Below are 72,089 nucleotides of genomic sequence, written 5' to 3'. Positions count from 1 at the left end.
AAACCTTCAAGCATTCTCTGAAAATTCACCTCTTCAGACAAACTTATAATATTCCACAACCACCATCTTAATCTCCCTAGGTTACTCTATTACCACCCTTTACACAACTAACACAAGACAACAACCCTCTGACCAACATTGCCACACACACAGCCCACTCAATACTTTGTAAGCTGGACAAATATTCAATATGATGTAGCACTTACCCTTCTTTATTAAACCATTGTCCTATAGATTATAACCTTGCGAGCAGGACCCTCTTACCTCTCTGTCTGTATGTATTGCCCAGTATTGTTTTATTAATGCTTTGTTCCCAATTGTAAAGCCCTACAGAATTTGCTGGTGCTATATAAATAAATGATGATGAAGATGATGATGATGACTCAGTAATGTAAGATATTAATGGTGCCGGGACCGGACAACACTGCCAAGATAACTTCTTCCACCAGCCTGTAAATCCACATAGATTACATGGACTGTTACCCGAGGACCAATTCTTAAATTACACACGTGGGACAGTGAGAGAACTTATTGCGGACACATGGGGGAATAAGATATAAGGGACAGGAATTGAGGGACAACAGTAAGCATTGACACATAACAAAAGCTTAGAAGAGGTTAATTTCAGGAGGGATCACATTTAGTTATTTATATATTTCATATTTATAATGGTTTCATTGCCCAGTGATTTATGAGCAGATGGTATTTAGTTTATAGTTATATATATATATATTAAGGTTATGTGTACACTTTAGTGATACTTAAGGTTCAGGTTGCAGGAACTATGTCATGTAGTATCATTTTAATGCCCTATTCATCCGCAGTTGTCCTGTTCATTCTCCGAAGAGAACGCACATTGCATACTCTAGTTAGCGATGTTAGGGAATAAATGTTTAAAATGTTACTGACTGCGTATTGTGAATAGACTAGCTTAAACTGCTTTCTGGGCGGGAGAATCATCTGGAATGTTGACCCTCACCCTTGGAGGGGGTTGTTTGAACTAGCCTATGACCTGTTTACACTGGACCCTCCTGAAGCCTGGACGTATAGAAGCAAGCCACGTCATCTGCATTGTTTTCTCTGTAACACTGAGTGTATATAATGCAGCTTTGCTGGTACTAGCACAGTCATTCTTTGACCACAGTATTCTGGAGTGAAGTACTGTAGCTGGTACCAGCGGAGTGCAGCTGGCGCAGGCGGGCGCAGTGGTATGTATGTATCTTTGGTATCGGCTGTACTGTATTATAATTATGTATTGAACTGCTAAAACTTTTGCATCTGCTAAATAAATTGATTGTGCTTTGGAAACACAATAAATCGCTTAGACAATGCTTATTGGAAAAACCTGTTGTTCATTCTGTGTTGTGAAACCGAATGTCCGTTGTTGCATAATCTAAAGGAGCGCTAACTTGAATCTAGGGACAAGAAAGAAAACTGTTTCTTTTTAATGTCGTTTTGCGTTTTAAATGTATTGCATTGCATAGTGTATGTGTACTTCCTGCATTGAGTATGCGCACTTCCGGTGATATTGCCACATGTTTAAACAGCCGTTTTTATAGTTTGTTATATGTATAGTATAATGACTTGCTAAAGCCCCTGAAAAGATATTACTATTGCTTGGGAAATTTATTTTCTGTGCAGAAAACAAAAGGTTGTATGTGTATGTGAATGGTATGCATAAAGATAAGAGTTTATTTACTGTTTAGAAGAGACAGATAAGAGAAGAGTTTATGTACTGTTGAAAAGAGACAGAGATGTTGTTCAGGTGTGTTTGACGAGACACGGTAAAAAGGTGACCTGAAAACAAAGGTTCTGTTCTAAGGGTGAACAGGATATAAAGAAACCTTTGTGTGAGTGGCGTTCTATTCTAACAAAGAACAGGGGAATAAGAGACGCCACAGGGTATACATGGTAGGTATACTCGAAGAAAAATAACAGGTTTTCGCGGCATTCCCAATAGTAATCGCAAATCATACTGATAGTTAGTATCTGTAGGCGGTGCGATCGGACCACATGGTTGATTGTGCAGCCGTGATTGGGATCTGGGAGATGTGGGAGGAAATACGCTGCAACCTCTGATATTCGTGATGGGTATCCGGTGCTAACAGTTGTAGTACTCAAACTAGGAAAGGCAGGGTGTTGCAAAGTTAGTACTTGTCTGATCCCATTTGTTTTAGGTTGTTTCTCCATTGAGTACACGTTCTTGGAGAGGAAGGGTATCGAGGAGCTGATATCCCTGTGGTCCGCATTGTTATTTCAGTGTTACTCAGTGAAGTGGACTTGAGGGGGCCTCCCTGTGGAAATCGTCCACGGCCAAGAAGAGCTGGCCAATTGTGTGCTGCCTAAGGAATGGCCGGTTGTTGCGGCAAAATATGTTATGCATAATAAATATGGTGCGTACACAACTGCGTACTGCGACAAATGGGTCAAGATAACCAGGGAGTGTGTGAGACCTTTCCCAAACATAGGTAGTTTCGAGTCAGAGGTGTTAAATAATGTTAGAGATAAAGTGCGGTTGATTAAATCAACAAAAACGAGAATTGAACATGATGACTGTTTAAAATTGTGGCAACAAGAAGGGTACACGTGGCAAGGGAGCGCGTGCTCAGCGGAAGTAGGAGTGGCGCAAAGCGCGCACACAACGGAAGTTAGCGTTGCAAAGCATGGACAACTGAGCTCATTCGCGCCCTCGCCGCCAGATGCAGTTGGGGTGGTAAGTACAGCCGATACCAAAAATGTTAAAAATGTAATGAATAATTTGTATGATATCTTAAGTTATGATGAGAGTAATGTTTTAGAGGAATAAAATGTACCCACTGTCATTTTAGCCATTGCCCATGCCAGTAACATACACGGAGAAGGAGAGGGAACGGTTCCACCAGCAGGGGCAGCAGCTGAAATTGGTGAGAATAATATAGAAATTAATAGAGGGACATTCATTATACTGCAACAGCAATTCCAGCAACTAGTTCAGAAAATAGTGATTTGGTAGGTTTGCATCCTGTCCGCACAATAGCAGTTCCCAATGGGAAGGCGGACAGAGATGGTGTAGTTCCCATAAAACATGTAGCAATGCATTTTCCATGGACTAGGACTGAACTGTTTTCAATTAGGTCTGATTTCCCTGATTCTAGAAAAGATTTGGCCAGAAATTTATTAGACATTTAGGTAATGCACATGAGCCTACTAATAAAGATTGGTGAGTGGTGTTTAGGGCCTGTCTTCCTCTCGATACTGATATACAAAAGTTCATTAAGGATTGTATGTTGGAGGAGGATAACTCCTTAACCGAGGATGATAATCAGGAAAATATTAGACGTATAATTTCACAGTTGGCCATATATTTTCCAGTGATAGTGGACTGGGGAAAAATTTTCGCTTTCAAACAAAAAGGTAGTGAGATTACAACTGACTATTTCGCTAGGGCTCTAGCAGCCATGACTAAGTACACAGGGATACCAGATATAAAGGAAAATGTGCAACATAGGGAAGTAACTGTTGCAGTACTAATGGATGGTCTCAGGGAGGATCTAAAGACCAGGATACAATCCTCGTTGCCTTATTGGAGAGGTCTCATGGTAAATTAAATTAGAGAGCATGCCGTGGAACATCATAAAAACATATGTAAAAAGAAAAAAGCGCAGAGTGATAGGCTAATGTTGGTGAGAATCCAGGCTTTAGAAAGATTACCTTCACAACCTCAGATTTATAAAAACCACTATAAAGGACGAAAGAAACAGAAATCTTTGAAGTGTTTTAAATGCCTTAAGAAGGGACATTTGAGCAAAGATTGCAAAGAAAATATTAGAGCGAAAGCTAGAAAAACAGGACACCAAGCAAGGGATTGTACAATGACCAGAGCGGAAGCAAAGGGACTTGGGCCACCTAACGGCAAATCACAGACACCCACAGAGAAAGTGCACACAAGTCTCAGAGGTTTCGCAACAGTTGCCTGCACACCTCATAGCAGCAGATGTTTTGAGGGAGAACTATAGTCAACTCCAGAAGTCAGGTCATACCTGTAGTCCTATAACCAGTTGGGGTAAATACTAATCAATGGTAAGTATCAGTGTGCAGGGTTAGAAAGAGACTGATTTAAAAGTATATTTTGTTGTTAGTGCTTGTTTGTTTTATGTTGTCGTACGTTTGCTTTCCTGATCGCTGGTCGATGGTAAGGAATGAAAAATGTTTGTTTCCTTTGTTGTTTAAAAATAACTATCTTGTCTTTTCTTTTTCATAGATAAGGACAAACAAAAGAAATATAGACCTAGTGATTAAAGGGGGGGGTGGAGAAGTGATAAAATTACTCTTGAAAGACTAATTAACAATGGATCATTGCAACACTCTTTGTTTTAGACTGCAATGGCTCATGATAATGTGTTTGGCTCAGAGTCATTATTCAAAAATCAAGTATGTACATACTTTGCTCTAAATGTCGTTTTATGTATTTCAGATACAAACACCTGTGAGATATTAAGTATGAGTCACTAAGAGTTAATTTTTCACTTCTCTATTATAAGCTTGGAAGTCTGTCACAAAGGTATATAGTTATGGTGATACCGAGTTACATATGAGCTAATGACGGACGACATTGGATTGCACGGTTGATGTAAGACCCCCTAGATATGTATAGGGAGGGGTAATAGTTTAGCAAATAACCAAGGGGATTAGTGGAATAAAATAGAGCCATTTTCCCATAGTGTCCAATCCAGCTGTCATGTTTGCTGTAAAATCTCCCTTTCTGCCTTTCTGTTTGTATTCAAAAACTTGTATTCAAATCCTTGTAGTCTTATTATTCGTTGCTCTCCTATTCTTCATTCTTTACATCCCTGTTAGGATATCTCTCTTCTCTTGTATAGAGATACAAAAAGACATAGACATGGTCTCATTCAAGGGGCTAAGACATTTGTGACATCGGACAGAGTCAGGGATACACACACTAGATTGACATAAGTCACAGAAGCAGCTAGGGGTTTGTTTTTATGTGTATAGAAGCTGCTGATTTTAAGCATAAAGGTTTTTGTTGTGGGAATATGATTCATGTTTTATAGATTGCATATCTGCCTTTTTTTGTCTCCTGTGCAAAGTGTGCCTTTATATATATGCACAAAAGGGTGGAGAAGACAAGAGATTGCTGGAGGTTAGACATACAGATATGCATCTCTGTGTAGAACATTGGAGTTGGATAATGTGAAACCCTAGAAAATTTACAATTTTCTTCTTTTATATTTTTTCACTGTTAGACATGTACTGGATACTGTTATATTTGAAGAAAGTGTTATAGAGATAGACCCCTTTGCCCTTCTCACTTAGCCAAGTAGCTGAACGTGTGTGATTGAAAATGGCATGTTAGTTGGCAGAGGGAAAATCAATTGATATACATTGGTCTTCAGCATTTTTATAGTCTAGGGGGCGACGTTGAGGCGACTGAAAAAATACTTTTTATATAGCAATAGTAGTACATCAGTAGGACATTACATAGAGGACTTCATACAGTGACACAGTTACCAACTGAAGTAGCTGCTAGTAAAGTCCATACTTACACACACGACTGTACATGGCTGTCAAATAGACAGCAGGGTTTTATGTGACAGCTGACAAATCTATGTTTTGTTTTGTTTTTCGTTGTATTGTTTTAAACTGTGTACACACACACACATGCATGCATACACGCACATACACACACACACACACACACACACACACACACACACATATAAGTTAATGTATGATTATTTGTGTTACCTGAAGAATTTCTCCAGGTGAAGCAAATCCACGTCATCCAATTACCACCTTGCAAGATCCTCAAGTATGCACTGGTGTACCGATGAAATATATCTGGGTCTAAAATATTACTGTGTCATACTCAGGGCTTTTGTTATTCAATGTGATAGCCCTAGAGTTATAAAAGGTGATAGGAGTATTTATGTTATTGATAATAAATGTATTATGTATGAGCAGTAACAACAAATTACTAGTTAGAACGAAGTGAATAGAATAAGGGTTGAAACTTGATTGAAGTGGCTGGTAGCTATGGCCACTAGTCCTCCACACTATCAAGATCACTCCTAAGCTGCCTCTTAACCTGTTGTCTTTTAAAATGTTTTTGACTTTTCTTGTGATGAGTGTGTAACTGAGAGACTAGTCTAGTCCTTGAGAGGAAAGGTAAATAGTGAGACAGCAACCGAGAACGTTCAAAACACTGTCTCCTTAAAAGTTACACTAACTGTCAGGATGTTGGACCTGGAGAGTAAGTTGTGGAACAGTAATGTCCTATACTCAGGTTATTTGACAGACAAGTACCAAGTGTGGGCTAGCAGCATCACATCTTTAGGGGTGGCAGAGAGACACTGGTACCCATTCCATCCACTGCAGAGCAGCAAACACCAAGAGAAGGTTCCAACTACACTCATGAATCTGTTCTGGGAAGCCCCGAATGCAGTTAGCAACACCTGAGCCAAAGACTAAGACAGTTGTCCAGCATGAAGTGGTAGTTTTTCCTGTTCTGTGTTTCTCTCATCTCATTCTCTTTTCAGGACAGTCAATTCTTTCGATGGTAGACAGGTGACAGAGGTTGGTTGAGGTAGTGATATTGAGGAGTTGGGGATGAAGGAGAAGTTGGTAGCACAATCGGTCCAGCCAATTACTCTATTCAATTCAGTGGTAAAGGAAAATTGGTAAACCTTGGAGCTTGGAGAAAGTGTGAGGGGCTATTGTCTGAGGAGTATTTGGGTGTACGAAAGTATATTGGTTAATATTGTTTTTACTGTGCGATTGCCATCAGTATGCATGTAACACGTGGTACGGCGCGATCACTCGATAAAATACGGACGAATACACTCGCACTCTCACATTTAGTTATTTATATATTTCATATTTATAATGGTTTCATTCCCCAGTGATTTATGAGCAGATGGTATTTAGTTTATAGTTATATATATATATATTAAGGTTATGTGTACACTTTAGTGATACTTAAGGTTCAGGTTCCAGAAATTATGTCATATTTAGTGTCATTTTAATCCCCTATTCATCAGCAGTTGTCCTGTTCATTCTCCGAAGGGATCGCACATTGCATACTCTAGTTAGCGATGTTAGGGAATAAATGTTTAAAATGTTACTGACTGCGTATTGTGAATAGACTAGCTTAAACTGCTTTCTGGGCGGGAGAATCATCTGGAATGTTGACCCTCACCCTTGGAGGGGGTTGTTTGAACTAGCCTATGACCTGCATTACACTGGACCCTCCTGAAGCCTGGACCTATAGAAGCAAGCCACGTCATCTGCATTGTTTTCTCTGCAACACTGAATGTATATAATACAGCTTTGCTGGTACTAGCCCAGTCATTCTTTGACCACAGAATTCTGGAGTGAAGTACTGTAGCTGGTACCAGCGGAGCGCAGCTAGCACAGGCGGGCGCAGCGGTATGTATGTATCTTTGGTATCAGCTGTACTGTATTATAATTATGTATTGACCTGCTAAAACTTTTGCATCTGCTAAATAAATTGATTGTGCTTTGGAAACACAAGAAATCACTTAGACAATGCTTATTGGAAAATGATAGAATTACTTTAATATGATGTATGAGGGGTAGACGGCGTGTGTCAGTCTGGGTACAGTATATGATGTATGAGAGGTAGACAGCGTGTGTCAGTCAGTGTACAGTATATGATGTATGAGGGGTAGACAGTGTGTCAGAGTCAGTGTACAGTATATGATGTATGAGGGGTAGACAGTGTGTGAGTCAGTGTACAGTATATGATGTATGAGGGGTAGACAGTGTGTGTCAGTCAGTGTACAGTATATGTTGTATGAGGGGTAGACAGTGTGTGTCACTCAGTGTACAGTATATGATGTATGAGGGGTAGACAGTGTGTGTCACTCAGTGTACAGTATATGATGTATGAGAGGTAGACAGTGTGGGTCACTCAGTGTACAGTATATGATGTATGAGAGGTAGACAGTGTGTCAGGCAGTGTACAGTATATGATGTATGAGGGGTAGACAGTGTGTGTCACTCAGTGTACAGTATATGATGTATGAGAGGTAGACAGTGTGTGTCAGTCAGTGTACAGTATATGATGTATGAGGGGTAGACAGTGTGTGTCAGTCAGTGTACAGTATATGATGTATGAGGGGGTAGACAGTGTGTGTCAGGCAGTGTACAGTATATGATGTATGAGAGGTAGACAGTGTGTGTCAGGCAGTGTACAGTATATGATGTATGAGGGGTAGACAGTGTGTGTCAGTCAGTGTACAGTATATGATGTACGAGAGGTAGACAGTGTGTGTCAGTCAGTGTACAGTATATGATGTATGAGAGGTAGACAGTGTGTGTCAGGCAGTGTACAGTATATGATGTATGAGGGGTAGACAGTGTGTGTCAGTCAGTGTACAGTATATGATGTACGAGAGGTAGACAGTGTGTGTCAGTCAGTGTACAGTATATGATGTATGAGGGGTAGACAGTGTGTGTCAGTCAGTGTACAGTATATGATGTATGAGGGGTAGACAGTGTGTGTCAGTCAGTGTACAGTATATGATGTATGAGAGGTAAACAGTGTGTGTCAGTCAGTGTACAGTATATGATGTATGAGAGGTAAACAGTGTGTCAGTCAGTGTACAGTATATGATGTATGAGAGGTAGACAGTGTGTCAGTCAGTGTACAGTATATGATGTATGAGGGGTAGACAGTGTGTGTCAGTCAGTGTACAGTATATGATGTATGAGAGGTAGACAGTGTGTGTCAGTCAGTGTACAGTATATGATGTATGAGGGGTAGACAGTGTGTGTCAGTCAGTGTACAGTATATGCTGTATGAGGGGTAGACAGTTTGTGTCAGTCAGGGTACATTATATGATGTATGAGGGGTAGACAGTGTGTGTCAGTGAGTGTACAGTATATGATGTATGAGGGGTAGACAGTGTGTGTCAGTCAGTGTACAGTATATGATGTATGAGGGGTAGACAGTGTGTGTCAGTCAGTGTACAGTATATGATGTATGAGAGGTAGACAGTATGTGTCAGTCAGTGTACAGTATATGATGTATGAGGGGTAGACAGTGTGTGTCAGTCAGTGTACAGTATATGATGTATGAGAGGTAGACAGTGTGTGTCAGTCAGTGTACAGTATATGATGTATGAGGGGTAGACAGTGTGTGTCAGTCAGTGTACAGTATATGATGTATGAGGTGTAGACAGTGTGTGTCAGTCAGTGTACAGTATATGATGTATGAGGGGTAGACAGTGTGTGTCAGGCAGTGTACAGTATATGATGTATGAGAGGTAGACAGTGTGTGTCAGTCAGTGTACTGTATATGATGTATGAGAGGTAGACAGTGTGTGTCAGTCAGTGTACAGTATATGATGTATGAGAGGTAGACAGTGTGTGTCAGTCAGTGTACAGTATATGATGTATGAGAGGTAGACAGTGTGTGTCAGTCAGTGTACAGTATATGATGTATGAGGGGTAGACAGTGTGTGTCAGGCAGTGTACTGTATATGATGTATGAGGGGTAGACAGTGTGTGTCAGTCAGGGTACAGTATATGATGTATGAGGGGTAGACAGTGTGTGTCAGTGAGTGTACAGTATATGATGTATGAGGGGTAGACAGTGTGTGTCAGTCAGTGTACAGTATATGATGTATGAGGGGTAGACAGTGTGTGTCAGTCAGTGTACAGTATATGATGTATGAGAGGTAGACAGTATGTGTCAGTCAGTGTACAGTATATGATGTATGAGGGGTAGACAGTGTGTGTCAGTCAGTGTACAGTATATGATGTATGAGAGGTAGACAGTGTGTGTCAGTCAGTGTACAGTATATGATGTATGAGGGGTAGACAGTGTGTGTCAGTCAGTGTACAGTATATGATGTATGAGGTGTAGACAGTGTGTGTCAGTCAGTGTACAGTATATGATGTATGAGTGGTAGACAGTGTGTGTCAGGCAGTGTACAGTATATGATGTATGAGAGGTAGACAGTGTGTGTCAGTCAGGGTACAGTATATGATGTATGAGGGGTAGACAGTGTGTGTCAGTGAGTGTACAGTATATGATGTATGAGGGGTAGACAGTGTGTGTCAGTCAGTGTACAGTATATGATGTATGAGGGGTAGACAGTGTGTGTCAGTCAATGTACAGTATATGATGTATGAGAGGTAGACAGTGTGTGTCAGTCAGTGTACAGTATATGATGTATGAGGGGTAGACAGTGTGTGTCAGTCAGTGTACAGTATATGATGTATGAGAGGTAGACAGTGTGTGTCAGTCAGTGTACAGTATATGATGTATGAGGGGTAGACAGTGTGTGTCAGTCAGTGTACAGTATATGATGTATGAGGTGTAGACAGTGTGTGTCAGTCAGTGTACAGTATATGATGTATGAGGGGTAGACAGTGTGTGTCAGGCAGTGTACAGTATATGATGTATGAGAGGTAGACAGTGTGTGTCAGTCAGTGTACAGTATATGATGTATGAGAGGTAGACAGTGTGTGTCAGTCAGTGTACAGTATATGATGTATGAGAGGTAGACAGTGTGTGTCAGTCAGTGTACAGTATATGATGTATGAGGGGTAGACAGTGTGTGTCAGTCAGTGTACAGTATATGATGTATGAGAGGTAGACAGTGTGTGTCAGTCAGTGTACAGTATATGATGTATGAGGGGTAGACAGTATGTGTCAGGCAGTGTACTGTATATGATGTATGAGGGGTTGACAGTGTGTGTCAGGCAGTGTACTCTATATGATGTATGAGAGGTAGACAGTGTGTGTCAGTCAGTGTACAGTATATGATGTATGAGGGGTAGACAGTGTGTGTCAGTCAGTGTACAGTATATGATGTATGAGGGGTAGACAGTGTGTGTCAGTCAGTGTACAGTATATGATGTATGAGGGGTAGACAGTGTGTATCAGTCAGTGTACAGTATATGATGTATGAGAGGTAGACAGCGTGTGTCAGTCAGTGTACAGTATATGATGTACGAGAGGTAGACAGCGTGTGTCAGTCAGTGTACAGTATATGATGTACGAGAGGTAGACAGTGTGTGTCAGTCAGTGTACAGTATATGATGTACGAGAGGTAGACAGTGTGTGTCAGTCAGTGTACAGTATATGATGTATGAGGGGTAGACAGTGTGTGTCAGTCAGTGTACAGTATATGATGTATGAGAGGTAGACAGTGTGTGTCAGTCAGTGTACAGTATATGATGTATGAGGGGTAGACAGTGTGTGTCAGGCAGTGTACTGTATATGATGTATGAGGGGTAGACAGTGTGTGTCAGGCAGTGTACTGTATATGATGTATGAGAGGTAGACAGTGTGTGTCAGTCAGTGTACAGTATATGATGTATGAGGGGTAGACAGTGTGTGTCAGTCAGTGTACAGTATATGATGTATGAGGGGTAGACAGTGTGTGTCAGTCAGTGTACAGTATATGATGTATGAGGGGTAGACAGTGTGTATCAGTCAGTGTACAGTATATGATGTATGAGAGGTAGACAGTGTGTGTCAGTTAGTGTACAGTATATGATGTATGAGAGGTAGACAGTGTGTGTCAGTCAGTGTACAGTATATGATGTACGAGAGGTAGACAGTGTGTGTCAGTCAGTGTACAGTATATGATGTATGAGAGGTAGACAGTGTGTGTCAGTCAGTGTACAGTATATGATGTATGAGAGGTAGACAGTGTGTGTCAGTCAGTGTTCAGTATATGATGTATGAGGGGTAGACAGTGTGTGTCAGTCTGTGTACAGTATATGATGTATGAGGGGTAGACAGTGTGTGAGTCAGTGTATGAGGTAGACAGTGTGTGTCAGTCAGTGTACAGTGTATGATGTATGAGGGGTAGACAGTGTGTGTCAGTCAGTGTACAGTATATGATGTATGGGGGTAGACAGTGTGTCAGTCAGTGTACAGTATATGATGTATGAGGGGTAGACAGTGTGTCAGTCAGTGTACAGTATATGATGTATGAGGGGTAGACAGTGTGTGAGTCAGTGTATGAGGGGTAGACAGTGTGTGTCAGTCAGTGTACAGTATATGATGTATGAGAGGTAGTGTGTCAGTGAGTGAAAATCATACAAAAAAATGATTCAATCCTTGTTGTTATGTTGTTCCTTAAAGTTCGTAATTAGTCCCAAGTTCAAAGTAATCTTGCAGAATGTCTCCTGATGATATTAGTAAATAAAAAAGAAAGACACAGTATCAGATTTGACAATAAGATATGAATAGATGAAATATAACTTTATATCCATAGACAGTTTGTGTCTTATCTCCTTATCAGATTTGTAGACACACACCCATGTAAGGGAGAACATTTTTCATATTTTCTTAGGAAATGTGTAATTTATCTGTGTATGCTGAAATTGTTTTGAGGAACAAGTTATGTGTCATGTGTTTTGCAGGTTGTAACCTTAAGGTGGGTGAAATGTTAATATGTATAAGAGTCAATAATATTGAAACTGTTGCAATCCCGGCCTGAACTTGGGGACGCAGCAGGGGGAGAAGTACGCTGTTCCTGTTGCAGTGGAGCAGAATGGGGATGGATGAGGACCCCTGCAGGGGGCAAGCATGAAGATACTGGCTGGTGAAGGGAGGGGGCAGTGTGGGGGGCATCAGGAGATGGAGTTCCCTTCTCCGCCACTCAAGGGCTGTACAAGTGTTGAGGGAAGTCTGGTATAGAGACTGTGAGGAGCGGTAGGAAGGGACCCTCTCGGCTCCCCAGGACTTGGGTCGGGGCCTGATGGGGAGACTGCTATTGTGGTTAGTGAACCCAAAAGCCTCACTGGTCACATAGACGTAGTCAATGTACCATCATGTACATGCCAAGCAGCATCTCATTCAAGCTTTGGGCATCGCCAAGGTACCTGATTTTCAGTCATATCAAAAAATGGAAAAGGTGTTTCCAGCGCAATACAGAACAGTACAGAATAAGACAGCAGCCACCTATATAAGAACTCTGATCCACCAATGAGTTAACATCTACTTACTAAAAAAACATAAATATAGGCACGGCACTAAAATAAATATAAACATATACAATATTACATAAATATCTAATGATGTATATATAGTCTCTACCAAATTTCACTGAAATACAATTTCTTCAATCGCTTCAGACCATAGCAGAGACCGTCCAATAGACAGAAAGTGGACATAAACCAATGGTGACAAGTACCGGTCAGTCTACAACCATAATAGTTTTTTTATTTGCTTTGTTATTTACTTTTATGTACAAGTTGAAGGATTATACTGTGATACACATGGGAACATGACCAGTCGATGTGAATAAGTATTTTAGAAGAGCCACAAATAATAATGGCAGGTATAAGTTAAATTACAGCATGGATTTTAATATGAATTTGTCATATATCATACTAATTAAGATATGTAGCAACAAGGGGGAAATAGATATTATTGTGGACTTACTAAGAAGATCTAGATCACGGATTGACAGTTCAGAGTTGTATTATATGCTTTATAAATATTGCCTATTGTTTGAACTATTTAAGTAGTTGAAACATAATCAGTCATGGGCGTTCCTGGACAGGTGCCAAAAAACAAAAAAAACAAAACCAAAACCCGAAGGTAATCCAGATCCAAAACCAAAACTAAAACACGGGGGTCAGTGACCATCTCTAATCCAGACACTGAGGAAGGGATGCACCCAGATTCTAAACCCCTCTTCCCATCGAGGAGGGGTCTCTAATAAGAGACTCCCCAGATGTAACTTTGAGGAAGATGTTTAGAAAGAAGATCACTGGATTTACCATCCCCAGGCCACCCTTCCTCTTCGATTTATAGATCACAGTTCGCTTAATTAGGTTCATCTGGTTCCCCCACAAAAGCTGGAAGAACACGGTATAATCATTTGCCCATAAAGATTCCAGCAAGAAGCACACATAGCTAACGTATAAGAAAACTGGCAGAAGGAAGGTTTTGATCAGATCTACCCTTTCCCTCCATGTAGCCTCTGGATGAAGGGGTCAATGGCAAACACATACAGAAGGGGGCTCAGGGGGCAACCTTGCCTGACACCCGAATCGACAGCGAAGGACGGACCCACCCAACCATTCAAAAGAGGGAAGCTCTCGGCCTGCCTGTAGATCATTTGAAGCCAATTAACCACCCGCACTGGGAGCCCATACCATAGAAGGAGAGCCCACAGGAAATCGTGATTTACCCGGTCGAAAGCCTTCCACTGATCCAGCACTGGCAAGCATCTACCCCACTTCTCAGCACGGCAGTGCTCAATGGCCTCCCGGACCCTAAGGACAGCACTAAATGTGCTACGGCCCTTCACGGTACAGTGCTGAGATGGAGAAAGAATCTGGTCAGAAATTGACATCAGCTTATTGAACAGTACCTTTACCAGAATCTTTCTGTCTGTATTGAGAAGGGCGATGGGGCGCCCAATCTCAATATGCAACGGGTCATTCCCTTTTGATAACAAAATAAGGGCAGATAGCCTCATAGAGGGAAGAAGAATTCCTCTATCCGGGCTCTCATTAAACACCTCCACAAGGTGGGGGGTTAGAAGGTCAGAAGGTCCTTAAAGGTCTTAAAGAACTCAAAGGTCAAGCTATCCAGTCCTGGTGCTGTCTTTATAGATAGGCTATCTATGACCACTCTGAACTGGTCTGCCGATATCTTACCACCCAGGGCATCAAGTGATCCCCTAGAGTCTTCAAGTCCAGGTGTCTCCCTCAGAACCCGATCAATCCTCTCTCTACTAAGTGGCTTCTCAGACAAAAGAGCAGAGTCAAAAGACCGCATGACAACGACAATGCCCTTCTAATCCTTCCTAAGAGCACCCCCAGCATCGCGCAAGCCCCTCACCTCCTTAGCATCGACCGACTTCCTACAGCTCTGGTAAGGATCAGGTGAGTGGTACTACCCGTATTCCCTCTCCAGAATTAAGGAAGCAAACCGGTCGTACTGTATCTCCTTCATCTGCCCTTTTACCCAGGAGATTTCCACACCGCCTCCCTGCTCAGAGATCAAAAATCCAAGTTTCTCAAGGCCAGGTAGGCGTTCTCATTTAACAAGTTCTTTCTGGCTACAATGTTGTGGAAGAAGCTCCTAGTCCTCTTCTTACATACCTCCCACCACTGAGACCTACTCCATCCAGCCTCCAGAAGTGACTCTTGAGATTCACAAAAGTTACTAAAAGATTGTCTGATTGCCTCTTCTTCAAGGAGCCTTGGGTTCAAGCGTCAAAGGCCGCTACCTTTCTGAGGGGTTTCTGAGGCGTTCAAGGATACACACAGGCAAATGTGATCAGGGAAGTCCACAGGCCTCAGCACTGGAGCCAAAGTCGTCGAGCTCTCATTAACAAAAACCCTATCTATCCTAGACCTAGAACTACCTCTAAAAAAAGAGAAACCCATGAGGTCTGGGAAGTAACGAACCTGCAAATCCATCAGACCCGGCTGTCTATCCATATAAACTAAAAAACTGTAATCATAGCCCAGAACAGTCTTTGAGCCTCCCCGTCTGTGGGCCTAGTGACGGTGTTAAAATCACCTCCAAAGACTCATTTGGGCTGCAAAGAGATATGGCTTGATTTTCCTGAAGTGGCACTTCCTGTCCCACCTATTCTGGGGGCTATAAATATTAATTAACCTCAGGTTGTGCCCACTCAGGTTGACATCCAGACTCATACACCTACCTACTTTTAGTTCTATAACTTGCTGGTGATTTATCATGTTCCTTTGGGTCAGAAGGGACAGAGGCCGGGGGTTCAGGATCCACAATAGTAGGGGGGGCCGTATAGGGGGCCAAAGGGGTGGAGGCCAAAGGGGTGGAGGCCTGGACAAGCAATTCTGAGACGGGTTGTTCTGCCTCACTAGGGGACGCAGTTAAAGGTTCTGAAATCGAGGAGACAGGGAGGTTAGGAGCTAAATCCACTGCTGACAAGGTAGACTTTACAGGTTCCTCCTTAAGAAACTTTTCTGCCAGTACCTCCACCTCTTAGACTTATCCTTAGATTTCTGGTACACAAGGGAGCCTCATACAGGGACGACTTTCTAGCCTTTTTCCTCATTACTATTTTTGGTATTCAAACCAGCTCACCTTCTCCATTCCTCTCCACCTCAACCTCTTCTTCCTCATCACTTGAAAGAGCCAAAAAATTGTTTCACAAGATCAAGTCCTTCTCCTATGGTTCACGCCCCCTCCTCCTTCTTGTTAATTCTTTGGGTCACAAAGAGCTATTTTGTCACTGTAACGGGTATTTTGGTAACTGAGACATTTGTCTGAGACACGACAGAAACTGGCTGGAGAGGGCTTGACACTGGAGAGGATACTGGACCCTGAATAGAGCACCTAGCCTGAGGTGTTGTATCTTCAGTTTCCATCACCTCTGCAGCCCTTACTATATCAGCATCAGATATATCAACAACGTTATGAGAAGCATGGTGGCACCTACTAAAAGGGTGGCCTTCCTCCCCATACAGGTTACATTTGATTGTTGTACAAGTTCGGGACTCATGACCCAACCCCCCACAATGTGCACACTTCCCACCGGGCAGTTCATGCTGAGGTGACGGAAGTCCCCACAGTGGTTACACATCCTCGGCTGGCCTGGGAAGAAGCATTGTATGCGATCACTACCAAAGAAAGCCAATGATGGAATGTGCATAGTTTCAGCCTCCGTGCATGGCAGTTTGACCTTGGTGGACCATCCGCTACCCCAGACAAGATGAGCCAGATCCAGGAGCTTCTCTAGTGGTGAAAATGGGTCCGCATATCTCTTTAGCCAAAAGAAAAGATCAGAGGCTGGGAGGGACTCATTCCTCACTAGTATGGTCACTTTAACCCTCTCCTGATGGGTGATTGCAAACGCTTTAAAGCTTGACCACATGGGGATAACACCCACCGAGAGCCGAGATGAGCGCACACCACACTAGCTAGTAGCTACCGCACTTGACCGCAATCTTACCCCTGTCTCCATATTTGAGTCTTCAACAGGCTTGGAGTTCATTAACGCAGCTGGGCACACACTTTGGATGTCAGGGGCAGAGCACACCACATTAGTGGGAAGCGGTACAGCATGTACAGCTGTCAGGAGGCAGATGCCTTGCGGGTTCCCTAGGGCTGGTGTAAATACGTGCTGATGATGATGGTGGTTGGCAGAGTGAATAGACGGCCACCAATAATTACGGGAAATGAATTACAATGTTTTCTTGATACCAGCATGACCAGAGAATCGGGAGGCATGAGCCCACTTGAGAAGTTTGGACCGTAGATGAGGAGAAACAAAGGTCTTCCCACGAGGAATCGTTAGATGAGCAGGAGTGGTGGCCAGAATACATTCTGGATCCAAGATGGGTCTACGAACATCCTCTACAGCATCCATGGAGTCGAAGGATTGAGAAAGAGCATCCGCCTTCTTATTCTTAGAACCTGGTCTAAAGGTGATGATCATAACAAAGCGGGAGAAGAACAAGGACCATCTGGCCTGACGAGGATTTAGGCAAGATGCAGCTGGCAAATATAGAAGGTTCTTGTGATCTGTAAAAATCGTAATTGGAAACCTGGCTCCTTCAAAATGATGTCTCCAAGCTTCTAAGGCTAATTTAATGGCAAGGAGTTCCCTATCCCCAATGCCATAATTCTTCTCTGCAGCAGATAGTTTACTGGAAAAGAAGCCACAGGGAGAATATCTTCTGGATGAGTCTTTCTGTGATAAGATAGCCCCAACTCCAACAGAGGAAGCATCGACCTTGAGGAAAAAAGGAAAGGTAGGATCCGGTTGATGAAGAATAGGAGCCGAGGTGAAGGCTTTCTTTAGGGAAGAAAAGGCCCTCACAGCCTCAGGTGGCCAGAGTTTCGCACTGGCAGACTTCTTGGTTAAGGCAGTAATGGGTGCAATCATTGAAGAGAAGCCTATGATGAAGTGTCGATAATAATTGGCCAACCTGATGAAACGCTGGATCGCTTTAAGTCCCATCGGCTGAGGCCATTCAGAAACCGCCTTTAACTTCTCAGGATCCATGCGTAACCCAGAACCAGAAACCACATAACCAAGAAAGGGAAGATGATCCTTCTCGAAGACACATTTATCCAAATTACAGAATAGCTGATGTAAGCGCAGGCATTCAAGCACCAAGGAAACATGATGATGATGCGAAATGATATCAGGGGAAAAAATCAGAATATCATCCAGGTAAATCACCACGAACTGATATAGGAACTCCTGAAAAATTTTGTTGTTGAAATTTTGAAAAACTGCGGCTGCGTTGCAAAGTCCAAAGGGCATAACTAGATATTCAAAATGTCCATCGTGAGTATTAAAAGCAGTTTTCCATTCATCCCCTTGCTTGATATGGATTAAATTGTAGGCACCCTTAAGGCAAGGGATACTTGTTTTTCACATTAATGGCATTTAGCCCACGATAATCTATACAGGGACGTAAACCACCATCCTTCTTTTTAACGAAGAAGAAGCCGGCCCCTGCTGGAGAGGAGGTTTTCCGAATAAAGCCCCGTTTTAGGTTTTCTTTAATATATTGGGACATGGAGTTGGATTCAGGCAATGGAAAAACGCGTCCTCTAGGTGGTATCTTGTCCGGCAACAGCTCAATGGTGCAATCCCAAGGTGTGAGGAGGTAACCTGGAAGCCTCTTTTTCACAGAATACATCTGAAAAATAACAGTACTGAGGAGGGATGACAGAGGACGTGCGGAGAGAAGGAGGGCTAGTGCTAAGGGGCCTATTAATCTTGGGAAGACAGCGAGAATGACAAGCCGAACCCCAAGCAAGAACCTCTGGCCTGTGCCAGTCTAAGGTGGGGGAATGAAGTCTGAGCCAAGGGAGACCGAGTATCAGAGGATTAATGGCCTCAGGGATAAGTAGCAGAGAAATATCCTCAGTATGCAGTGCTCCAATGCGAAGGGATAGCTTGCTGGTGCGCTTCTTAATAGATTCTCCTGTAATACGACTTCCATTGATAGCCGTGATGGTGATCGGCGGGTCCAAGGGAAGCGTAGGTAGAGATAACTTCTTGACCACATCAGCTCTTATGAAGTTCCCAGCTGCCCCGGAGTCGATGAGTGTTGGAAGAGAAAGCTGCTTGTCAGTAAATAGTAGAAGAACCTGGACAGAGAAGCTAGAATCTACTGGAGAAGAAATAAATACACCTAACTTGGCCTCTCCACTGTCAGTTAGGCTTGGTCGTTTCCCGGTCGCTTAACACAATTGCTTAGCAGGTGTCCGGGTTCCCCGCATTTAAGGCACAGACGATTCTTAAATCGCCTCTCCCTCTCCTCCTGAGAGAGGCGCGCTCTTCCTAATTGCATAGGCTCCTCCTCAGGTATCACCGGACTCTGGAAACGAGGAGCCAAACGAAAAGTAGGACGACGGGAAGTCGCCCTCTCCTGGGAGCGTTCACGAAACCGAATGTCAATCTGGTTACACAGAGCGACTAATGCGTCCAGCAAAGTTGGGAGCTCTCGACCTGCTAATTCGTCCTTGATGTGGTCGGACAACCCTTGCCAAAAGGTAGCCACAAGGGCCTCGTTATTCCAGCGAAGCTCAGCCGCCAGGGTACGAAATTGGAGAGCGTACTGGCCTAGGGTAAGGGAGCCTTGGCGCAGACGGAGAATGCCTGGAGCAGCGCTGGAGACACTTCCTGGCTCGTCGAAAATACGTCTGAAGGTCTCCAGGAAGATGGTACAATTATGTAGTGCAGGATCATTACACTCCCATAGAGGAGATGCCCAGGCCAGAGCCTGACCGGATAGCAAGGAAATGATGTATGCCACTTTAGTTTTCTCCGTTGGGAAATTCCCGGGCTGAAGTTCGAACTGCATGGCACACTGGTTTAAAATCCCACTGCATGCCTTGGGGTCCCCATCGAATTTGGGGGGATTAGGGCTGCGGAGTTGAGAAATTACAGAAACAGAAAGCGGCAGCGCTACCCTGGGAGGAAGTGGGTTGCTGAGGAGAAGGTGGAAGAGCAGGTGCAGCCGCCTGAGCCGAGACAGTACTTTGGAGTGTATCCAGACAAGCAGACATACTCTGAAGAAACTGAAGTAACTGTGCCTGGTTCTTTTCTTGCTCTTCCAGCCGAACCGCTAAATGCTCCAGTAACTCCCGGGCGGAGGGATTCCCAGATCCGTCCATCAGATAGATGTGTGGGTCAGAGCAAACTGTTACAATTCAGGATTACCTTAGTCAGTATTAGTGCCGGCCTTCCCAGAGCGCGGAGTCTAACGGCCCTCCCGGTCTTCTCCAAGAACCGCCGCAAGGCAGGATGGGTTTTTGCTGTTGGAGAACAGCAAGTCGCGGCCCCCAGGTTAGCCTACTGACGTAAGGAGAGAGCTCTATGAGATGGACAGACAGAGGCAAAATGGAACAACAAGGTGCTAGTGACCAAAGCACACTAACCATAATGTCCTGGAGAATGTAGCCTGGAACGGGAGCCGGGTCGGTACACGGGAGTCAATCCTATTCGCGGTGCCAGAGATGAGACTAGAGAGTAGCCAGGGACAACAACCAGGTCGGTACACAGGAGTTCAGTAAAGCCCAGGGGAAACACAGGAGAAGGGAGCACAGGAGAGGAAGCCAGACACTGAAAACACGTTGCTCTAACACAGATAGTGTGTCAGAGCAGCACTGAAATAGAAGTTTGAATTCCCCGCCCATTGGTCACATGATCGCCACCGGGACCTACCCAGAAGTGCAGCGGAACAGAGCTGGCGGGTAAGAACCCTAACACACATGGTTTATGAGTGGGTATTCTATGCACTTGTTTTATGCCCATTTTTGATGATACAGATTCCATACATGATATAAGGTCAAGGTGATATCATTTTTATCTGTTGCCATATTCTTACAGTGACATTTATTTTTGATTTTTTATTACGCTATACTATTTATACACATTTTTTAAAAGATCTATCCATTTATTCCTATTCCCTCAATTCCTTTGCACCCATCCCATATACTTTATATTTGATGTCTTTTTCTGAGTACTGTCAGGATAGTCTATACCTTGGGAGCAGTGGCAGCATTCCCTTCATTCCTTTCCCTATGTCTGTGTCAGACGGCCACTAGAGAGCGCTCACCGATATACATGTATATGGGATTTCCCATTACAAGCACTTGATATTCTCGAGATAATTGCCTACACTCGCCTCACACAGTTTCTTACAGCAAACAACCTATTGGATCCTCTTCAGTCAGGCTTTCGCTTTCAACACTCCACAGAGACGGCGCTGACCAAAGTTGTCAATGATTTGATCACAGCAAAAAGTAATAACCATTACTCTCTTCTTATTCTCTTGGATCTCTCTGCTGCATTTGACACTGTTGACCACTCTCTCCTCATACAAACGCTGCAATCCCTAGGTCTTGAAGGCACTGTCCTATCCTGGTTCTCATCCTACCTATCTAATCGCTCTTTCAGTGTTAATTTCTCTGGATCCACCTCTGCTCCGCTTCCTTTATCAGTTGGAGACCACAAGGCTCAGTCCTAGGTCCTCTGCTATTCTCTATCTACACCACTTCTCTTGGAAAACTAATAAGCTCCTTTAGATTTCAGTATCATCTCTATGCGGATGATACACAAATTTATCTATCCTCTCCTGATCTTTCACCATCTGTGTTGTCTCGCGTTACTGACTGTCTTTCTGCCATTTCATCTAGGATGTCTTCTCGCCAACTCAAACTCAATCTATCAAAAACTGAATTAATAATATTCCCACCCAAAAACAGAAGCTTAGTACCTGACATTTCTATTTCTGTTGATAACATGACCATAAATCCCACCCCACAAGCTAGTTGCCTAGGTGTAATCCTTGATTCACAACTGTCGTTTATTCCCCACATCAACTCTATATCTAAATCATGTTACATACACCTAAAGAACATTTCCAGAATACGTACAGAATACATATCTCACCCAAGACACCGCAAAAACATTAATTCATGCACTCATCATCTCCTGCATCGACTATTGCAATTCCCTCCTTACTGGTCTTCCCAAAGTCAGACTTGAACCCCTACAATCTATTTTGCATGCAGCGGCTAGATTGATTTTACTTGCAAACCGTTCTTCCTCTGCTGAGCCACTCTGTCAGTCTCTACATTGGCTGCCTGTATTTCAACAAATCCAATATAAAATTCTTCTACTAACATAGGCCATCAACAAAATTGCACTGACATACATTTCCTCACTTGTCTCAAAATATCTCCCAACTCGACACCTCCGTTCTGCACAAGATCTACGTCTCTCTTCCACTCTCATCACATCCTCCCATTCTCGGTTACAGGACTTTTTTCCGGGCTGCACCCACTTTGTGGAATTCCCTCCCTCGCACAGTAAGACTTTCCTCTAGTCTTCAAACCTTCAAGCGTTCACTGAAAACCCACCTCTTCAGACAAGTTTATGATATTCCTCAACCACCATCTTAATCCCCCTATATTACCCTATTACCACCCTCTACACAGCTAACACAAGACAACAACCCTCTGACCAACATTGCCACACACACAGCCCACTCAATAATTTTACCTTTGCGTTCTAGCTGGTCCATTGTGCATTATGATGTAGCATATGCCCTTGTGTTTCAAATTCCCATTGTCCCATAGATTGTAAGCTTACGAGCAGGGTTCTCTTACCTCTCTGTCTGTCTGTATTACCCAGTATTGTCTTATCAATGTTTGTTCCCAATTGTAAAGCGCTACGGAATTTGCTGGCGCTATATAAATAAATGTTGATGATGATGATGATTTTAAATTTAGGGCAAATAAATGAATCTCTAAACTTAGGGTGAGAAATGTCTGACAATAGAGTACCATCCTACATTAGTTTTCCACCAATTTCCCATTAGTAGTCTCGTAACATGTAACCCTTAAATGCCTCAGGCTAACACTTACAGATGTTATCTGCATAAATATATAGAGTTACATAAAGTCATCTTCAGGTCTAGGAGACATATTTATGTCAATCTGAAGCTGAGACGCTCTCATATTATGAACTCCTAGATGGAAGGTTAAAATGGACTTAAAATATGGATGGAGACTATGACATAACTTGAGACACTTACAAAATGTTTAGGTGCATCTTACAAACTGATGGTCAGTATTTGCAATGTATGAAAATTAACCCAATATTGACCCCACTGGCAAGTTACAATAATATATAACCAAGTATTTGTGAGGGACAGTTATTCTCAATAATAATCTGTAATTTAGAGAACAAGGAGGACCTAATAGGGGATATTTTCTTTTCCCCTTTCTAATCTTTTTCACACAAATTCCATATCTTTATCACTAACATTTTATTATTATTATTATTATTATTATTATTATTATTATCTTTGACTTATAAGGCGCTACAAAGGGTCCGCAGCGCCGTACATAACATATACAGAAAACAGAACCAAGACACAACATGATACAAAAATATATACAAGCACAAGTGTCAGGGTAAAGCAAATCAGATTATTTCTGGGACAGATAGTGAAAGGGATGGTAGAAATCAGCGAGAAGAAGGCCAAAGATTAAGAAAACAGGGCTAGGGAAGCAGGCCAAGAGGTACAGAGGGTGATGGAATAGTAGAAGGAGCACAAAAGGAAAGAGGGCCCTGCTCATGAGAGCTTACATCCTAAAGGGAAGGGGGAGACACAAATAGGGTGGTACTAACTGGGGGAGAGAGCCAGGACACGGGAGTTAGGAGGAGGACTGATAGACTTGAATAAAGCGATGAGTCTTAAGGGCAGTATTTCACGGCAGAAACATCGCCACACTATATGAATAGAATTTTAATGAGTCGGAATAAAAATTCAAATTTGTTTTATTACAAAAATTGGATTATAAATAGATTGTACTATATTCTTTGTACTGATAATAATAATAATAATAATAATAATAATAATAATAATAATAATAATAATATTAATGCCTCCAGTATCAGGATCTCCTTTTTCTTCCTTTTTGTCTATAAAACTAATAGCATTCACAATTAATATATAAACATATTACCTCCCAAATAGCAATACATTAAATAATTTGTTTTTACATTTAATAAGTAACCCTCCCCATATAGCCAAATATTACATTAATGGCATTCACATTTAATGAAAACACACATCTCTCACCCTAAATAGCCCCAACATTAATTTAATAACATTCACATTTAATAATTAACCCTATTTCCCTCCATATTGCCCTGGAATTAAATAATTTGTATTCACATTTAATAAATAGCCCTCCACAAACTCAGCCCTTTGTCTAATTAATGGCGCAAAACCACCCCAGCATTAACTAAGCATTACAATGACCCCCTATTAAATTTAATAGTCTCTGCCAAGAAATAAATTATCCCTACTAATAACTTAATATCCTACTCACTATGATTAGCACCCACCCTCGCCATTAATTATTAGAGATCCTCAGGCTGAAAACCGAGCCCACCCGAACTTAGGGGATCCGAGTAGGCTCGCGAGTCAGCTCGGTACTTTCGCGCATCCTTGGATCTGAATCGAGGCAAAACGTCATTGTTGTGTTGTCGGATCTCACGAGTTTTGGATTCCATAAGTACCTCCCTCCCCAGGAGATCAAACGCCAGTGCTCACACAGAAACAGGGGTAGCAGTGTTCTTGTCACTCTCCAGTCTATAGTGACATTGCTCAGTGCAATTGCTCACACAGAAACAGGGGTAGCAGTGTTCTTGTCACTCTCCATTCTCCAGTGACATTGCTCAGTGCCAATGCTCACACAGAAACAGGGGTAGCAGTGTTCTTGTCACTCTCCAGTCTCCAGTGACATTGCTCAGTGCCATTGCTCAGTGCCATTACTCATACAGAAACAGGAGGGGTAGTAGTGTTCTTGTCACTTGACAAAAATTTACTGAAAATGACTGGAAATTAATGTTATTGAGGTTAATAATAATGTAGGAACAAAAAAAGAGCCAAATTATGTGATTTTAGAAAAAAAATAGGGATTTTAGATAAAAATGGGGATCCAAAGCCAAAACATCCGAGGGCGGTTTTGCCAAAACCAAAACATGAAGTTAATCCAGATCCAAAACTAAAACCAAAACACGGGGGTCAGTGAGCATCTCTATTAAATATATAGCCCAGCCTCCACCCACATCACTGTAACGGCTTCCCCTCCCCCCACACGTACTTTCTTCCACCGGCACGGTATTGGATCTCTCGTTTCCTGTACAGTTGGAGGGTGCGCGGGGCATGTGCGCGCCCCATAAGATGATGTCAGCGGAGCGGAGTTGGGCATGTACTGAGGAGAGAGTAGGAGAGGATCCTGCCGCATACATTGTACTTATATTCCACATATGTATTGGACGTATCCAGCAGTGTATTGTCTGTTAGATTAGAGTGGACCTAGACCCGTATTCATCAGCACACGTATCTTCACATCCAATCCTTGCTGAATACAGATGTGCGTATACCCGATGTATGTGCATTTTAAAACAAACAAACAAGTTATGTTCATTTTGCACTTGTTAATGTGTATATACTGAAGCACTGAGCTCCAATTACTTCATTACCAACTAAACTCTTTTTCTACCACTGTTATATAGAAGCAATTGATCTACAAGGAAACCTTGTTGAAATGAATGGGAAAGAAACAAATAGTAGACAGGATGGCCCAGTGTCGGACTGGCCCTTCAAATCCCTGGTGGACCTACACGGCCTGTAGTCCCCCTCCAGAAAGCAGGGCCAATGAAACTCCTCCCAGTGTCCCCAGCTGTCCGCCTGGAGCAGAGTATGGAGGAGAAGATGGGCAGTTTGTCTCATTTTCTAAACATAGCATGGGTGTGAGAGGTGCAGTTTTTTCGGATTTATGCGACATAGCTGCAGAAATAAGATCACAAGTGCATGGGGAGTCCCAGTAGTGGGGTGCTTGGTTGCTGGTATCAGCGAGTGAGGTGAGTGGAGGTGCAGCCCTTTATTACCAGTGAGAAGACAACAGGAGTGAGTTCAAGATGTCCCCCGGTGGTTACTGAGTGAGTGCGGGAGCGCTAATAAGGTGCCAGTACCGGTGAAACAGCGTCCGTGTGGTTAAACGCAATGTGCGGCCATGTGCGGGAGTCCACCAGATTGGGCAGGAGCTCCCTGGTGCAGGAGGCATGGACGGCAGAGTCGAGGGGGTCCTTGTAGGTGCGGTGATGCGCCCAGAGCAGGTGTCACTTCTCAGCAGTCGTGAACTGGCCACCTGCAAATTCAGTTATAGTTCTCTAGAAGATGCTTAGTGAGGGAACTATGTCTGTGGGGGGGATTTAGTGAGCGGCTGTAGCGACCCGCTTCAGGGGGCTCATAAGTCACATTACCCACCGGTGGGTGGCGGGAAAGTTGTTCTTGTACGATTATCACTCTCCTGTGGGGAGATATGGGCCCAGATCTCTGACAGGACAGTTCATCAGGTTCTCTGTTCTTTCACCCACAGCAATTCATGGGGGGTGAGGAATTCCTATTACTTGTAAGACTTAGCCTAAAACATTAGCGCAGTTCACTCAAGATGTGTTCAGTCCAAATGGCGTACAGGCCACACACCACTTGCATGTGTTTTTTATAGACCTAAAGCCAGTCCTCGCCCCTGTCATAAAACATAAGTGTGTGGTGGTGGCTTTCAAGGCACCAAGCAATTGAGGAATAGATTTCTACTGGGCTTTCTATAAGGATTAGGGTAGGAGAGGGGCTGAGTACTATTGAGGCCAAATGCTCTGTCTGTGGGGGCACTCATTTTTCCAATTGCCAAGCAAAACCCCCACACCCAATTTATATCTGCATGTGCCTCCAAAAAGTAGTAGTCCCCTGTCTACTTAATGCTGGCTATGATAGAAAGGTGTCAGAACACACAGTGCATCACAGCTTACAGTGTGTGAGGCTGCATAGTCTGCCCATGCTGTACCCTGTACACAGGCGAAAGTGCCTACTATGGGCATGTGAGTGCAAGAACTGGACCAATGGAAGAAGATGGCCTGGTCCAATGAATCTGTTTTCTTTTACATCATGTGGACAACAGGGTGCATTGGTTACCAGAGTAAGAGATATCACCAGGATGCACTATGGAAGAAAGCAATCTGGTAGAGGCTCTGGACAATGTTCTACTGGGAAACCTTGGGTCCTGGCAATCATGTGGATGTTACTTTGACACGTACCACCTACTAAAACATTTTTGCAGACTAAGTACACCCCTTCATGGCAACTGTATTCCCTGATGGCAGTGGCTTCTTTCAGCAGGATAATGGGCCCTGCCACACTGCAAAAATTGTTCAGGAATGGTTAGAGGAGCATAACAAAGAGTTCAAGGTGTTGACTTGGCCTCCAAATTCTCCAGATCTCAATCCAATCGAACATCTATGGGATGTCCTGGAAAAACAAGTCTGAATCATGGAGGCCGCACCTTGTACCTTGCAGGATTTAAAGAATCTGCTACTAACGTCTTGGTGCCACATACCACAGGACATTGTTACAAAGCGGGGCCCTACTGGACTAAAAAAAAATTATTCACCCATTTCTCACAGTTTAATGTACTTTTTAATCCTTGGTCCAGTCTAAGTATCTGTGGGATTAAACTCCCTGTAATACAACACATCTACTCATAATAACATTCATCTTCATAATATTAAAAGTCAGCAATATATCAGTATCTTATCACACAGATGAAGAAACCGCACTGCACCCCATGTTGTGTGGGCTTTCCCAGTATTATAAGTGATAGAGCCAGAGCTAGCGGCTTTATGTGCTAGTGTTTGTGACAAGTCTGGTTTCTTGGAAGGATGGATGTAGTAATTTCCTCCAACACTATTCTCCCAAATTCCTTACCACAGCAAGTTTTGACTGTTTCTGTGTCTTTCCTCTTTTGGCAGGCTCATGTGGTCTGACGGTTCTAGGCTGCTAGTCCGGCAGCTAGATGAGGGAGCACCCTTTGTAGAAGTGTCTGCATTCAGCTTATACTCACTGTGGCTCAGCTGAATCCTCTATGAGGCACCTGATAAATACATCCTAGCCCCTCCTTTGAGGATTCTTCCAGATATTAATAGTTTCTCATATTTCAGACATGCAGCTTCTGAACAATAAAAAAGATTCTTCCCTCCACACTTTTCCCCTTGGGAAATTTCTACAAATGGTAAGTGTGGTGCCTGAGATTAATTACTTGTTGACTGCACTACTGATCCCAGCACAACTTTAATGGCTTAATACAATTCATCAATTTCACACAAATAATCAAAATCGTTACATGTAAGTCAAAGTTAAATAACTTGAGTACCCAGAGCCGTAACTTAAAATTTTAGCGCCTGGGGCAGGAAAGAAAAATGCTGCCCTCTAGCTCTCAATTTTTACCAAATGAACCTAAAATATTCATAAACTGCGCCCCCCCTTCAGCGTTGCGCCCTGGGCCGTCGCCCTAATAGGACAGCCCTAGTTTCGGCCTTGTGGGTACCATCTGGGGGGGCATAGAGGTCTGCGACAGATAGGGCTGGGGTTCCATTTAATCACAACATACACTTATATTAACACCCGAACAATAAATATTTTACTGTGGTTTATGCCTTACAAAAACAGATGCAAGAAATCTCATTAACCAATGCAGTCACAGAAACACTAAAGTGTAGCTTTACAAATGTATGTAATATGTGAATACTGTTCATATTTGTATGTATAACATATACAAGTACATGTGCTTTTTATGTGTTTTTTGGGATCAGCATTGTAAGGGGCAATAACTATATTAATATGGTTTGTGCATTACAATCATGAAATATTGATGCAAATAAAATACAACAAATACAAAAGTGTCATTAAAAGATATGTTTTTTTAATTACTTTTGAACACAGGTTATCATATAGGTAAACATTTGGATCAGTGCAGGAAATGCCAGTCCAAGCCCATTGATATGATACACCCAGCATCCAGAACACTAGTGGAATAGAAGAATACTAGGGCACTTGCTGCTTCAAAGTTCACTGGAGAGATTTCAAAGAAACATCTGTACTGATTTCCTTTATATATTAATCATGAGACGTAGTAATAAAAGCAAATAATAGACAGTAGATGGCAGCACTACTCTACCTAAGCATAAAATATGTGATTATTATATATAACTGTAGATGGGAGCAGTACTACATCTAAGCTTATATTATGAGAGTTGTAAAAACTGAATTTAATGTGTGATTCACTAAAGCCCGCCTTAACATTTTATATATATATATATATATATATACACGCATTCACTATAATTATGCCTGCATCTATCAGTTAAAACATAATAGGTGCGATTAAGCCTTGCAAAAGTTACAGTAAAGCAATTCAATCATTTAATCTCTAACTATAATCTCATCAAATATAATAATGGTTTGATCATATGGTAAATTCTGCAAACACAGAGGAGCAGTAATTATTCTCATTAGTTCTTATAGTCCTCCTGTGTAACCATCAGATTGTAGTGGGAGACCCCTTTCCACATTCCTTCAATTTCAGCTTCAAAGCCAAACAGGGTCCTGACTCTGGCCCGGTACGGCACATTTATTTCTGCTTTCACCACTGAGGCCACTATCCGTACGGCTTCACCAGGTTTCAGCTCTATATTTGAGCTAGATGAAAATGTAACCTGTGGAAAGAAAAATGGGAATTAGGAGCAATATACTGAGCACAAGCATGATGGAATTTCATGATAAATGTCAATTTTTCAATTATTGAAAATTCTAGAAGGACAGAAAAGAACCTATTTACTAAAAATACATTTATCATGGTGACTGAAAAATAGCAGCTAAACGAATGTATCATGTACAAAATGTGAAATTATTACAATGTAGAGCCCAATCTGCTTTACTGAGCATGAACAACATAATGCATAATATATTTTTGTAAGATATACACTATTTGGTCAAAAGTATTTGACCACACCTGTTAATTATTGAATTGAGGTGTTTCAATCAGACCCGTTGCCAGAGGTGTATGAAGCACCTAGCCATGCAGTCTCCATATACAAACATTTGTGATACAAAATGGGTCATTCTGAAGAGCTCAGTGACACCAAGCGTGGTACTGTGATAGGATGTCACCTTTGCAATAAGACAGCTCGTGAAATTTCATCCCTGCTGGATATTCCTTGGTCAACTGTTGGTGATATTATTAGAAGGTGGATGTGTTTAGGAACAACAGAAACTCAGAAGACCACGTAAAATCACAGATCGGGGTCAACGACTGCTAAGGCCCATGGTACGTAAAAGTCACCAACGCTCTGCTAATTCCATAGCTGAAGAGTTCCCAACTTCCACTGGTATTAATGTATACACAAAAACTGTGCAGCGAGAGCTTAATGAAATGGCTTTCCATGGCCGAGCAGCTGCATGCAAGCCTCACATCACCAAGACCAATGTCAAGCATTGGATGGAGTGGCGTAAAGCACACCGACAATGGAAACATGTTCTGTGGAGTGATCAATCACGCTTCTCTGTTTGGCAGTCATATGACGAGCCTGGGTTTGGCGGATGCCGGCAGAACGTTACCTGCCTGACTGCATTATGCCAACTGTGAAGTTTGGTGGAGGAGGGAAAATGGTATGGGGCTGTCTGTCAGGGTTTGGACTAGGCCCCTAATCTCCAGTGAAGGGCAATCTTAATGCTTCAGCATAACAAATCATTTTGGACAATGCTATGCTTCCAAATTTGTGGCAATAGTTTGGGGAAGGTCCTTTTCTATTCCAACATGACTGTGCCCCAGTGCACAAAGCAAGGACTACAAAGACATGGTTTGATAAGTTCAATGTGGAAGAACTTGACTGGTCCGCACAGAGCCCTGACCTCAACCCCATCGAACACCTTTAGGATGAACTGGAACGGAGATTGTGAGGAAGGCCTTCTCCTCCAACATCAGTGTCTGACCTCATAAATGCTCTACAGAATGAATGGGCACAAATTCCCAAAGAAACACTCCAACATCTTGTGGAAAGCCTTCCAAGAAGAGTGGAAGTTATTATTGTTGCAAAAGGGGGACCAACTACACATTAAAGTATATGTATTTGTATTCAATGTCATTACAGTCCCTGTTGGCGTAATGGTCAAGCGTCTGAATACTATTGTCCATATAGTGTAGGTTATATTATATTTTCTTTTGTTTTTTTTGCCTTCAGAAAATAGATATTGTTTTTGAGGGCTAGAGAAGAGCCTTATTCATTATATTAATACATATTTTTTCAGGTTACTCTTCCTTTTAATGCCATGTAGTAGATCACAAGGTGGCCTCTAGAGCGGTAGGTGACCCTTATGCCTCTGGATATTTCCCACCACTGCAGCGGAGTTTCACTCATCCACCATGGTGGTAAAATGTTAAATCGGGGCAACAAGTTATTATTTTATCCTCATGATGTATGGGGGGCTGATCAAGGGGCTAATTCTAGCTCTGCGCAATTATTTATATTCATATACATACATCTGCGCTATCTACTGTTGGACTGTAGGTTACTATCTAACTCACTTTCTGCTTATTATGAGATGCTTATTCTGTATAAATATGAAATCGCTATTCCAATGTATTTATTATATGTCTACTTATCCTATATATGTAATATTAAGTTCTCTCAAATGTCAGTCTGTATCTATGTGATCACATATACATTTATTTATTTATATCTCTATGACCACTCAATTTAACAGCATTTGTACTCCACCCATGGACATTCCTATTAGCCAAGGTTAATGCCAGTTATGCTCTGACTGGACCAATAGCAGGATGGTCTCCTATCCACCAATCACGGAACACTTCTGTCGATGGCGCCTTTATAGTCACTCTATTCACCTATGCATACCATCCATATCCTGATGAATCCTGGAGGCAAAACGCGTCGGATATTGCACGTTTTTTGGACATTACAAACATTCTGTTCAATCATACTGCTGAATTTCCAATAAATAATAGAGAATGGCACTTTCATATGACCAGCCACATAGCTTGCACCTAGCCATGGCCGCGAGTAAGTCTCTCTTACCAATCGTCCTGCTACCGCATTAATATAGTGGACCTGCCTAGACCATTGATTCTAGACTTTTGGACTAACAAGAAGTGTCTCTGTCACCATTTGGGCGATCAGATCGCTCTCTGCATGTTTGATTGTGGAATTACCCAACTGCTCCTATATAAGGAACTATTATATTCTGGACTTTTCATTCATCACAGTATTTACCTAGAGACTGAGACATATTGGGATCAATATCCCTAATCTGATTTGGTTTTTCATTTATTGATGATAATATTCGTTACAGCTTTTGATGTCAATAATTATATACTATGTACTAATAGGCTGCAACCTTTGTTTTACCCAAACTGGTTTTATACATGAATGTAATAAACTGCATTTTCATACAGTGTTTTTATACTAATTTGTAGGGGTTATATACCTCCACCTAACAATACTGTGCCAGGGAATTCCTACTTTGCTTCTCTACCTGAAGGGTTGGGACTCCCCTTTTACCTACCATTTGCCCCTTAAGGCAGCAATTTTGTGAAGTCACTGTACATATTGGGAGGGCAGATCCCCACCTCTACCTTTCCAAGCATTGTAATCTTGTCTATGTAAAACAGGAAACACGTTGTTGATAGTGATTGTGACATGATTGCTTTGGATACATCTATATTCAAACATCTATATTGTTATTTGTTGATAATGATGACTGGCATATTCTTGAAGCAAAGATAGAGCTAATTTTAAGTACAATACGTTCAAGATACTGCAGCATACACTTTGGGAGAAAATGCAATAACTGGGTTGAATATTTTCACTATGACAAATCATCCTGATTTTTCTGCTGGAGAAAATATGAAATGCCAGAGAATATCTGAAATTGCATATATACAGTCATATAGGTGCTGCCACATCTTGTCATGGAATGCATGCAGTGTCAGGTATGCCACATGTTAAGTATTATTTAATTTATCATGTCATACAGTATGTGTCATTGTTATACAAATTATGTTATATTCTGTATGTGTAATGTGTATTGTATAATAGAAAATGTATATGTTTCATCTGGTTAAAAAAATGTATTTTCATACCTCACAATTATTTGTTAATGAATGAGAATATCTGTGTATTCATTTATAAGTTAACACTGTATTCATCAATGGTACACCATACATGCCAACTCTCCCGGAAATTCCGGGAGACTCCCGAAATTCGGGTCAGTCTCCCGGGCTCCCGGGCAAGCTGGCATTTCTCCCGCATCCCAATCTCACTGAGATTTGCGTCATTTGACGGGATTCTCGGTGAATCACGCCATTTTGGGCTATCAAGCTTATTTGTACACTGAAATTTAAAGTTGATATTTGTGTGTTACATGAAAAAACTGTCAGTATTTAACTTATGTGCAAAACAGAATACTAATTTGCACCCGTTGCATTGTAACATGGTTTTGTCCAGGAGACTGAAATAAGGATCCTCTTCATTTAAGATCCTTAAGGAATCAGGCCCCTGATCTCATATGTCGTTCTCCAAATCTTGTGCTCTTAAATTGCTAAATTGCAACTTACCCTAATATTGTGACTACTGATGGGATACTCAGCCTTGCCTCCTTCATTATCTGCTCACAGCTGCCTTTGAATGCGGTTAACCCCTTAAAACTTTCAATAAATTATAGATTTTATCTTTAAGAGCAATGATCTAGGGAAAATTATTAACAGAAATCTAAAACCACTTACTGAGGTTTTGTTGGTCTCTGTGAAGCTCCACTTGTTGGTTGTGCTCACGTCTAATTTAATTTTAGAAGTAGCTTTGGCGAAAAATGGGATTCCACCCACAACAGTGATTTCAGCACCAAGTTGAAAGTAAATCCGTGCTCATGGGTAAAAGTGCTGGACTGCTCAATGGTTTTACTGAATCTGAAAAAGCAATAACAATGTGTAACACAGGAAACCATTCATTCAGAGACCTGGAATTGTATGAATGGATAAAGTCTTAATTTGTATAACTGTTCCCACTACAGTAAGTGGGTTCTCCAGGTATGTGAGTAAACACAGAGGAAGCTGCCATTAATGGACTAGGGATGTAACAATGTATCTCTCCATTCACTGATTAAACCAGCGGCTTGTGAGGGTCTAATCCTAAATTATATCATTAGGCAATTATTCCTTCTAATTAATGTGCTAATCACACCACCAAGTTGATCAAACACTAAGGGGGTATTCAATTAGGATGTGCGGCTGCGCATATAAAATGTCATTACGGTATGGGGTGCACACGGAAATCTATGATGTTGGGGTACTGGGACCCGTGCAGCCGTGCGTAATCGCGGCCACGAATCCTAATTGAATATGCCCATAAGAATGCTCCAATAATATCATTTTACCCCAATGCTACATACTATATTAGTCTGGTCCAGGAGAAGATAACGCCACTGATAAGGTCACCCTGTTTGATGATCATGTCATGTGGGTTTACACCAATCCCCATTACTTATATAGTTTATTATTGGTCCGCTAGGAAATTAAATTTGTGAAAATGTAATTAATATAAAATCTAAATATCATGTTAAATTGTTAAAATATCAATGTGATGGGTATTTCCTTATATAAGCTCAGTAAAGGTTGTTTGCGTTTGTAGTGAACCTAGAGGAATTACAGTTTTAAGGATTAACCAATAACAAAATTGTGGGGAATAAGGCCTAATCATAACTGCAGTGTAAATATGGTATATCAAATGAATCCATTGATAAATTGAGCTACTTAGGTGTAAAATGTCAGAGGGTCTGGCGTGGGTTTACCTGGTTGCCCTGCCCACCTCTATGTTAAAAAGATAACAGCATCACTTTTAGGAGAAGCTAGGCAGCTTCAAAGGCCCCTGGGGTGAGCTACATCCTGACACAGGAAAGGTTTTTGACACCCAGAGAGGCTCTAGGGAGCCGTTCACAGCTTGAAGCCTTACACAAGGATGATGTAAATATAACTCAGTTTTCAAAATGCAACATACAATCAATATAATTAGTGATCAACCCCACATTCATAAATAGCATAAAGGAGGGCAGCCCATACATAAAATAAAGCTGCCTATCACAGAGGGAAGCTGAGGAAATCAGTTTCAGCTCAGCAGATACACTGGATCTATGCTGTTTGGTATCTATAAATTCGCAAAATTATTTTGAATTTACTAATAATAAAATTGAGTCTGTGTGACACTCCACAGTAAAGTTAGGTCACATAGTAGAATTGGGTATTAAATTCGGGAACATGCAAATTGTGATTGTAAACAGTATCACAGACCACAACCCCCTGAAATGGGGTATAGGTGTGGAGGTGTCTTCAAAAAGCAGAGACCCGTTACGAGAGATTGTCAGTCTTTAGGGAAATCAATCAATCATTGATAAGCTGGCCATCTTCAAGCCAATTTCCCTTGGTGTAGATCAGGGTTTCCTACTCAGGGCTTCCCAACAGTGCAGGTTTTCTGGATCACATGTGACATAATTAGGACCACCTGTGGATCTGTTACAATGTGTCAGTCAGTAATGAATACACCTGTGCTCCAGCAAGGAGATATGGAAAACCTGCACTGTTGGGGAGCCATGAGGACTGGGTTTGGGAAACCCTGGTGTAGATTATACCACTTGTCTGTAAGTTATACTCTGAATTTTACCCCTTTATTTTACATGTTTTGCTATGTATGTATGTCACTTGTTTATTAATTATTTTTTATAACCTGTAAGCATTGTACTTTTTGTATATCAAATCTAAAATGTAATTAGTGCTTTCCTTATTGCTCTAAACAAATGCACTGCTTGTTTAGAAGAGATAGATTGCTTGGCTGGGTTAGCTCTTTAGATACCAGTGTGTGAAGTGTTAACTGTTTAGCTACCAGAACACAGAGGGTGCGCAATCGGGTAAATAAGTCATAGATTTGCTACGGGCCATTATATGTAGCTGGTGGCAGTTGCAGAGAGGTTTGGAGCGTGTGTCTGTGTTAGGAAAGGGACTAGTTAAATCTGTAGCCTGAGAGAGAGGTGAGTGTGAGGTTTAGGCTGGAATCCTGAGTGTTCCCTTACAGTAAGCTTCCAAGTCATGAGTGCACAGAGGGCGGTTTGTGACTGGTAAACATAGTTAGGAGAGGTATCCTGACAAAATAGAGGTGATATATTGTTTGACTGTGTGAATATATAATAAGATATTAAATTGGGGAGTAGCTAGAGGTGGCTATTCCTGACAGTGTCCCACAATAATATAGAGCTTTTGTAGTTTGTAAATGTTCTTATGTTACATTGTGTGTCTGATTCAATAAGGATCATAAGTCTATTTGCCATATTTTGCTTATCTTCGCATGCGCAAAACCAAGACATGCAACGCAATTCATTCATTGTGTCTGTCTCAATACAACAAGTACTGTGAATGGACAGTTTACCTACATCTGTATTCAACAAGAGACACTTCTTCAGATCTGCTTGTAATTGAATACGGACGTGCATATACCTGAATTACGTGTTGTTACAGGATGGACCTCCTATGTCACCCGGTCTGTTGTGTTGCTGGGGATTGGCTAAGTTTGCCTTGCCATCAATCTCTTTCTATATTCCAAATGTCCCCCTCCTGTCGCAGTAGGAGGAGCCTGCTGCCACCACTAGGCTCCTACAATGGCGCTTAGAACTGCTTCCTTCTGGTTAACTGTCGCTGCTGGTGTACTGCCTCACTGGGCACCTGGGTTGGTACCCCTGACCTCTTCCCTTAGATCAGGGTTGCTGTGGATCATCATCATCATCATTTATTTATATAGCGCCAACATATTCCGTAGCGCTTTACAATTGGGGACAAACATAATAAACTAATAAACAAACTGGGTAAAACAGAGGTGAGAAGACCCTGCTCGCAGGCTTACAATCTATGGGACAATGGGAGATTGACACATGAGGTTAAGTCTACATTATGCATTTTGGCCCAGCCAGACTGCAAGAGTAAAAGTGACTCATAAGCTAAATGATCCCGTCAAACAACAATGTTGGTCAGGGGTTAGTTGTCTTGTGTGCAATTGTGTAACAGGCTAAAGGTAGCGAGGTTAAGAGGGTGGCTGAGGAATATTATAAGCTTGTCTGAAGAGGTAGGTTTTCAGAGAACGCTTGAAAGTTTGTAGACAGAGGAGAGTCTTACTGTGCGAGGGAGAGCATTCCATAGAGTGGGTGCAGCCTGAAAAAGGTCCTGTAACCGGGAATGGGAGGATGTAATGAGGGTGGATGAGAGACGGTGGATGGTTCACCCTGGCCTATCACACTGGCCAGAGCTACAAGGTAGCAGCAGAGCAGTGGTACTGGATGCTGGGTCCCAACCTTAGAACAGCCAGATAACAGATTAGATTGGTCTACTCTGTAGGTCACAGGAATTGCTGCAGGCAATTAATCGTCAAAGCAGGATCTTGAAGCAGTGATGTTTTATTAGCGCAAGCAGTAATAATAAGGACAGTTACACATGCCAGTTTGTGGTATTAGCAATTATTCTAGAAGTTACAGATGGTATGATGATACATGGTCAAACAGACCTTCTTTTTATACAGATTTTGACACAAATCCTGGCAGGGGGTAAACCAGCCTCCTGATCTGACCAGGCACAGATGCGTCTGATATTACATCAGATGATTTAGCATCAGGATGTGATATTTAACAACAATGTAATATAGGACACCTGCGTTTTCTATTGAAAAGTAATATGCAGCCAAGAGGAAATAGAATTTGGAGAAAAAGGTCCCAATCTCCTGAGATATATGATAACAATAGTATCCCTGGCGCAATAAGGGGACCAATGTACCCTTTGATAGTATAAAATAGAAGATTTAATGTATTGTATATGAAACATGAATAAACAACACGAGTGACCACTCCAAAGTCAAATTGCCAATAAATAAACAAACAAAAAGGGAAAACCAGCCAGGAAAATTAACTGACATAGATGAAATAATGTTACCTACGTGTTCTGCCCCCTAGGGGCTTCCTCAGGGATAGTTTGGCAACAAATGGTGGATTGCTGTTAAGTCCTAACATCCTTTAACAAATTCCAATTTGCATATCAGCATATTGATTGGATGGCTATTGTGATTGACAGGAAAAGCACACCTTCCCCACAGAATAGTCTTGGATCTGATATAGAATCTTGCAAAAGCTAATAAACGGATATTACATGACTAATAAGAGAAATAGTAATATTAGGCAGAATTTTAATGAAAGAACAAATAATAATAAATATAATGAAGTATAATAAACATATAATATGCTCTAAATGATCCATAAAAAAAGTATAGATTGACAATGGCAAGCTAAAGAAAAGTGTTGAGGTCAAAGTCAATATCTAAACCTCCCCGTGCAAGAGTTCTCAAGGGATAAATATACTTCGCTTCTTCTCGAGATATTGCTTTCACATAATCTCCTCCTCGCCATGAGTTTTTAACTTTCTGTATACCAATAAATTTCAATTGGGTAGGATCATGGTTATGATATTTGGAGAAATGTTCTGGAATACTATGTGTTTCCAACTGATTCCTAATGTTCCTCTGATGCTCGGCAATCCTGATTGACAATTTCCCAATTATCCTCCCCACATATTGCTTTCCACAAGGGCACTCTAACAAATATACAATACCAGATGTATCGCAGCTCAATCTATCTTTGATATCTAAATTTTCACCAGTTACACTAGAAGTGAACGAAGTCACCGATTTCGTATCCTTAACCTTACTAGTTTTACAGGCCACACATCTATTACAGTAAAAAAAGCCCTTTGTTGTTTCATTTAACCAAGTACTTGTTCTTTTATTTTTTTTCGGGGGCTATAGTGCTTTTAACCAATCTAGTTTTAAGATTGTCTGATTTTTTTATATACAAATTTTGGTTTTGAAGGCAAAAACTTCTTTAAATCACTGTCGCCCAAAAGGATATTCCAATGTTTAGATATAACTTTTTTTGAGTTCCTGTTGTATTTGGTAATGAAGGGAAGATTTGGTGCTTGTATTATATTCAGATTGTCATCATTAGTTCCAGGCCACATTAGATGTGTGGCCTGTAAAACTAGTAAAGTTAAGGATACGAAATCGGTGACTTCGTTCACTTCTAGTGTAACTGGTGAAAAAAACCATGTCTTTGTAGTCCTTGCTTTGTGCACTGGGGCAGTCATGTTGGAATAGAAAAGGGCCTTCCCCAAACTGTTGCCACAAAGTTGGAAGCGTAGTATTGTCCTAAATGACTTGTTATGCTGAAGCATTAAGATTGCCCTTCACTGCTTTACACCACTCCATCCCACGCTTGGCATTGGTCTTGGTGATGTGAGACTTGCATGCAGACGCTACTCCTGTACTGAAACTGGCGCAGACGCTACTCTTGTACTAAACCTGATGCAGACACTACTCCTGTACTGAACCTGGCGCAGACACTACTCCTGTACTGAACCTGGCGCAGACGCTACTCCTGTACTGAACCTGGCGCAGACACTACTCCTGTACTGAACCTGGCGCAGACGCTACTCCTGTATTAAACCTGGCTCAGATACCGTTCCTGTACTAATCCTGGCGCAGACGCTACTCCTGTACTAAATCTGGCGCAGATGCTACTCCTGTACTAAACCTGGCTCAGATACCGTTCCTGTACTAATCCTGACACAGACACTACTCCTGTACTGAAACTGGCGCAGACGCTACGCCTGTACTAAACCTGATGCAGACGCTACGCCTGTACTAAACCTGATGCAGACGCTACTCCTGTACTAAACCTGGCGCAGACGCTACTCCTGTACTAAACCTGATGCAGACACTACTCCTGTACTGAACCTGGCGCAGACACTACTCCTGTACTGAACCTGGCGCAGACGCTACTCCTGTATTAAACCTGGCTCAGATACCGTTCTTGTACTAATCCTGGCACAGACACTACTCCTGTACTGAACCTGGTGCAAACGCTACTCCTGTACTAAACCTGGCGCAGACGCTACTCCTGTACTAAACCTGGCGCAGATGCTACTCCTGTACTAAACCTGGCTCAGATACCGTTCCTGTACTAATCCTGGCACAGACACTACTCCTGTACTAAACCTGATGCAGACGCTACTCCTGTACTAAACCTGGCACAGATGCTACTCCTGTACTAATCCTGGCGCAGACGCTACTACTGTACTGAACCTGGCACAGATGCTACTCCTTTACTGAAACTGGCGCAGACGCTACTCCTGTACTAAACCTGAGGCAGATACCACTCCTGTACTAATCCTGGCGCAGATGCTACTCCTGTACTGAAACTGGCGCAGACGCTACTCCTGTACTAAACCTGAGGCAGATACCACTCCTGTACTAATCCTGGCGCAGACGCTACTCCTGTACTGAACCTGGCGCAGACGCTACTCCTGTACTGAACCTGGCGCAGACGCTGCTCCTGTACTGAACCTGGTGCAAACGCTACTCCTGTACTAATCCTGGCGCAGACGCTACTCCTGTACTAATCCTGGCACAGACACTACTCCTGTACTGAAACTGGCGCAGACGCTACTCCTGTACTAAACCTGATGCAGACGCTACTCCTGTACTAAACCTGGCGCAGATGCTACTCCTGTATTAAACCTGTCTCAGATACCGTTCCTGTACTAATCCTGGCACAGACACTACTCCTGTACTGAAACTGGCACAGACACTACTCCTGTACTGAACCTGGTGCAAACGCTACTCCTGTACTAAACCTGGCACAGATGCTACTCCTGTACTAATCCTGGCGCAGACGCTACTACTGTACTGAACCTGGCGCAGACTCTACTTCTGTACTGAACCTGGTGCAAACGCTACTCCTGTACTGAAACTGGCGCAGACGCTACTCCTGTACTAAACCTGAGGCAGATACCACTCCTGTACTAATCCTGGCGCAGATGCTACTCCTGTACTGAAACTGGCGCAGACGCTACTCCTGTACTGAACCTGGCGCAGACGCTACTCCTGTACTGAACCTGGCGCAGACGCTACTCCTGTACTAAACCTGGCGCAGACGCTACTCCTGTACTAAACCTGGCGCAGACGCTACTGAGCTGCACATATGCGGGTGAGTGCTCCTTTGTGTGCAGCTTTTTTGGTTGTACTCTTATTAATGGTTGTTAGTTTTGGGATAGAATAGTTGGTTATTTGCCATATTGTGAGTATCCCCTTAGTATCTCTACTTGCTGTAACTACACCCAGGGACCAGTAATATATATTTTAGACACTGACAGTGTTTTCATAGTAAATCTATATAAAAATTGATTGCTTAATGATATATTTATTTATTTTTCCTGGCACATTAAACTTCTTGTAGTTCTTGCAGTATAAATGTATTGATCACTTTAATAACTAACTTGTAACTGTCTTCTTTCTGTAAAACCATCTACAGGATTGTAATAAACAGAAATAGCGCTATTTGCTTTTAAAAGATCTACGTCTACAATACTGGGCAATATTAAGAAGTTAATTCATAGAAAAATGAAATCTATTTATGTAATATAACTGTATGAGTGTAGAGTACAGGACTTACGTGAAGTTATGTTTTAATACGGAACTGCTTCTCCTGTTGTCGGCTATTTCCTCCTCTATAACTTCTGTAGTTTCAGAAACTCTTTCACCCTTTTCAGGCAGTAAAGAAAAGCTTATAATATTGTGAATGGTTTTATCCACTGTGAAAGATAAGAATGGAAAACACGTATAGCCTGATCCAAACCTGTCTGCAATGTCAAGATATCTGCCATCTTCAGGAATAGATCCTCTACAGATGGTCCCATTGTTTTTATCAACAGACCACAATTTTCCATCAGAGCTGAAAGCCATGAATTTGGTCAGCCTTCCCCAGCCTTGTTTTCCAGCCGTTGTACTTGATTTCAGCCAATCCATTGGTGTTGATGGGGGTTCTGCCTTAAAAAGTTTATCATCAGTTACAGCATACAGAACGCCCTCAGGATCAAAGAACAAGGAGTCAAACTGGTTCCAATCCTTGTCTCCTATCAATGTCGCTTGTTCATAGCACCAGGATATGTTTTCATTATCTGGTTTGGGACCCCTATAGAAATCTCCATCGGATGTTGTTCCATACAAGTCTCCATTGGGGTGAAAGAAAAGAATTTTAAATTTCTCCCATTCACATTTTCCAACTCTTCTGGCAACAGAAAACCAGTCAACATCTTTATTTGTAGGTATTGGCCCTCTGTACAGATCTGTACCACGGACACAGAACAGCTCCCCATCTGGGCTACAGGCAATGCGGCTGACATTGCTTAGTTTGCCCACAACGGCTGCTCGGTCATGAAAATTGTAAAGATGATGCTTTGGTGGCGGTCCAATTATGATTGTACCATGCTTATCAATGGCCAACAAGAGAGTCTCTAGAATTTAATAGAAACACAGAAAATGTTTTGAATTTTACTTCACTTCCACAAATAGTATAGTATGGTGCAAAAATGTGAATTGCATTATATCATTATATAACTTATAGAGCTCCACCCAAAACTGAAATATCATATAACAATGGATTGTTGGTTATTAATTTACTACTTATAACTGATGATACTTTTACTTAATACTTTTTGATCCTGTTGAAGTGAATCATGTTCCATGTATATGTCCTTGGCAGAGCTATTGTGGCTGGTTTGTTGCTTGACTGTGTCGCTCAGGTGTTGATAAGGTTTTAAAGGTCAGTGGACTGGATTAGATACATCCTCAGTTTGCTATTGTTAGTCTGTGGCTAAAGATCATTTGTACCCAACCTACAGTATTCAGCTACTGTGTCTATTTTTGTAGCACTGTATATATCTTACAATCAGTGCCAAAAGTTTTGAGAATGACACAAATATTATTTTTCACATAGTCTGCTGCCTCAGTTTTTATGATGATAACTTGCATATACTCCAGAATGTTATGAAGAGTGATCAGATGAATTGAAATTTATTCCAAAGTCCCTCTTTGCCATGACAATGAACTTTTCCCCTAAAACAACATTTCCACCGCATTTTAGCCCTGCCACAAAAGGACCAGCTGGCATCAGGTCAGTGATTCTCTCGTTAACACAGAATATTCTCCAGCCTTGTCCTCGTCAACACTCTCACCTGTCATGCTGATTGAGTTAGAATAACAGACTGGAAGCTTTAAAAGGAGGGTGGTGCTGGAAATCATTGTTTCTCATTGTTTCTCTATTAACCATAGTTACCTGCAAGGAAACATGTGCAGTCATCACTGCTTTGCACAAAAAGGGCTTCACAGGCAAAGCCCTGCTTGTAAGATTGCACCTAAATCAACCATTTATTGGATCATCAAGAACTTCAAGGATAGTGGTTTAATAGTTGTGAAGAAGGCTTCAGGGTGCCCATGAATGTCCAGCAAGTGCCAGGACTGTCTCCTTAAGTTTATTCACCTGCGGGATCGGGGCACCACCAGTGCAGAGCTTGCTCAGGAATGGCAGCAGGCAAGTGTGAGTGCATCTGCACGCACAGTGAGGAGAAGACTTTTGGAGGATGGGCTGGTGTCAAGAAGGTCAGCAAAGAAGCCACTTCTCTTCAGGAAAAACATCAGGGACAGATTGATATTTTGCAATAGGTACAGGGATTGGATTGCTGAGGACTGGGGTAAAGTCATTATCTCTGATGAATCCCTTTTCAGATTGTTTGGGGCATCTGGAAAAACGCTTGTCCGGAGAAGGAAAGGTGATCGCTACCATCAGTCCTGTGTCACGCCAACAGTAAAGCATCCTGACACCATTCATGTGTGGGGTTGCTTTTCAGTGAAGGGAGTGGGCTCACTCACAATTTTGCCTAAGAACACAGCCAAGAGCAACTTCTTCCAACCATCCAAGAACAGTTTGGTGACGAAAAATGCCTTTTCCAGCATGATGTAGCACCTTGCCATAAGGCAAAAGTGACAACTAAGTGGCTCGGGGATCAAAACTTCGAAATTTTGGGTCCATGGCCAGAAAACTCCATAGACCTTAATCCCATTGAAAACTTGTGGTCAAGAGGCGGGTGGACAAACAAAAACCCACAAATTCTGACAAATTCCAAGCATTGATTAGGCAAGAATGGGCGGCCATCAGTCAGTATGTGGCCCAGAAATTGATTGACATCATGCCAGGGCGAATTGCAGAGGTCTTCAAAAAGAAGGGCAACACTGCAAATATTGACTCTTTGCATAAACTTAATGTGTTTGACAATAAAAGCCTTTGACACTTATGAAATGCTTTTAATTTTACTTCAGTATACCATAGCAACGTCTGAAAAAAAAGTCTAAAGACACTGTAGCAGCAAACTTTGTGAAAACCAATACTTGTGTCATTCTCAAAACTTTTGCCCGTGACTGTACATTGGTGGGATAATATACATAATAAATATATAAACTATATTAACAAATAAGAGAGGGCAACACAATATATATAATTTCTTTATTTTGAGAAGGTCAGTGTATAGAAAGCACACATATTACACACACACACATATATATATATATATAAATATATATATATATATATATATATATATATATATATATATATATATAGGAACACAAAAAGACAGGGGGCGCCAACATAGTGCATTACAAAGATTAAAAATGCAAATGCAATTCCAAAGATAGGTTTTTACCTGTACCAGATGGTGGTAAACTGATAGCCAAATAGAATACAGTACTTGCTAGAGACACTGGAAATCTGTACCAAGCCTGGATGGCAGATGGAACCTTCCAATACGATAAGGTGATGATCAGGAAACACCTAAGCCGTTAAACGTAGCCTATAGATAAATAAGTGTCCGACTCTTTTGCATCCAGAGGTAAAACACAGCGTCTTCCCGCGACCTCCAGCACCTCCAGTAAGTAACGTGACTTAGTGGTTATCACTTCATTCTCACAACACTGGTGTCAAAAGTTCCAATCCTAAACATGACCCTATATATATATAGATATGCGCCCCCTATCCCTCATCACAGTACATTCCCCCCACTCCCTCATCACAGTAAATGTTCCCCTCCCACCAAAGTAAATGACCCCTTCTACCCGCAATCACAGTAAATCTCCCCCTCTCCCCTCTCCACCCCACAGTTAATGTCCCCCTCTCTCCCCCCCACAGTTAATGTCCCCCTCTCCCCCCCAATCACAGTTAAGGTCCCCTTCTCCTTCTCCCCCCATCCACAATTAAGGTCCCTCTCTCCCCCCCTTCCACAGTTTAGGTCCCCCTCTCCATTCCCCCTCCACAATTAAGGTCGCCCTCAACCCCCTTCCACAGTTAAGGTCCCCTTATTCCCCCTCTCTCTCCACAGATCAGGTCCCCCAGGCTCTCCCTGTCCCCCCCTCCACAATTATTGTCCCCCAGGCTCTCCCTCTCCCCCCTCCCTCCACAGTTATTGTCCCCCAGGTCCCCCAGGCTCTCCCTCTCCCCCCTCCCTCCACAGTTATGGTCCCTCAGGTCCCCAGGCTCTCCATCTCCCCCCCCCTCAAAAAAAAAATAGCTTATTTACTTACCTTCTCCTCTGCGATGCTGCAGCTCTGCCTCCCGGTCACTGACACACTGGGAGTGCGGCGGACGGTGATGACGTCACTGCGCCACGTTCCCAGCCTATCAGAGTCTGGGAGGCCGAGCTGCAGCATCGCGGAGAAGGTAAGTAAAAAAAAAAGGGGAGGCACGTTCGGGGACTGCGGGGCCCGGACAGTCCAGGGAGTCTGGACAGACGGAGAGGTTTGTCCGGGCCCCCTAGTCTGTCCGGGCCCCTCACAGCAGTACTGGCCATACCCCCCTGATGGCGGCCCTGGGTACACCATAGGGGTGTAATTAATTTCTTGTTTTCTATGATTGGTTTATTGTACTTGGGTGGGGGACTGTAAAGTATTTATACCAGTCTTTTTCAATTTTGCAGTGCGACCAATGCCAGCTAGTGGACAGTATCTAAACAGAAGGACTGTGTCCAGTAAGAGTAAGATTGCCTGGTGCGGTGGTAGTCATATTAATGACTCCACCATAACGACATCGGAAACATCTCCAAAAAAAAAGCGACTGAAACAATGCCTACAAAAGTAAAATAGTGACTTACAATACACATAACAGTGGAGATCCTCGGCATGCTTACGCTACATACCGATTTGTCTGAATGCCGGCACTTTGAAATGATGTCACTCTCCATAGCCACACACATATCTCAGTATATAAAGCGGCAATGCCTAACCCCAATGTGTAACTAAGATGTTAAAGTAGTGGGGTTAGAAGTTGTTTGTGCCTGATATCTGCCGGGTGTCAGTGTCACAGTGGTGTCATCGTGAGATTTCAAAGAACAACCAAAGCACAGCTGTCCACCCAACCAATCAGATGCAAGAGTGGTGAGTAAAAATGGGTTCAATACCACTATCAAGCACCAAATTGTTATAAAGCTGTCATTTGCAGTGGGGAGATTGCTGTGTTGCAGAGAAAGCACATTGTTGTCTGTGGAGAGGCAAAGAAGAAACAATATATATGTGTAATGGTCAGCTCCTGTTTATTTTGCAAATAAAGCAAAATTTTTAAAATTGCTGTTTATTGTAGTGCTACACTTGCTGATTCATTAAATTGTGAGTTGGGTGTGGTCCAAATCTTTTTTGCTATTTGCCTGTGTGGAATGCTAAAGCACATTTTTGTGTTGTAAAGAAGGCTAAAGTTTGAAAAATTGCTGGTTATTGTATTGCCACACCTGGTGATTCACTACGTTGTGAGTTGGCTGTGCACAGAAGTTTGCTATTTGCCTGTGGAAAGTGTTGGATGAATGTAAATATCAAGCTTGTTGTGTAAGGGCTGAAATAGAGCAAAGAGTAATTGTTGCCAGTACAAATTGTCTCTACTACAGCTAAAGATGGGCAGGAAAAAGAGTAAACTGTTTCAAAAAGACAGTTTGCAAACAGGTGTGTTTGAAGCTCATGTCCAGCAGGATGATTTCGAAAACCTGCACTGGAGCTTGCAGGAGGAAGAAATGTTTTAAAATCTCTTGGTCACTGCAAAAACTTGCTGTTACCTAGGGCAGATTATGTGGCCAGGGAAGAGTTTGATCACATGGAGGAAACTTTTAGAAAAGAAAACCACTGGCTTGAAAATGAGATATGCAACTTAAAGCAACAGTATTATGAAAAGATAAAAATCCATGAAGTTGTTTCTGAATCCCTGATATATGAGTTATATAGTCGGATCACTTATAAATAACTTATTGTATAAATTTGTTTAAGTTAATAATACAGTGCACCAATTTATATAATTGCAAATGTACTGATTTTTTTATATTGTGGTATATTTCAGTATAGGAAATGCATTGATTGCTAAAATAGTATGCCAGGGGAGGAAATTGGATTTTTGTAGAAATGCCCCCATTCTAATAAGACCTTTTGATGTGTGAGTGTCCTACACATTCCTTAGTCTGAAGGCACATGAGGGTAATTAGACTTGCTATATCTCTAAGAAAGGATGTAAGTAATATATGAAACTTAACACCAGGTTTTAGGAACTCACAGATTGACTTTTGTAAGTTTGTAAATTGCGTTAAATGCAAGATTACAGGATGCATTACATCCTGATTGTAATTATTGAAAATAGTATATCAGCTGTTTTGGTGCAGACAGGATCAGGGGGCAGGATTACTCCTTGGGATGCTGTATCCAAATGATGAAGAGTATATATATAATAAGTGATAGTTTACCAACTGCAGTAAAAGTTTTAAAACAAAATGGTAGTTTAGTGATTTTGTTGCATTAATCTTTGCTGGCCAGTAGGGGCAATAGCGTGCCTAAATCAGTTTTTTTAGAGAGAGAACATAGTAGTGGATATACAGATCCGCAGCCCAGCAAAGGTGGTTATGTACAAAATTTCTAAAGCTTTTAAGGAAGAAATTGCCATCACCAATGTACTAAATGGGTAAATCTCTAAACATCGTGTGTCCTTGGAGATATGATTAGATAAAATGACGCTATGTGACATATGTATTATGTATACTCACATTTCTTTCTGTCTCCACAGGTTACTAAGAACAGGATTCCTTTATTTCTCCTTCCCAACTGACACATAGATAATTGGAAATGAGAAAAAGGTGGATAATGGTAATGCTAAGAAGGGTATAAAAATTAGAAGTTTTCCCAGGTACATGGAAACTTTGAAGGAATTTTTATGGTAATGTAATAAGATAAGGCAGTCTACAGTCCCCTGACGCCACCTAGTGGTCGAAATTATGTGACGTTTGGTCCATAATACTCACAAAGGACAGCAAAATATGTTTTTTCAATTCCATAGTGGTAGTAATACCTGGAATAAAATTCGCAAGTCATCAGAGGGGATGGGATGGGATCCTAACCATGCTCGGAAGGGAGAATTCCCAGAAGAGTATCTTGTTTTTCTTCCCATATTAGAGACACCAAAGAAGGAACAACATTTGGATCTTAGATTAAATTGTTGAGGGATAATTTATTGGGGAATACCTTGACATGTGTTGTTTTAATTTCCTACTGTCAGTAAATAAGACAAGGTTTTTTCATCAGACATGCCAACGTAAGAGATCCTTTTAGCGTCTAGCCCCTTTCTTACTTGATATTCTGTACTAAAAATTGCCTTACCATAATTAATTCCAAACTCAAATATATATATATATATGTAACCCTATTGATCACCTGTTCCCACACACTCATACATGTTGCATTAAATCACTAGGAACACTAGGAACACTGATAAGAGATGAGAAAAGATATCTGTCAGTCTAACTGTAATGACAGACAACTGACATCAGGGGGAATGCTGAAGAGTATATAAATAATCTATTATTTTATATATGAACATAACATATAACAGATTCAGCCACAACTGAATGAGCACACTGGCTTTGCACAAAACCTTCCTTCCCTCCACTGGGAAAATATGGCTTGTAGTCAGGGCCGGACTGGGACTAAAAATCAGCCCTGGCATTTAAAGCTCACAGGCCCACGTGGACTCCATGCACTATATTGTTGCACACTGATGCTGGCGCAGTACAACATGATGTAGTATGAGTGTGTGTGGGGGGGGAGGGGGTATTTATTTCTCCTAATGACCCTCAACATTACATTATTAGCACCCCAATTACATCAATAAATACCATGACAATACATTATTAGTACCCAAATTACAGCAATAAATAACCCCCCACACACACTCATACTACATCAATCACCCCCACATTATAGCAACCGGCATCACCCCCCACATTACAGCATCACTCCCCACATTACAGCGTCCAGCATCACCCCCCACATTACAGAGTCCAGCATCACCCCCCACATTACAGCGTCCAGCAACACCCCCCACATTACAGCAACCGGCATCACCCCCCACATTACAGCAACCGGCATCACCCCCCACATTATAGCAATAACCTCTCCTACTTATTAGCAATACTAAGCCCCAAACACACTACAACACTGCCACCAGCACGCCACCCCATACTACAGCAATACCACCAATTATACAGACGCCACTGTAGGAAACAATGTTTTGCTTTTTTCAAATCTCCCACAAAATAGCAACTACGAACAGAGTACTTACACACACATATAGGTAACAGGTACCCTTTTCCCTCAATGAAATAGTAATGGCAGAATTTTCATGAATCATTCCACATGAAATAAAACTAACATATATCTAAAAAAAACATAACTATTGAATGATCAGTTGAACCCACACGGCCGCATTAAAAGTATTTCCATCTACAGCAAAATGTCAGAGAAAAATATTTTTGTTTTACTACAGTAATTGGATATGCGTCTTTTCTATTCATTTTAAATAACACAGTATATAAATTAAGGGGGATAGAGGAGGTGGGTGAGAAATAATTGGATGTGACCCATCATGATCCATCAGTTTGATTAGATAGGAAACATTTAGATTATTTACCTGGAGACGTCTACCCCCTTGACTCACAGGCAGGGCTGACAAGAGGAATTTTGGGCCCTGATACAGCAACTTCTTTGGGCTCCCATCATATTCAACAATGAAAAACTTGCCTTTGGCAGAAGTTCATATGATGCCACACCGTAGTGTGCCCAGTTCATATTATGCCACATCGTAGTGCCCCAAGGTCATATTATGCCACATAGTATTACCCTCAATTCATATTTGGTCATGCAGAAGTGCCCACAAATCATATTATGGCATAGTAGTGCCCCCAAAACATATACCATACAGTAGTGCCCACAAATCATATTATGTCACAACAGTGCCTCCAAATCATATTATGCCACAATAGTGACCCCAAATAACATTATGCCATAGTAGTGCCCCCAAATCATTAGTAAAGCTCAGACAAAAACTCATTCACAAATAAAAATTGGTACAGCATATCAGATTCTGAGTGTGAGTCCCAAGAGCAGCTTAATACATCATTTACAATGCAAACAAAAATAGATATATTGACATAATTACAGATAAAATTTATGACAAGCAATGTTTTTTCCTCTTAATTAAAAATCTCTGTACAGATAAATATGCAAAAAACATTACAGCGCAATAATGAGCAATACATAGTGTTAAACATTATTGGATACGCTGTAGTGTTCCCAGTTCAAGAAAGGATGGTTAAAAACATATTCCACACGAGCAAATATATGAACTTACCTGATTATGGCATCCTGTGTTCTGTTCTCCTACTGGGCACGCTGGGCGAGGAGGGATCAGCAGCTGTCAGCTCACACAGGCAGTGGGGAGCAGGAATAGAGGGCAGTGGTCGAAGCAGAAATTTAGGAGTGGGGGTATAGAAAATATAAGTGAATGGAGTATGAAGGCTTGATTTTTTATTTTTTTTTAACACTTGTCCCCTCTGTGCATTTCCATTCTTCATTACTACTTGTGTTTTATGATGGCTGCATCCCTGACATTCCCATTCTTAAGATGTCTCTCCCTTTACACTTTCTTTTACCTATGCCCCTGCACCACCTTCTCCGCTGTCTCTAACAAATCTTCCTGTACCACCTACTCCCCTGGCTCTCTCACACGTCTTCCTGCACCCTCTACCCCCCGGCTCTCTCACTCCTCTTCCTGCACTCCCTACCACCCTGGCTCTCTCACCCCCTCTCCCAGAACCCCCTTCCCCTTTGGCTCTCTCACCCCCTCTCCCAGCACCCCCTTCTCCTTTGGCTCTCTCACCCCCTCTCCCAGCACCCCCTTCCCCTTTGGCTCTCTCACCCCCTCTCCCAGAACCCCCTTCCCCTTTGGCTCTCTCAGCCCCTCTCCCAGCACCCCCTGGCTCTCTCACCCCCTCTCCCAGAACCCCCTTCCCCTTTGGCTCTCTCACCCCCTCTCCCAGCACCCCCTGGCTCTCTCACCCCTTCTCCTAGCACCCCCTGGCTCTCTCACCCCTCTCACAGCACCTCTTCCCCTTTGGCTCTCTCACCCCCTTCGGCTCTCTCACCCCCTTTCCCAGCACCCCCTTTGGCTCTCTCACCCCCTCTCCCAGCACCCCCTGGCTCTCACCCCCTCTCCCAGCACCCCCTTCAGCTCTCTCACCCCCTCTCCCAGCACCCCCTTCAGCTCTCTCACCCCCTCTCCCAGCACCCCCTTCAGCTCTCTCTCCCCTTTCTCAGAACCCCCTTCAGCTCTCTCTCCCCCTTTCCCAGCACCCCCTTCGGCTTTCACCTCCTTTCCCAGCACCCCCTTCGGCTCTCTCACCCCCTCTCCCAGCATGCCCTTCGGCTCTCTCACCCCCTCTCCCAGCACCCCCTTCGGCTCTCACCCCCTCTCCCAGCACCCCCTTCGGCTCTCTCACCCCCTCTCCCAGCACCCCCTTCGGCTCTCTCACCCCCTCTCCCAGCACCCCCTTCGGCTCTCTCACCCCCTCTCCCAGCACCCCCTTCGGCTCTCTCACCCCCTCTCCCAGCACCCCCTTCGGCTCTCTCACCCCCTCTCCCAGCACCCCCTGGCTCTCACCCCCTCTCCCAGCATGCCCTGGCTCTCACCCCCTCTCCCTGCACCCCTTTCGGCTCTCTCACCCCCTCTCCCAGCACCCCCTGGCTCTCACCCCCTTTCCCAGCACCCCGGGCTCTCACCCCCGCGACCCCCCCCCCAGAAAATCGCGGACACCCCCCCCCCCGAAAATCGCGGCACCCCCGCGACCCCCCCCCGAAAATCGCGGCACCCCCGCGACTCCCCCTAAAATCGCGGCACCACGCGACCCCCCCTAAAATCGCGGGCACCCCCCCGAAAATCGCGGCACCACCGCGACCCCCCCGAAAATCGCGGCACCCCCCCTCTTCAGTAAAAGAAAAAACAAATTAAAAAAAAAAGTAAACTCACCAGTGTAACTGGCTGCACAGCATAACGGGGGAGGGAGCTGGGGAGCGCGCAGCAGAGGTGGCTGGTTCCTGAACCCAGCCACCAAGAAGACAGGGGGAGTCGGGCCGGCCCATATAGCCATCGGCCCTTCTGGCATTTGCCAGAAGTGCCAGATGGCCAGTCCGGCCCTGCTTGTAGTACATGTAAAACCAGTTTTCATTTGGTCAGTAATTAGCATATGAAAGACTGTAGCCTGGTTCCTGTGGAAGGTAGTCTCCGCCCACCAGAGGGGGTTTACACATTTACACAAGGAAGAAGGGTATTTTCATGCTTTTGTCCCCAGACTGATGAGACATGCAGCCTTTGCTCCTAGGTGGACATGCAGGGAATTGAGTTATCTCATGGCCTCCACAGGCCCTGACTAGTAGGAATGATGGAGTTTTTGAATGGTATGAATGAAAGGTGAGTGAGACTGGAAACATAAATGTTATAAATGTTGTAATGTGTTGTTCAATGGAAGTTGGTCGAATCTGGACGCATATGTGTAGAGTACACGAGAATGAATGATCATTTGGCGTTAGTAATATGGAAGTTTATTTGAAAGTACAGTTGGTAAATGTGATCAGATAGGCTGAGTTTAGTGTAAGAGCTATTTCGAGATTGAGTTGGTTTTAAAAGTTAGACCTCGGTTTGGTATGGATAATGTTAACTGCATGCCTTGTAGTAATGTTGCAATGCTGTGTAGATATAACATAGGTAAAGGTATGGTGTTAGTCTGATTTGTATGTGATTGTGTAGTCTAATAAGATCTGGGCCCTGTTGAAGAGCTGGGCCCTGTTTCTATTAAAGACTGCATTGGCAGTAAATTATGCGATGCGAGCCCATGTATTAAGATGGCTGACCCAGTGTTTGACTCCTGTAGATTGGGATAGATTGTCGGTTTAAATGGAGGCATTTGTGTTATACATGGTTCTGTGTTGGTTAAGTTTTGGTCATGGAAGCATTGGTGTTTTGTGGCTCTGGGTCTCTGAGGAGGTTGGGATTTGGATGCATGGCTGGTGATTGGATTGTTCAAGAAGTGATCAGATTGTTAAATATAACGTTTTGTTAGACTGTTGTTTTAATGGGTAGTTTGTAACGCTGAAACTCTGAGATAATGTGGTTGAGATACCATGTGTTATAATGGTTGTTTGACTTTGAATGAATTATGTGAGATGAATGGAGTGTGGCTGTGTGCTCCCTCCTGTCCGGCGCCTCTCTCACATCATGCCAGGTATCGGGTGCGGACGCTTGTCTCCTCCGCCAGATCCCCGTCCCATTGCTAGGGAACCGGACACTTTTTTCCCATTATATCTGCAGTCAGGAGCACCTGACCGCCACAGGTCCAATTAGGGGCAGTGCCCTACTATATATAGCTCCTCATCTTCCCTATCCAGTGCCAGAGTATTGTTTTCACCTTTCTCCAGCATTGTATCCTGTTCCCATATTCTAGTTTTCTTTGGTGTTTGACCTCCGGCTTGTTTCTGACCATTCTCTGTTCCACGATTTGGCTTCTACGTTTATTGGATTCTGACCCTTGGCTTCCCTCTCGACCATTCCTCTGGATCACTCTTATGTACTGCGCTACCGTTTGGCTATGACCCGGACCGTACGACTACTCCTGCAATCTCCCGCTGCACTGTTAACTAGCTTGAAGGACCACAACCTGCGTGCCCCACGCAGCCAAGCCCATGCCTCCTTGCGGGGGTCCCTGGTGATCACTAGTACCACAAACTAATGTAACTGTCCTTATTAGGACACTTTAGTTAATAAAATATAACTGCTTCAAGATCCTGCTTTGACGCCTACCTACCTGCTGTAATCCCTGTGACCGAACATTTGACCAAATCTAATCTGCTATTCGGCTGTTCTGAGGTTGGGACTCAGCGTCTAGTACCAACGCTCTGCCTGCAACTCTGGCCAGAATAAAGAGTAAGAGAAGTCAGAGCTCTTAAGGAGATAGCAGCAGAGAAAGACCAAGAATTTGCTTTGATGAAACAAAAACTTGTCATGGTCAGCAAAAGATGCAAACCTTAAGAGTTGGTAAAGGAACTTGTGGCGCTAGAGAGGCTTCATCTGGCAGTAAAGCATGAAAAGCTTGCACGATTGCTCCATGACAAAAAACTCTTTTTGATGGATATACCAAGGAACGTGACCAAGATGTGGCCTTGACACCCTCTCTGAGGGACTTGGTAAACACGAAGGATGAGAGCATCCAAAAAATGTGTTCCCCAAGTCCCAGTACTCCAGTAGCGAGTGCAGCCGGTCACTTCAGCAATTGAATGACCAGTTGAAGGTCCAGCCTTGAAGGACAAGCTTGAGGATTGAGGGGAGGAAAAGTGCCACAAAGTCTGTACCGGAGTGCTATTCTGGAGATGTGTCATGCTCTGCTATCTGAAAGGATGGAGAAAAAGGTCAAGCTAGCGCGTAGGTGTCACTGGTTGCACTGACGAGAGCAGCTGGTCCAATTTTCCAGAATTGGACCAGTCTATACCCTCCAGAAGATGTATAACCAGTTGTGGTTATACATCTGTTGAACTTTGACCAGAAGAAAGATGGGACTTTACAACAAGGTTTTAATTTGGCTAATAATGTTGCTGTTATTGCAAGACCTGTCCTTTCGGCAGGCAGTGTGCCATTATACGTTTTATTTCAAATTGTTACTGGGAGAAAGGTACAACAATTGGTAGCTCCACATTCATTTACACTTAGGGCTAGATTTACTAACCTGTGGGTTTCAAAAAGTGGTGATGTTGCCTATAGCAACCAATCAGATTCTAGCTGTCATTGTAGAAGGTACTAAATAAATGAAAGCTAGAATCTGATTGGTTGCTATAGGCAACATCCCCACTTTTTCAAACCCGCAGCTTAGTAAATCTAGCCCTTAGTGTTGAAAGCTGCACACACTCAGGTGTGGGTGGCGGACACTTAGGGGAAGGTAGAACTAGGGAACAAGTTCTATGCAGTTTTTACTAACTGTCTAAATAGCGAAAAAAGGATCTGTAGCGCTTACTCTGAATGTCGCAGTACAGCCACAGTTGGAAAGGACTCATAGGGATCCTTTTGCAAAGAGAGGAGGCCATGAGTGGAGAGAGAGAGGACAGGCTATCTCAGAATAGTGTTCTCGGTTGGCGACAAGACGGGGTCCCCTGTCATGTGATGGGCGTGATTGAGAGAACACTTAAAATGGTAGTGAAAGCTCTCCTCCACAGAGATGCATTCTCCACAGTGACCGAGTCTCCGAGGGTGGCGACGCTAAGGGGAAGGATATGTAACAGCCTGTTTGTCACACCTCTCCTACAGAGTGATAGATAAAAATCCCGGGAGTCTGCAGTAACAAGCTGCAGATAGGGTTAAATTCCCTCTGGGTTTCCCTTACAGCACACAAACGCACAGGTACACCACAGGGGTATAATTGGTTTGCTGTTTTCTATGATTGGTTTGTAGTGCTTGGGTTTGAGGACTGTAAAGTATTTAAACCTGTGCAGTGCGACCGATGCCAGCTTGTGGCCGGTGTCTAGACAGAAGAACTGTGTCTAGTAAGAGTTATGTTGCCTGATGTTATCCTAAGGAAAAGTGTGCTGTTTATCTGTTATGTGAACAATAAAAACATTGTTTATTCAGCAAGAAGTTGTTTGTGACTATTAAATGTCAGTGTCACAAAATATATATTAGTTTACAAGTTTTAGTATTAGTCACAAGTTTAAAATCTTGTTTTATATTCAGATCAATGAGGATGAAAAAATGACTGTCCTATGCATATACATATGTACCAGAAATCATACTCCAGGAGGTCATACTACAGGCTAATTAGCCCTAATAATTATCTGAGAATCCTTTAGATTAATGGGTGTATTTAACAAACTACGATGGTCTAATATTCCAGAGAAAATGGCTGTTTTCTACAGAGAAAAGCTATAGCAAATCCTCACTTATCAATGGGTTAACATTGGAGATTTAGCCTACTTTTCATTGGTTAATGCATTTTACATAGAAATCTATGGGGACTGTAATGTTAATATTTTATTAATGCTTTTCACTGCTAGCTAAAGCCGCCTCAGGATGGCGTAAACTTATGAGCAAAACTCAGCCCAGCGCTGAACAGCCTGGGGTTGGTTAGTCATTATTGCAGGGGGACCCCTGCCGCTTGTCCCCCTGCTATAGTGCTTCCAACCCCGGCTGGTTGACTAGTGCTGGTTCTGTGAAAATAGGGGGGACACCACGCAAAATTTTTCCCTGGTTTTCACAGAACCAGCAGTGGGCTGGCAGCACTAGGGTTAAGACTAAATAGAGGGGGGACCCCACACTTTTTTTATTTTTACTTTGATCTATTTTTAACACTTTTGACAGCTGCCGGAGCTCCGGCTATATGACAGGTCAGTGTAACAGTGATGTGTTTATACAACATGCTGCTAGAATGCAGCGTGTTATATCTGGCGTGATTGAAAGCAAACTCTCCTGAGTTTGGTTACTCGCAGCTTTATACATTTGAGACTTGTATAGCTGCAGTGGCAAACAGTCGGGAGTTTGATCTCTATCGATTTTGCAAATAGCGATTTTTGACAGAAGCACAATTCTGGCGATTTTACATGAAATCTCACCTTCATACATCTGCGAGTTTCAACTCCCCCGAGAAAATCGCTGGATTTGCAAAATGGCACCTTGATACATTTACCCCCTGGTGACTATCCTAAACAGGGGTACAGTAACTGACCTGTGTTTAGGTTGTGTGGTCTTTGTTTCTGTTCACTTTACCTCTCCTGGGCGCCTTGTTGCAAGCACAGCTATATAGGGTGAAATAGACACGTTTATAGAGTGATCACTCACCAGGTGTGGAAGCCATGGTGCGGTGTATTTCCTTCCTTTGATCCTTCTTTGGGATGTGCAGATCAATGGGATCAGCTTAGTCTCTGTGTTCTTGATCTGAACCACTGTTGGAGGATGCAGTATTTGTTCTCTGTTTTCTACCAGAGGATGTGGCTACTTCTCTTCTTGGTGGTTCCTCTGGGATCTACAGACAACACTCCAACAAGTGAGCTCTAAGAAGTGCAGTTTCCTCCTTTATAACATAAATGATAATGTGCTACAACTGGATAAATGTTGGTGAGTTCAGTGTGTTTATTTCGTCTGTGTGAGATAAAATATGGAATACTAACGTATAGACAGCGCCTTGAGACAGGTTTCAGGCCCTTCACATTTTTTTTTTTTAGAGATGTCACCTCCTGGATTTTTTTACTTTTTAGAATAGAAGCTTTTAAATCACACATTCACCCTCACAAAGTCCCCACGTCCCCCTGTCCCCACCACACACAAAGATAATAGAAATGTTAAAAAAAAAAACACAATTCAGTGAGTGAGTTGAACCATCTCATGCAGCTATTACAGCCACTAATCTTTACCGATCAACGTCGAGTCTTTCCTAAAGTGTTAGGCCTCCATTATAAAATGCAATTTTTAACACAGTCATATCTAAGCAATTGATCTTTACATGTGCTGGACACTCCATTGAAATGAATGTCAAAAGCTCTTTAATAAATAAATAAAAATTGGCAGATGCCCTGCCCATGAAATCCTTAAATAGCCCCTGTACTGGGGTAGAGTGACTGTGGGGTCCCCATTCTAGAGTGGAAACCAGCACTAGGTTAGAAAGTCTTGGCTGGATGACCCTATATTGTGAGGTCCCCAATCATTCTAAGAGTCAGACCCAGCAGGGTCAGAACAGGGTTTGAAACTTTTAAGGGGTGAGAATGGCACTATGGCTCATTCTACACCTGTAGGTTGTGGTTATTGAGGTAATGGTAAATATTGAGACCCCTGCCACCCCATGGAAGAACAGTATGATGGTAAGGTGTCGGTAAGATTCCTTCCGCACTATAGCAAGTGTGCAAACGAATAAAATAAAATAAAAGTTTTAAAAAATACACATTTTGTAAAATTAATTATATTTAAATTGACGACTACTATAAATCTGTATTTTACCACTATATTAAAAAAACAGATCTGTATTTCTCAATTTAGTTCAATCGGAATTCCTCTTTCTTGATAACTCAGAGGTAATATATTAAAGTGAAAAAACAGGGATAACTGCACTGCGTGGAGACCCCGGTGCAGAATAACTGTGCATTGCATTGACCTGAAGGACCAATTAGCCAATCATAAACATCCAGCCTTGGAAACTGCTTGTGATTGGCTGAGCGGTGACGTTTTTGTCCAGGTCAAATCAATTCAGTTTATTTACGCTACAGCAGAGCATCCAATTGTTCGTTACAGGTTTTAATTTTAATTTTCATCGGAGTATAACATTCCCATTGGATTACAAAGAGACAGAAAAAAGAAAATAGTATATTATAATCAAATGGAGAACTAGACTCAGAGACTGACCCAGGACTAAATTTTATAAATCTGTTCCAGAATCACAGAACAATATTTATGGGATGAGTTACATCATTTAAAATATCAGCAAACAAAAACAGTGTGTACAGTATATGATGTATCAGAGGTAGACAGTGTGTGTCAGTCAGTGTACAGTATATGATGTATGAGGGGTAGACAGTGTGTCAGTCAGTGTACAGTATATGATGTATGAGGGGTAGACAGTGTGTGTCAGTCAGTGTACAGTATATGATGTATGAGGGGTAGACAGTATGTGTCAGTCAGTGTACAGTATATGATGTATGAGGGGTAGACAGTATGTGTCAGTCAGTGTACAGTATATGATGTATGAGGGGTAGACAGTGTGTGTCAGTCAGTGTACAGTATATGATATATGAGGTGTAGACAGTGTGTGTCAGTCAGTGTACAGTATATGATGTATGAGAGGTAGACAGTGCGTGTCAGTCAGTGTACAGTATATGATGTATGAGGGGTAGACAGTGTGTGTCAGTCAGTGTACAGTATATGATGTATGAGGGGTAGACAGTGTGTCAGTCAGTGTACAGTATATGATGTATGAGAGGTAGACAGTGTGTGTCAGTCAGTGTACAGTATATGATGTATGAGGGGTAGACAGTGTGTGTCAGTCAGTGTACAGTATATGATGTATGAGGGGTAGACAGTGTGTCAGTCAGTGTACAGTATATGATGTATGAGGGGTAGACAGTGTGTGTCAGTCAGTGTACAGTATATGATGTATGAGGGGTAGACAGTGTGTCAGTCAGTGTACAGTATATGATGTATGAGGGGTAGACAGTGTGTGTCAGTCAGTGTACAGTATATAATGTATGAGGGGTAGACAGTGTGTGTCAGTCAGTGTACAGTATATGATGTATGAGGGGTAGACAGTGTGTGTCAGTCAGTGTACAGTATATGATGTATGAGAGGTAGACAGTATGTGTCAGTCAGTGTACAGTATATGATGTATGAGAGGTAGACAGTGTGTCAATCAGTGTACAGTATATGATGTATGAGAGGTAGACAGTGTGTCAGTCAGTGTACAGTATATGATGTATGAGGGGTAGACAGTGTGTGTCAGTCAGTGTACAGTATATGATGTATGAGCGGTAGACAGTGTGTGTCAGTCAGTGTACAGTATATGATGTATGAGAGGTAGACAGTGTGTCAGTCAGTGTACAGTATATGATGTATGAGAGGTAGACAGTGTGTGTCAGTCAGTGTACAGTATATGATGTATGAGAGGTAGACAGTGTGTATCAGTCAGTGTACAGTATATGATGTATGAGGGGTAGACAGTGTGTATCAGTCAGTGTACAGTATATGATGTATGAGAGGTAGACAGTGTGTGTCAGTCAGTGTACAGTATATGATGTATGAGGGGTAGATAGTGTGTGTCAGTCAGTGTACAGTATATGATGTATGAGAGGTAGACAGTGTGTGTCAGTCAGTGTACAGTATATGATGTATGAAGGGTAGACAGTGTGTGTCAATCAGTGTACAGTATATGATGTATGAGGGGTAGACAGTGTGTGTCAGTCAGTGTACAGTATATGATGTATGAGAGGTAGACAGTGTGTGTCAGTCAGTGTACAGCATATGATGTATGAGGGGTAGACAGTGTGTGTCAGTCAGTGTACAGTATATGATGTATGAGGGGTAGACAGTGTGTGTCAGTCAGTGTACAGTATATGATGTATGAGAGGTAGACAGTGTGTGTCAGTCAGTGTACAGTATATGATGTATGAGAGGTAGACAGTGTGTGTCAGTCAGTGTACAGTATATGATGTATGAGAGGTAGACACTGTGTCAGTCAGTGTACAGTATATGATGTATGAGGGGTAGACAGTGTGTGTCAGTCAGTGTACAGTATATGATGTATGAGGGGTAGACAGTGTGTCAGTCAGTGTACAGTATATGATGTATGAGGGGTAGACAGTGTGTGTCAGTCAGTGTACAGTATATGATGTATGAGAGGTAGACAGTGTGTGTCAGTCAGTGTACAGTATATGATGTATGAGGGGTAGACAGTATGTGTCAGTCAGTGTACAGTATATGATGTATGAGGGGTAGACAGTGTGTGTCAGTCAGTGTACAGTATATGATGTATGAGGGGTAGACAGTGTGTCAGTCAGTGTACAGTATATGATGTATGAGAGGTAGACAGTGTGTGTCAGTCAGTGTACAGTATATGATGTATGAGGGGTAGACAGTGTGTGTCAGTCAGTGTACAGTATATGATGTATGAGGGGTAGACAGTGTGTCAGTCAGTGTACAGTATATGATGTATGAGGGGTAGACAGTGTGTGTCAGTCAGTGTACAGTATATGATGTATGAGGGGTAGACAGTGTGTCAGTCAGTGTACAGTATATGATGTATGAGGGGTAGACAGTGTGTGTCAGTCAGTGTACAGTATATAATGTATGAGGGGTAGACAGTGTGTGTCAGTCAGTGTACAGTATATGATGTATGAGGGGTAGACAGTGTGTGTCAGTCAGTGTACAGTATATGATGTATGAGAGGTAGACAGTATGTGTCAGTCAGTGTACAGTATATGATGTATGAGAGGTAGACAGTGTGTCAATCAGTGTACAGTATATGATGTATGAGAGGTAGACAGTGTGTCAGTCAGTGTACAGTATATGATGTATGAGGGGTAGACAGTGTGTGTCAGTCAGTGTACAGTATATGATGTATGAGCGGTAGACAGTGTGTGTCAGTCAGTGTACAGTATATGATGTATGAGAGGTAGACAGTGTGTCAGTCAGTGTACAGTATATGATGTATGAGGGGTAGACAGTGTGTGTCAGTCAGTGTACAGTATATGATGTATGAGGGGTAGACAGTGTGTGTCAGTCAGTGTACAGTATATGATGTATGAGAGGTAGACAGTGTGTGTCAGTCAGTTTACAGTATATGATGTATGAGGGGTAGACAGTATGTGTCAGTCAGTGTACAGTATATGATGTATGAGGAGTAGACAGTGTGTGTCAGTCAGTGTACAGTATATGATGTATGAGGGGTAGACAGTGTGTCAGTCAGTGTACAGTATATGATGTATGAGAGGTAGACAGTGTGTGTCAGTCAGTGTACAGTATATGATGTATGAGGGGTAGACAGTGTGTCAGTCAGTGTACAGTATATGATGTATGAGGGGTAGACAGTGTGTGTCAGTCAGTGTACAGTATATGATGTATGAGGGGTAGACAGTGTGTCAGTCAGTGTACAGTATATGATGTATGAGGGGTAGACAGTGTGTGTCAGTCAGTGTACAGTATATAATGTATGAGGGGTAGACAGTGTGTGTCAGTCAGTGTACAGTATATGTATGAGGGGTAGACAGTGTGTGTCAGTCAGTGTACAGTATATGATGTATGAGAGGTAGACAGTATGTGTCAGTCAGTGTACAGTATATGATGTATGAGAGGTAGACAGTGTGTCAATCAGTGTACAGTATATGATGTATGAGAGGTAGACAGTGTGTCAGTCAGTGTACAGTATATGATGTATGAGGGGTAGACAGTGTGTGTCAGTCAGTGTACAGTATATGATGTATGAGCGGTAGACAGTGTGTGTCAGTCAGTGTACAGTATATGATGTATGAGAGGTAGACAGTGTGTCAGTCAGTGTACAGTATATGATGTATGAGGGGTAGACAGTATGTGTCAGTCAGTGTACAGTATATGATGTATGAGAGGTAGACAGTGTGTATCAGTCAGTGTACAGTATATGATGTATGAGGGGTAGACAGTGTGTATCAGTCAGTGTACAGTATATGATGTATGAGAGGTAGACAGTGTGTGTCAGTCAGTGTACAGTATATGATGCATGAGGGGTAGACAGTGTGTGTCAGTCAGTGTACAGTATATGATGTATGAGGGGTAGACAGTGTGTATCAGTCAGTGTACAGTATATGATGTATGAGGGGTAGATAGTGTGTGTCAGTCAGTGTACAGTATATGATGTATGAGAGGTAGACAGTGTGTGTCAGTCAGTGTACAGTATATGATGTATGAGGGGTAGACAGTGTGTGTCAGTCAGTGTACAGTATATGATGTATGAGGGGTAGACAGTGTGTGTCAGTCAGTGTACAGTATATGATGCATGAGGGGTAGACAGTGTGTGTCAGTCAGTGTACAGTATATGATGTATGAGGGGTAGACAGTGTGTATCAGTCAGTGTACAGTATATGATGTATGAGGGGTAGATAGTGTGTGTCAGTCAGTGTACAGTATATGATGTATGAGAGGTAGACAGTGTGTGTCAGTCAGTGTACAGTATATGATGTATGAGGGGTAGACAGTGTGTGTCAGTCAGTGTACAGTATATGATGTATGAGAGGTAGACAGTGTGTGTCAGTCAGTGTACAGCATATGATGTATGAGGGGTAGACAGTGTGTGTCAGTCAGTGTACAGTATATGATGTATGAGAGGTAGACAGTGTGTGTCAGTCAGTGTACAGCATATGATGTATGAGGGGTAGACAGTGTGTGTCCGTCAGTGTACAGTATATGATGTATGAGGGGTAGACAGTGTGTGTCAGTCAGTGTACAGTATATGATGTATGAGAGGTAGACAGTGTGTGTCAGTCAGTGTACAGTATATGATGTATGAGAGGTAGACAGTGTGTGTCAGTCAGTGTACAGTATATGATGTATGAGAGGTAGACACTGTGTCAGTCAGTGTACAGTATATGATGTATGAGGGGTAGACAGTGTGTGTCAGTCAGTGTACAGTATATGATGTATGAGGGGTAGACAGTGTGTGTCAGTCAGTGTACAGTATATGATGTATGAGAGGTAGACAGTGTGTGTCAGTCAGTGTACAGTGTATGATGTATGAGAGGTAGACAGTGTGTGTCAGTCAGTGTACAGTATATGATGTATGAGAGGTAGACAGCGTGTGTCAGTCAGTGTACAGTATATGATGTATGAGAGGTAGACAGTGTGTGTCAGTCAGTGTACAGTATATGATGTATGAGAGGTAGACAGCGTGTGTCAGTCAGTGTACAGTATATGATGTATGAGAGGTAGACAGTGTGTGTCAGTCAGTGTACAGTATATGATGTATGAGAGGTAGACAGTGTGTGTCAGTCAGTGTACAGTATATGATGTATGAGGGGTAGACAGTGTCAGTCAGTGTACAGTATATGATGTATGAGAGGTAGACAGTGTATGTCAGTCAGTGTACAGTATATGATGTATGAGAGGTAGACAGTGTATGTCAGTCAGTGTACAGTATATGATGTATGAGGGGTAGACAGTGTGTGTCAGTCAGGGTACAGTATATGATGTATGAGGGGTAGACAGTGTGTGTCAGTCAGTGTACAGTATATGATGTATGAGGGGTAGACAGTGTGTGTCAGTCAGTGTACAGTATATGATGTATGAGAGGTAGACAGTGTGTGTCAGTCAGTGTACAGTGTATGATGTATGAGAGGTAGACAGTGTGTGTCAGTCAGTGTACAGTATATGATGTATGAGAGGTAGACAGCGTGTGTCAGTCAGTGTACAGTATATGATGTATGAGGGGTAGACAGTGTGTGTCAGTCAGTGTACAGTATATGATGTATGAGGGGTAGACAGTGTGTGTCAGTCAGTGTACAGTATATGATGTATGAGAGGTAGACAGTATGTGTCAGTCAGTGTACAGTATATGATGTATGAGAGGTAGACAGTGTGTGTCAGTCAGTGTACAGTATATGATGTATGAGAGGTAGACAGTGTGTGTCAGTCAGTGTACAGTATATGATGTATGAGGGGTAGACAGTGTGTGTCAGTCAGTGTACAGTATATGATGTATGAGAGGTAGACAGTGTGTGTCAGTCAGTGTACAGTATATGATGTATGAGGGGTAGACAGTGTGTGTCAGTCAGTGTACAGTATATGATGTATGAGGGGTAGACAGTGTGTGTCAGTCAGTGTACAGTATATGATGTATGAGGTGTAGACAGTGTGTGTCAGTCAGTGTACAGTATATGATGTATGAGAGGTAGACAGTGTGTGTCAGTCAGGGTACAGTATATGATCTATGAGGGGTAGACAGTGTGTGTCAGTCAGTGTACAGTATATGATGTATGAGGGGTAGACAGTGTGTGTCAGTCAGTGTACAGTATATGATGTATGAGAGGTAGACAGTGTGTGTCAGTCAGTGTACAGTATATGATGTATTAGGAGTCAGCAGTTTCGGTAAGAGGGTCTCACTTACCAGTCTGTCACTTTTTTTTCTGCCGGTTCCTGTTCTTGAAGCTAAAAACACAGTTTTGAAGAGCAATATATAGCAGAGAGCTTGTTGTATATCATGTCTTCTGACCGGATGTATAGGTGTGTTTATAAACCCACCAATCCTTTTCTATGTCTCAGTTTGTGTCCAGATAAGATGTCCCTCTATACACTGATAATACTTTAGAATCATTCTTACACTGTTACCTAATTACTTCCCTATTATTACAACAGATCTGTTACATTAATATCAGTTAGTGAGAATTGGTCCAACCTAAGCTCATGGTTCCTACAGGTTATATAAATTGCATGATATAGTAAAACCCTGTGCACAGCAGCATCTAATATTCTTTCCTTTAGTAACAGTAACATGCTACGATTTGAAACTGCTTTTACTTGAAATAAATTATGTTTATAGAAATTATAATAAACAGTGTTTCTCTAAGAGTAGGGGCATAACCTTCAAGGATGCAGAGGGTACAGCGGGTACAGTGCCTGGTGAAGAGGGAGGCCTTGTACTGCCAGTTGCCCCACCTCCAAGGCCCCTGCCCCCCCTTCCCCCCGACACCTCTGCTCCCCACTAGTGTCCCTACTCTGCTCCCAAATGATGCCTCTTCTCATGATACACCAGTCTGATGGACCATACATGATTGGAAGAGACCCTGGTCTCCTCTATTGATGAATAGAGAGGGTGGCCTGGGCAGGGGCTTCAAAAGGGGATGCAAAGTACAAAGTACCAGGAGCCGTGGCGCACCTGTGTAGTGGGAGTAGACACTATCCTGGTGTGGACATACCCCGCTCTCTGGCTATGAAAGGGGTCCCAAAAAGTCGCTGTACCGGGACCCAAAAATTCATCTTGGAGGCCCTGGGCATGGGAGGCGTGAATGTTAATGCCGGAGCACTACCCAAATGTTGCCATTGGGCTCAGAGATGCACTGTTCCTACCCCATCTAAGAGCATGTTCCCATAGAAATTGTGGGACCAGATAACTAAGAAAGTTCCTTAGAAGCCTTCACTGCTCCTGGTCAGAGCAAGTCAACTGTGACCAGGGTAGCTCTCTGCTCCTTTATAGTAATGTAAGGTTCAGTAGTGTTAGATAATAGTCTAAGATAGTAGTGTAAGACTCACTGGTGTAAGACTCACTAGTGTAAGTCTCAGTAGTGTAAGATAGTAGTTATAAAACTTAGTAGTGTTAGATAGTAGTTGCTACGAGATCGGGCCACACTGCCAAGATTACTTCACCCACTTTGTGGAATTCCTTCCCTCGCACAATAAGACTTTCCTCTAGTCTTCAAACCTTCAAGCATTCTCTGAAAATTCACCTCTTCAGACAAACTTATAATATTCCACAACCATCATCTTAATCTCCCTAGGTTACTCTATTACCACCCTTTACACAACTAACACAAGACAACAACCCTCTGACCAACATTGCCACACACACAGCCCACTCAATACTTTGTAAGCTGGACAAATATTCAAAATGATGTAGCACTTACCCTTCTGTATTAAACCATTGTCCTATAGATTATAACCTTGCGAGCAGGACCCTCTTACCTCTCTGTCTGTATGTATTGTCCAGTATTGTTTTATTAATGTTTGTTCCCAATTGTAAAGCCCTTCAGAATTTGCTGGTGCTATATAAATAAATGATGATGAAGATGATGATGATGACTCAGTAATGTAAGATATTAGTGGTGACGGGACCGGACAACACTGCCAAGATAACTTCTTCCACCAGCCCGTAAATCCACATAGATTAAATGGACTGTTACCCCAGGACCAATTCTTAAATTACACACGTGGGACAGTGAGAGAACTTATTGCGGACACATGGGGGAATAAGATATAAGGGACAGGAATTGAGGGACAACAGTAAGCATTGACACATAACAAAAGCTTGGAAGAGGTTAATTTCAGGAGGGATCACATTTAGTTATTTATATATTTCATATTTATAATGGTTTCATTGCCCAGTGATTTATGAGCAGATGGTATTTAGTTTATATTTATATATATATTAAGGTTATATGTACACTTTAGTGATACTTAAGGTTCAGGTTGCAGGAACTATGTCATGTAGTATAATTTTAATCCCCTATTCATCCGCAGTTGTCCTGTTCATTCTCCGAAGAGATCGCACATTGCATACTCTAGTTAGCGATGTTAGGGAATAAATGTTTAAAATGTTACTGACTGCGTATTGTGAATAGACTAGCTTAAACTGCTTTCTGGGCGGGAGAATCATCTGGAATGTTGACCCTCACCCTTGGAGGGGGTTGTTTGAACTAGCCTATGACCTGTTTACACTGGACCCTCCTGAAGCCTGGACGTATAGAAGCAAGCCACGTCATCTGCATTGTTTTCTCTGTAACACTGAGTGTATATAATGCAGCTTTGCTGGTACTAGCCCAGTCATTCTTTGACCACAGTATTCTGGAGTGAAGTACTGTAGCTGGTACCAGCGGAGTGCAGCTGGCGCAGGCGGGCGCAGTGGTATGTATGTATCTTTGGTATCGGCTGTACTGTATTATAATTATGTATTGAACTGCTAAAACTTTTGCATCTGCTAAATAAATTGATTGTGCTTTGGAAACACAATAAATCGCTTAGACAATGCTTATTGGAAAACGATAGAATTAATTTAATAATTTGGGGGCTCGAAGTTGGTTGTTACGCTACCGCAGGATACGCAACGCATATGGATTTCGGTTCCTCAAGAAAGGGTGGAAGACGCGTCACATACGGGAAAGAACGCAATGTGTTCAAAACCTGTTGTTCATTCTGTGTTGTGAAACCGAATGTCCGTTGTTGCATAATCTAAAGGAGCGCTAACTTGAATCTAGGGACAAGAAAGAAAACTGTTTCTTTTTACTGTCGTTTTGCGTTTTAAATGTATTGCATTGCATAGTGTATGTGTACTTCCTGCATTGAGTATGCGCACTTCCGGTGATATTGCCACATGTTTAAACAGCCGTTTTTATAGTTTGTTATATGTATAGTATAATGACTTGCTAAAGCCCCTGAAAAGATATTACTATTGCTTGGGAAATTTATTTTCTGTGCAGAAAACAAAAGGTTGTATGTGTATGTGAATGGTATGCATAAAGATAAGAGTTTATTTACTGTTTAGAAGAGACAGATAAGAGAAGAGTTTATGTACTGTTGAAAAGAGACAGAGATGTTGTTCAGGTGTGTTTGACGAGACACGGTAAAAAGGTGACCTAAAAACAAAGGTTCTGTTCTAAGGGTGAACAGGATATAAAGAAACCTTTGTGTGAGTGGCGTTCTAGTCTAACAAAGAACAGGGGAATAAGAGACGCCACAGGGTATACATGGTAGGTATACTCGAAGCAAAAATAACAGGTTTTCGCGGCATTCCCAATAGTAATCGCAAAGCGTACTGATAGTTAGTATCTGTAGGCGGTGCGATCGGAACACATGGTTGATTGTGCAGCCGTGATTGGGATCTGGGAGATGTGGGAGGAAATACGCTGCAACCTCTGATATTCGTGATGGGTATCCGGTGCTAACAGTTGTAGTACTCAAACTAGGAAAGGCAGGGTGTTGCAAAGTTAGTACTTGTCTGATCCCATTTGTTTTAGGTTGTTTCTCCATTGAGTACACGTTCTTGGAGAGGAAGGGTATCGAGGAGCTGATATCCCTGTGGTCCGCATTGTTATTTCAGTGTTACTCAGTGAAGTGGACTTGAGGGGACCTCCCTGTGGAAATCGTCCACGGCCAAGAAGAGATGGCCAATTGTGTGCTGCCTAAGGAATGGCCGGTTGTTGCGGCAAAGTATGTTATGCATAATAAATATGGTGCGTACACAACTGCGTACTGCGACAAATGGGTCAAGATAACCAGGGAGTGTGTGAGACCTTTCCCAAACATAGGTAGTTTCGAGTCAGAGGTGTTAAATAATGTTAGAGATAAAGTGCGGTTGATTAAATCAACAAAAACGAGAATTGAACACGATGACTGTTTAAAATTGTGGCAACAAGAAGGGTACACGTGGCAAGGGAGCGCGTGCTCAGCGGAAGTAGGAGTGGCGCAAAGCGCGCACACAACGGAAGTTAGCGTTGCAAAGCATGGACAACTGAGCTCATTCGCGCCCTCGCCGCCAGATGCAGTTGGGGTGGTAAGTACAGCTGATACCAAAAATGTTAAAAATGTAATGAATAATTTGTATGATATCTTAAGTTATGATAAGAGTAATGTTTTAGAGGAATAAAATGTACCCACTGTCATTTTAGCCATTGCCCATGCCAGTAACATACACGGAGAAGGAGAGGGAACGGTTCCACCAGCAGGGGCAGCAGCTGAAATCGGTGAGAATAATATAGAAATTAATAGAGGGACATTCATTATACTGCAACAGCAATTCCAGCAACTAGTTCAGAAAATAGTGATTTGGTAGGTTTGCATCCTGTCCGCACAATAGCAGTTCCCAATGGGAAGGCGGACAGAGATGGTGTAGTTCCCATAAAACATGTAGCAATGCATTTTCCATGGACTAGGACTGAACTGTTTTCAATTAGGTCTGATTTCCCTGATTCTAGAAAAGATTTGGCCAGAAATTTATTAGACATTTAGGTAATGCACATGAGCCTACTAATAAAGATTGGTGAGTGGTGTTTAGGGCCTGTCTTCCTCTCGATACTGATATACAAAAGTTCATTAAGGATTGTATGTTGGAGGAGGATAACTCCTTAACCGAGGATGATAATCAGGAAAATATTAGACGTATAATTTCACAGTTGGCCATATATTTTCCAGTGATAGTGGACTGGGGAAAAATTTTCGCTTTCAAACAAAAAGGTAGTGAGATTACAACTGACTATTTCGCTAGGGCTCTAGCAGCCATGACTAAGTACACAGGGATACCAGATATAAAGGAAAATGTGCAACATAGGGAAGTAACTGTTGCAGTACTAATGGATGGTCTCAGGGAGGATCTAAAGACCAGGATACAATCCTCGTTGCCTTATTGGAGAGCTCTCATGGTAAATTAAATTAGAGAGCATGCCGTGGAACATCATAAAAACATATGTAAAAAGAAAAAAGCGCAGAGTGATAGGCTAATGTTGGTGAGAATCCAGGCTTTAGAAAGATTACCTTCACAACCTCAGATTTATAAAAACCACTATAAAGGACGAAAGAAACAGAAATCTTTGAAGTGTTTTAAATGCCTTAAGAAGGGACATTTGAGCAAAGATTGCAAAGAAAATATTAGAGCGAAAGCTAGAAAAACAGGACACCAAGCAAGGGATTGTACAATGACCAGAGCGGAAGCAAAGGGACTTGGGCCACCTAACGGCAAATCACAGACACCCACAGAGAAAGTGCACACAAGTCTCAGAGGTTTCGCAACAGTTGCCTGCACACCTCATAGCAGCAGATGTTTTGAGGGAGAACTATAGTCAACTCCAGAAGTCAGGTCATACCTGTAGTCCTATAACCAGTTGGGGTAAATACTAATCAATGGTAAGTATCAGTGTGCAGGGTTAGAAAGAGACTGTTTTTAAAGTATATTTTGTTGTTAGTGCTTGTTTGTTTTATGTTGTCGTACGTTTGCTTTCCTGATCGCTGTTCGATGGTAAGGAATGAAAAATGTTTGTTTCCTTTGTTGTTTAAAAATAACTATCTTGTCTTTTCTTTTTCATAGATAAGGACAAACAAAAGAAATATAGACCTAGTGATTAAAGGGGGGGGGGTGGAGAAGTGATAAAATTACTCTTGAAAGACTAATTAACAATGGATCATTGCAACACTCTTTGTTTTAGACTGCAATGGCTCATGATAATGTGTTTGGCTCAGAGTCATTATTCAAAAAATCAAGTATGTACATACTTTGCTCTAAATGTCGTTTTATGTATTTCAGATAGAAACACCTGTGAGATATTAAGTATGAGTCACTAAGAGTTAATATTTCACTTCTCTATTATAAGCTTGGAAGTCTGTCACAAAGGTATATAGTTATGGTGATACCGAGTTACATATGAGCTAATGACGGACGACATTGGATTGCACGGTTGATGTAAGACCCCCTAGATATGTATAGGGAGGGGTAATAGTTTAGCAAATAACCAAGGGGATTAGTGGAATAAAATAGAGCCATTTTCCCATAGTGTCCAATCCAGCTGTCATGTTTGCTGTAAAATCTCCCTTTCTGCCTTTCTGTTTGTATTCAAATCCTTGTATTCAAATCCTTGTAGTCTTATTATTCGTTGCTCTCCTATTCGTCATTCTTTACATCCCTGTTAGGATATCTCTCTTCTCTTGTATAGAGATACAAAAAGACATAGACATGGTCTCATTCAAGGGGCTAAGACATTTGTGACATCGGACAGAGTCAGGGATACACACACTAGATTGACATAAGTCACAGAAGCAGCTAGGGGTTTGTTTTTATGTGTATAGAAGCTGCTGATTTTAAGCATAAAGGTTTTTGTTGTGGGAATATGATTCATGTTTTATAGATTGCATATCTGCCTTTTTTTGTCTCCTGTGCAAAGTGTGCCTTTATATATATGCACAAAAGGGTGGAGAAGACAGGAGATTGCTGGAGGTTAGACATACAGATATGCATCTCTGTGTAGAACATTGGAGTTGGATAATGTGAAAGACCAGAAAATTTACAATTTTCTTCTTTTATATTTTTTCACTGTTAGACATGTACTGGATACTGTTATATTTGAAGAAAGTGTTATAGAGATAGACCCCTTTGCCCTTCTCACTTAGCCAAGTAGCTGAACGTGTGTGATTGAAAATGGCATGTTAGTTGGCGGAGAGAAAATCAATTGATATACATTGGTCTTCAGCATTTTTATAGTCTAGGGGGCGACGTTGAGGCGACTGAAAAAATACTTTTTATATAGCAATAGTAGTACATCAGTAGGACATTACATAGAGGACTTCATACAGTGACACAGTTACAAACTGAAGTAGCTGCTAGTAAAGTCCATACTTACACACACGACTGTACATGGCTGTCAAATAGACAGCAGAGTTTTATGTGACAGCTGACAAATCTGTTTTGTTTTGTTTTGCGTTGTATTGTTTTAAACTGTGTACACACACACACATGCATGCATACACGCACATACACACACACACACACACACACACACACGCGCGCGCATGCATACACATATAAGTTAATGTATGATTATTTGTGTTACCTGAAGAATTTCTCCAGGTTAAGCAAATCCACGTCATCCAAT

General features: G+C 42.3%; 1 protein-coding gene across 1 annotated transcript; it reads right to left on the bottom strand.

Moving 5' to 3' along the window:
• Positions 1 to 29,384: 29,384 nt before the first annotated feature.
• On the bottom strand, positions 29,385 to 57,094 carry LOC142110870 (uncharacterized). Its single transcript, XM_075193784.1, has 4 exons — positions 57,079 to 57,094; positions 41,476 to 42,316; positions 41,300 to 41,390; positions 29,385 to 29,588 (listed from the first exon to the last, which is right to left on the bottom strand). Exons 1-4 carry the CDS (start codon positions 57,092 to 57,094, stop codon positions 29,385 to 29,387), a joined length of 1,152 nt encoding a protein of 383 aa, XP_075049885.1.
• Between the last annotated feature and the right edge of the window lie 14,995 nt (positions 57,095 to 72,089).

This window comes from Mixophyes fleayi, chromosome 1 (assembly GCF_038048845.1).
Source record: "Mixophyes fleayi isolate aMixFle1 chromosome 1, aMixFle1.hap1, whole genome shotgun sequence".
In the NCBI taxonomy this organism is placed as follows: Eukaryota; Metazoa; Chordata; class Amphibia; order Anura; family Limnodynastidae; genus Mixophyes; species Mixophyes fleayi.
This window is presented reverse-complemented; position numbering and strand designations above follow the sequence as displayed.

What these genes read in the sequence shown, in the direction of transcription:
- LOC142110870 (XM_075193784.1), bottom strand. An exon ending in GTATTAAAACATAACTTCAC is followed by an intron (nt 41,391 to 41,475) that starts GTAAGTCCTGTA and finishes AATATTGCCCAG; the next exon opens with TATTGTAGACGTAGATCTTT. An exon ending in CAGAAAGAAGACAGTTACAA is followed by an intron (nt 29,589 to 41,299) that starts GTTAGTTATTAA and finishes TTCTTTCCACAG; the next exon opens with GTTACATTTTCATCTAGCTC.